The 72,089-nt window shown below is 36.0% G+C and overlaps 2 protein-coding genes across 2 annotated transcripts; one reads left to right on the top strand and one right to left on the bottom strand.

The window, feature by feature from the left end:
* The first annotated feature begins 30,919 nt into the window (after positions 1-30,919).
* LOC18433101 (tetraspanin-3) lies at positions 30,920-33,000 on the top strand. Its single transcript, XM_011624628.3, has 2 exons — positions 30,920-31,565; positions 32,434-33,000. Exons 1-2 carry the CDS (start codon positions 31,053-31,055, stop codon positions 32,779-32,781), a joined length of 861 nt encoding a protein of 286 aa, XP_011622930.1. The 5' UTR covers positions 30,920-31,052; the 3' UTR covers positions 32,782-33,000.
* A 5,025-nt stretch (positions 33,001-38,025) lies between these two features.
* Positions 38,026-71,344, bottom strand: LOC18433102 (dynamin-2A). Its single transcript, XM_006843198.4, has 22 exons — positions 70,893-71,344; positions 69,892-69,942; positions 69,656-69,776; positions 69,340-69,447; positions 64,744-64,805; positions 63,427-63,544; positions 62,930-63,272; positions 62,580-62,727; positions 58,926-59,027; positions 58,714-58,833; positions 57,100-57,183; positions 56,872-56,999; positions 54,694-54,778; positions 54,388-54,526; positions 50,664-50,740; positions 50,458-50,514; positions 45,412-45,559; positions 45,160-45,317; positions 44,116-44,229; positions 43,939-44,006; positions 43,673-43,848; positions 38,026-38,868 (listed from the first exon to the last, which is right to left on the bottom strand). Exons 1-22 carry the CDS (start codon positions 71,025-71,027, stop codon positions 38,627-38,629), a joined length of 2,784 nt encoding a protein of 927 aa, XP_006843261.1. The 5' UTR covers positions 71,028-71,344; the 3' UTR covers positions 38,026-38,626.
* Between the last annotated feature and the right edge of the window lie 745 nt (positions 71,345-72,089).

Raw genomic sequence — 72,089 nt, 5'->3', positions numbered from 1 at the left:
AACTCAAACAAGTTCTTACCCAAATATTAAATAATACATCTTGTATTGCTACTACCTGGTTTCGATGGCTTCTCTCAAACCTGGCAATAATGTATCTGACCCCTTCCATAATCTTATGGGGATGTTTAAATGTCAAATAGAAAAATTTGGGTTGAAGTAGTAACCTAGAAAATATATAGATAGAGAAATGTCATTTAAAATTTCATAAAAATTAATTTAGAATGAAATATTCTAATGATATAAATATATATTTACCTGCATAATGAATTGGACGTCTAAATTTGGTGTTCTACCTTCTTTCTATAGTCTCGATGACTTTACTAACAGAACCACACTTCTCCCCAATAGCTGATTTGGCCCTCTCAATACCTTCATAAAGGATGCCCATAGTAGCTTTCTTGTCAGCATCCACCTTTCTTAACACCGTGACTAAAGGGGTAGTGGCCTCTACGTTACTGGAACATCGAGACCAGAACCTCCTATTTGAGACTATGCTGTCCACTTTTAGCCCGGTACTGGACTTCGAGAGGCAGTCATTTAACCACTCTTCACTGATAAACAATCTCTTTATTACACCTTCAGATTCCCGAATGGAGTCCACAGCCAAGTAATCTGTTGTAAAGCGGGTTATGGCAGGCCTGATTATCTCTTTTTTCTTAGACTGCTCTCTGAACAAAAATAAAATTTTAGAATGGTTATATATAAATCTTGACACCAACCTCGCTTCCTGTAGAATCTCCTTCACAATTTTGATCTCACTGATCTCCTCTAACATAAGATCGATGATGCGTGTAGCACACGGGGTCCATACTAGATGCTTCCTCTTATCCATCAACTTGTTGCCCGCAGAAACACATGCACGTGCATTGTCCGTAATAAACTGGACTACATGCTTATCTCCCACCTCCTCCACCATCTGATCATATAGTCGTACATAGAAGTTTGCATCCTTCTTCGTCCCCGATATGTCTTTCGGAAACAAAAAGGTGTACCTTTTGGAGAATAGACCAAGAAGTTTACAAGCTCCTTTTTGCTAACTTTATTCAACCAACCATCACTCATGAGAGTAATGCCTGTTCTTGGCCAACTCTGTTTATATTATTCAATCGACTTTCTAATTTCCTCCATCTCTTCATCCAATATTGGCCCATTGAGCTTATATGTCATCGGGGGTTTTACCCAGGGCCCGGCTCTCTGGATTGCGTTGACCATAGGTGAAAAATATGGGCTATTGGCTGCATTAAAAGGGATCCCTTTACCGTAGAACCATTTACCAATATATCTGCCCAATATGTTTCTCGTATCTTTCATCATGCCTTTGAGGGTCATCTGTTTTGACTTAGGCTTTGAGAGAAATGGGTATATACGACCATGACCTGCAATACTGACACTCTTAGATAAGCTAAAAATAATTTCTTCAACATCTGATTCCTCTTGATACATATTGCCACCAACCCCTCCATACATAATTGAGCTGGACCCGTCATACATGCTCGAGCTGGGCTAGCCATGCATGTCTAAGCTAGGCCCACCATGCATGCCCATGTCATAACCACCAGGCATGCTAAACCTGCGCTCCCTCTGGTATGTTTTATGTAAACTCATTCTTGTGGCCATCTCCAAATCATTATTATATTACTCTTTTGGATCATTCTCGCTTGATGACGTAGATAAATTAGTTATCTCATCATCCATCATCTGCTTTGCAATTTATTTACCTTTGGTAGCCTTGAGAAATGCCGCCATCTACTTTCTTACATTATTAGGGACACTATTGCACACAGAAACATCTCCCTTAACCCTCGCCAAGTGTTGTTTGAACCTATGTTCCCCACTACTTATCAGTCTTTGGCAGTAATTACAAATAATTTTATCTTTTTTGTTGGATCAAGTCTGACCCCATGTTGCCATGCAGGGTCTTCCGCAGATCTTGCCATGGTTCAACTTTAATATGTAAAAGGTTAAAAATTAACCTGACAGTTCAACATGAAAAATAATTACCATGTGTAGTGATAATATGTAGGGGTAGTTCATGAAGTTATATTTGTTGTTAACGCAAAATACTTCTATTGACAAAAATATTTCAGTTCCTACTAAGAAAAATAATTTATTTATGCAACATTATAAAAATAGCATATATCAGCCACTACACATAGAACAAAACATTTACATTGATATAGTATCAATAAAAAATATATTTACAATGGAATAGTAATTCACAATGCCAATACATATGGATTTGTCACAAATCTTCATGTTGACAAACATGAATTAGTTCCTACTGAGAAAAAAAAAAATTTATGCAACATTATAGATAAAAAAAAGTCTGTATAAGTCACACTTAGAATCAAGAAAAAAATTAAATTAATATAGTCATCCATAATGCCATTACACGTATATTTGACACAAAAAACATTTACAATGATATAGTCATTCACAATGGCACAACTAAATTTACAATGATATAGTGGGCACAATCCCAACTCGGTTGAAATGATCACAAATAGTCGTACATCTCAATTACAAATATGCAAGATAATATAATAAAAAATGCAAGCTCCAAGCATGGCTACAACTCAATTATCAAGAACATATATTTTTTGCATTAAAAATTTAATAATAAAATTGAAAATGCAAGATAATATAATTATTATACATGCCACGATTTTTTTACAATGATATTCACTTCAATACTTGAATTCCTCATGATAATACAGTTTAACAACATGTATTTTTTGTATTAAAAATTTTAAAAATTAAAAATACATTTTTAATGCAAAATTGCATTAAAAATATAATACAATTTAACAACATGCATTTATTAATGTATTTTTTTGTATTAACAACAAATTAAAAAATACAATTTTGCATTAAAAATATAATAACATGTATTTTTTTGCATAAATAATCTATCAACATGCAATTTTTTTAACTAAAAATTTAACAATAAAAATTAAAAATATTGTTTAATTCCTCATGATAATCAAAACCTGGTTACGATTTTCACAATTTTTTGGAAAATCATGATTTTACAAAAAAATTGATCATGAATTAAAAAAATAAAACAAGGCAGTTCTTCACAGACCCACCTAACATCAGTCATTCCAACTCAAAAATCCGCCTCAAATCGAATAAATTACATCAAATTGAATACATGTTTTGATAAACAACACCATAAGGAATCAAAGCCCTATAATATTAACACATTATTATTAAAAAATTAAGTAGAATCTATTGAATTGAGGAAAAAAAAAAAAAACGCAGTTCTTCACAGACATCAGTCATTCAATCTCAAAAATCAAGCTCAAATTGATTAAATACAATCAAATTGAATACATGTGATGATAAACAACACGATAACAAATCAAAACCCTATAAATTTAACACGTTCTTTGCAAAATATTGAGTGAATTTGATAGAATGAAGGAAAAAAAAAAAAAAAACACAGTTCTTACTTGTTTTTTGTGCACCCGTGCCTTCAAATTCAAAATTGATATGTGTTCTTTCAAAATAATCACAAATTATGAACAAAAACCTCTGAACAACACTCTTACGATCAATCACCCTAAAATTTTACAAAAAATGATGCCCTCTTTCGCTTCAAATCAGTGAAATGGCTGAAACCCTAAAACTCACTCTTTGATCCAAATTTTTTTGATCAAAATTGTTGATTTTTACTACCTTTTATTGACTGAAATGGATGAAAATTTTGAATTAAAGCCTGCAAGATTCAATTATAAGGTTGAAAAAGATGAAAAATGATAAGAAAAAAAAGATGAAATCTGTGAAGAACACTGTGCAGCTCGTGTTCTTGGGTGAGACTCGGCGATTCACTATTGGGAATCACCCGGTTCTCTCTAGACTTGGGTGATTCCCGGTTTTGTGGTGGAATTGGCATGGGGACTACCAATTCCCGAGTCAAACCGGGCCAGTCCGGTTCGACTCGCCGTTTTTTCAAACCCTGGGTGTATGTGATTTGTTTCTATTCTTGCCATTTGTATTTGTCGATTTAAGACAAGCGTGTATATGCATATTGATTAATGGACACTAAGTCTCTTCAGAGAAATATGAGACTCTTCACATGGAATCAGTGCCACAGTAATCTCCGATGTGTCCATTTCTGTATGATCGAGTTTGTTATTCGATCATGTTCTTTTCTATATGATTGAGCCTGTTTTCTTACTACTTGGTCATGCCTGTCTGTTTGTGAGCTGTTGAATCGGTCTTGGATTCGCACCAAGTTTTGTCCACTCTTTCAAGTGCCATTTTGTTTTTTCAGTTATCGTGACTGTTTTTCTCTCTCTAATAAAGATATGATGTTTTTGTTTGTTGCTCAATGTTGTAAAAATCGATGACCCAATCCGGAATCAAGTGATTCGGATCCGGTATCACCTATCACCTAGCACGTCTCGGATCCGATAAAAAAAGTTCGAATGAGTTTTCTATATAGATTCGTCTTGATGTCATCGATCGCATCTAACGTCACGAACCGTTTTTTGAAATTTTAAGACATTTTTTAAAATTTTAAGGCATGAACAGTTTTTTAAAATTTTAAGGCATTTTTTGAAATTTTCACCTGAACCGTTTTATGAAAATTTAAGGCATGAACCATTTTTTGAAATTTTAAGGCATTTTGAAATTTTCTTAAAATAGCGAGGCAATCACATGCAGTCTTTGTTATATTGAAATTTTCACCTGAACCGTTTTATGAAAATTTAAGGCATGAACCATTTTTTGAAATTTTAAGGCATTTTGAAATTTTCTTAAAATAGCGAGGCAATCACATGCAGTCTTTGTTATATTAAATAAACCACGCATATCTGCCAGTTGAGCATGCTATTTATGCAACATTGAAGCTTTATGGCGGTAACCCTTTTGCACAACCTCCAATGTGGGACTAATTTCGTCCCAGTAGTCTTATGTCCATTCACTATCTCTCTTGTTCTTACATATCTATTAATATCTCTCTCTTACTTTTGTGTCTCATTAAACTCTCCCTCGCTTACTTTTACAATTCCATTAAAATCTCTTTCTCTTACCTTAACGCCTCTATTAATATCTCCAACTCTATATCGATGTAAAGAGTCTATAATTATCTTGGATATCTCTTGTAAGAGTCTACAATTGTCTTGGATCTCTCTTGTAAGAGTCTATATCGATGATGCCTTTTTACTCTCCTATGAATGTGTGGTTTCAAGGACGATAGACATTCACTTTGGATTTTTAGATAGAGAAAGTCTATGTTATTCTCGAAGTTCTCTTGATAATTCTATAGCATTTGCTGCATTGGATGGTCAATTAGAGAATGGAAAACATTCGAGAGAGAGAGAGTACTTTGACCATTAGATATCACGATGGTAGAAGGATTTGAAGAAGATGGTTATGGTGGTTGTGGGGCGGGATTGGTAGAGGGTTATGGTGGTAGAGGAATAGGAAGTGGCAATCTTTTGCGAGCACCCTCAGAGGTTATCAACAAAGAAACTTTGGATACTCTTGATGTACCCTACCCTTTGTTTGTAACAGGCTCCTTCTCTCCTCCTCTGAGAGATTTTTTTGGACTTGAAGATTGGGGAAGACGTGGATGGGAGCTTGATTATTTCCCGGATGTCAAAGTTATTGGAGCCAATAAGGTGGTGTTCAAGCTGAAATCTTCTGACGATGTCTCTAAACCTCTGCGCAACCGTTTCTGTAGATTCCGAGGGTCACTCCTTTCTCTTGACCGGTGGAAGCCCTCATATCATGCTTCTTTTACAAATAAGAAGCTGGTTTGGATCCGCTTGTGGGGTATTCCTCTGCATGTCTGAAAGCTGGAAACTTTCAAAAAAATTGCTTCCTGTTGCGGTGCTTATTGCGACCTGGACTGGGATTCTTTCTTGGGGAAAAATTGCTGCTCTGTCCGAGTTAAAATTTGGGTTGTGCCAAATTCTTCCATTCCTGGGGCGGTTAAGCTTCAAGTGGTTAAGCCTCAGAAAAAAAACCGGGCTGTTTAAAAATTCAAAATTTTTTAAAAAATGGATTCCTGTGGGCCTTTTTCCGAAGTGGGCGGAGGGTTTTTTGGCGGGTGCTCTTCCCTCTCCTCAGGAGTCCCATGTGGTCTCACTTCATACTAGTGCCCCGTCGGGTCCAAGTCTTTTTTCTGAAGGCACCATACCTCACGTGGACACCGATTCAGCTTCCAAAAGGCATCTGGTGTCGGTGCATGTCTCTTCGCTGTCAGCGTAAATTGCAGCCCTGACACCCGATATCCATTGCCAGCTGCCTTCCTCATCCCTGCAAAGGCCATCTTCGAGCCTGGCTGCTGGAAAGGTAGCTCTGACCCCCCATTCTCTTTACCAACGACCTTCCTCGTCCCTGCTAAAGCCATTTTCAAGCCTGACTGCTAGAAAGGTCTTGCCCCTTTTAGCGTTGGGATTGCAGGAGAACAAGGAACGCCTGCGAGGGTTGGCTGTTATACAGCTGGTCCTTTTTGTAAGTGTGCTATGTCATCATCTGGCCTTGTACCCCTTTTCTTATTGTCGCGAAGCCATTAAGGGTCAACCTCACAAGCCTAAGAAACGTTTTGACCCTCTTCACATTGATCCGATGGCTCTGATCGTAGTTTCCTCCGATGATGAGGAAAATAATAGTGAGTCTCCCCCTACTCTTCAGGGTCAGCCGGATGAGTCTTCCCTCGCTCTGGTGGTTTCAGAGCCTGTGGTCCCTCTCTCAATAGCTTCTTGTGCTTTCCATCTTAAACAGGTGGATACACCCCCTCTTAGCATAGCCCATCAAGTGCTCTCAGATACTCCAGACGAACCTAAAGTTGCTGCTATGGTCTCGGATATGGGATTCAAGTTTAATATCCCGATATGGATTTTCTACGATGAGGTTAAGCATCTCAGAAAAGAAAGGCTTGCACAAAAGCCTGGTAAAATTGTTGAATCTGATACTGGAGGTGGTGCTGCTAGAGAAACAAAGACTCCTACCAAGAAGAAGAAAAAGCCGGGTCTTGTTGGCACTAGGTCGTCAGCTCACCTGGAAGCCCAAGGAGTTGTTAAAAGATTGCTTTGTCATCACAGGTCCAGTGCTCGATATCGACGTTCATTGATCTTTCAGAGCTTTTGTCCTCAGAGGACCTTGGCTCAACTGAAGTGAGAGATATTTAGTCTGTGGATCATTCCAGCCCAGGTGCATCCTGTGAAGCGCAAGATTCATCCTCCCCTCCTTGAAATGAATATCTTATCATGGAATACAGGGGATTTGGGTAACCCCACTAGTAAAAATGATGTTTCTTTTTTGGTTACTAAATTTAAACCTTGGGTGTTAATTCTGTAAGAAACCAAACTTCCTAGCCCTACTGTTTCTAGTGCTAGACAAGTTTGAGGTTCGAGTGTGGTTTCTTTTTGTGGCATAGATGTAGTGGGGGCTTTGGGTGGTTTGTGGGCTCTGTGGGACTCTTTGGTTCTACAACATTTTGTGACTATCTTTAGATATAGGTTTTTGCTTCTTGGTTTTCATGGCCCTATCCCTTGTTTCTCGTGGGGTTTACTAAAAGTTTATGGTCCACTGATGTTGCCTCCAAGGAGGATTTTGTAAATGATATGGAATCTGTTGTTCATAATTTCAATTTTCTGTGTGTATTGGTGAGGATTTCAACCTCGTTAGATGGGAAGATGAATGCTATGCACGATTGCCTATTAATTCGCCAATGAGGCTTTTTAAAAATTTTATTGAAAACCTCTCTCTTATGGATTTACCAACTGTTGGGACCAAGTTTGCTTGGTCTAATAATTCAGTTTCATCTCTGTCTATGTCTAAGCTGGATAGATTTTTAGTGTCTTCGGAATGGGCAGAGGCTTTTCCTTTGGTCTTGGTCAAAGCCCTCCCTCGGCTTTCTTCAGATCATACTCCTCTATTACTTTCGACTAGCCAAAGAAGGGGCCCCATACGTTTTAGATTGGAATTGGGGTTGTTGTAAGATAGCTTTGTCGTTGATCTCATCAATTCCACTTGGCATAATTCTTTGTCGATCCTTAGACTTCCAGTTGCATAATTAACTCATCAATATCAAACACAAGCTTATTGCTTGGAAAAGGGAACATGGTGGGAATGCCAAAGCTAATATTGATGATCTCTTAGAGGATATTGCCTTTTTGGACCACCAGGTTTAGGTGTCTAGGGCTTTGACTATTGAGCTCTGAGAGGCTCAAAAATCTAAGTTAAAAGACCTCCTCAGCCTCCATAGAATCAATGAATTATATTGGAAGCAGTGGTATAGGATTAAATGGCTTAAGGAGGGTGATTGGAATACCAAATTCTTCCATTCAATTGCAAGTGCGAGAAGAAGGCAGAACGATATCTTTGACCTCTCTATCCCAGGTGTGGAGGCGGAAAACAGTTCTTCTTGGGTGGAGGCTATTGTTACCCACTTTAAGAAGGTGTTCTCCTTGGAAGTTAAATTTACCCCCATCTTGTCTAGAGTGCCTTTTAGAGCTCTATCGGGTGCTTCAAGTGCTTTCTTGGAGCGGGATATTTCTATGGAAGAACTTAAGAGGGCGGTTTTTTCCATTCCCGGTGACAAAGCCCCAGGTCCTGATGGTTTCCCTCTCGTTTTATTAAACTGGACCTTTTCCATATGGTCAGAGCCTTTATGCTTAGAGGGTAATTTTTTTAAAGGGGTTAATACCACTTATATTGCTCTGATCCCTAAAACGTCTACCATTGAGGAGTTGTCTGATATCAGGCCTATAAGTCTGTTGTCGAGTCTTTACAAGATAGTGGCTAAGGTGCTGGCAGAGAGGCTAAAATCTGTCCTTCCATCTCTCATCTCGCTCAATCAATTTGCCTTTATAAAAAACTGCAAGATTACTGATAGCATTCTAGTAGCTCAAGAATGTATACATTCTAGAGTGCATAGCAAAGTTCCTAGGGTGGTTATTAAACTTGAGCTTGAGAAGGCCTACGACCGAGTTGAATGAGGAGCTCTCTTGGAGATTCTTAGAAATATGGACTTTGGGGGAAAATGGAGGAGTTGGATTTTTGGTTGCCTGTGATCGGCCCATTTCTCGGTCCCTGTTAAAGGTTCTCCGGTTGGTTTCTTTAAGGCTACTAGGAGTCTTCGCCAAGGGGATCCCTTGTCCCCTTCCCTCTTTTCTAGCTATGCTGAATGCTTTCCAGAATGTGGAGAATTGTGGTAGATTTAAAGGTTTTAAAGTAGCTGATTCTGGCCCACTTGTTTCTCATTTACAGTATGCTGATGATACCCTCATTTTTGTGAGGCTTCGGAGGTTCAAGTTTCTAATATTGCATGTTTTTTGGATTGTTGTGAGGTAGCTTTGGGTATTAAGGTCAATTATAGCAAGACTCTTCTTTTTGGAATTAATTGTCACCCACCTTTGTCCCTTGCATTGGCTGCCCGTCTTGACTGTGCAGTTGGCTCCTTCATTCCTCTTACTTGGGCATTCCTATCTCCCTCTCTAGACACTCGGCTTCAGTTTGGGACAAGGTCATTGAAAAAGTTCAAGTCAAACTGGATCTATGGAAGCCCAAGTATCTTTCTCTGGGTGGTAGAGTGACCTTATTGCAATCTTGTTTATCAAACTTGTCGATTTACCTAATGTCACTTCTCCACATGCCAGTATCTATCATTAATAAAATTGAAATGATGATGTGCAACTTCCTGTAGGCCTACTATGGCGAGGATCGCAAATTCCATCTGCTTAGATGGGATCGGGTGTGTACCCCCAAGAGTGAAGTTGGTTTGGGTATCCGCAAACTTAAATACATGAACGAGTCACTGCTCTGTAAATAGTGGTGGAGGATCTTCCATTGTTCTAACCAGCTTTGGCTTGAGGTCCTTGTTTCTAAATATGGTAGAGACTGGTTTGGTATGTGTATTGAAGGTGACCGTCTTGGCGAAGCCTCTTTCTTGTGGAAGCCCAAATATAGGTGCAGACCGATGATTGCTAGCCAGTTTCGCTGGAATGTGGGGAATAGTGTGCAAGCCTCGTTCTGGCACCACAAGTGGTTAGGGGATGTTCCTTTGAGGTTGAGTTTCCCTCTTCTCTTTATTAAGGTGCTCCATCCGAATGCCTTGGTTGCAGAGGTGTTGGAATGTTCTGGCTCTAATCTAACTTGGAATATTACCTTCCCTTACAATCGTATTAGTGATGAGGCTTATCACCAATGGCTGCAGTTGTTGAGCCTTTTAGACCAGGTTTATATCTCCCCTGATCACCCGGATGATCTCATCTAGGAACTTGAATGTGATGGCCTCTTCTCGTTTAAGTCTTGTTATAGATTACTCTTTCATGATAGATGGCGGTGGTCACTACCTATTGCACCCAAGGTCTGGAAATGGCGGATCCCTCATAAGGTGCAGGTCTTCATTTGGCTTGCCATCCAGAATAAGACTCTGACCATTGACAATTTGATACAAAGAGGTAAGGTTTTACCAAATATTTGTCTTATATGTAAAATGGATGCGGAATCTGGTAATCATCTTTTTAATCATTGCAAGGTTGCCTTTAATATCTGGTATTGGTTTTTTGGTTTAATGGGGATCCAAGCTTTCCTCCCTTTGTCGATTGCAGATGTTGTCTCTCATTTGGACTTTCCTCATTTACTTGCCAGTGGCCAAAATGTGTGGCAAGTTGCTAGAGGGGAGGTCCTTTGGGAAATTTGGAAATAAATAAATAGCCGTACTTTTGAAAGGGTGAGTCTTTCGGATGCACAATGCTTGATTGATAACATTAAGCTCTCTTTATGGAATTAGCTTTCGGTCACCAAGGTAGGGTGGGGTCTTCTCTCCCAGATATAATTCTTAATCTACCCAATCTCTTCCTTTTGGGTAAAGTTAAAATGAGACCTCATAGCTTTTGGTCGACCTTAGAAGAGGGGCCTCTAAAGTTGAAGTTTGATGGCTGCTCATTAGGGAATCCTGGTTTGGCAGAGATTGGGGGGGTTTTGCGCAATAGCCCGGGAGAGATCATCTTCTCTTATGCCGGTCCTCTAAGCCATGCTACCGCGAACCACGCAGAACTTGCTTCGCTGTTACAAGGTTTGAAATTATTAATCTCTAGAACCTTTGGTCGGGATTGTTTAGTTGAAGGTGACTCCTTAAATGTAATCGGTTGGTACAAGAAGGATAGGCGCATCCAATGGAAAGTTCGTTCTATTTGGCTGAAAATTATGGACATCTCAGCCTCCCTTTCAATTTCCTTTTCTCATGTGCACCGCGAGGTGAATTCTCTTGTCGATTCCTTGGCTAAATGCGGGGTCTCCTTGCCCTCTCTCTCTCTTCTAATGTAATCTCCTTTGTCTAGTTGTTTAATCAAATTTGGGAACTTTTGTCAAAAATATATATATATATATCTCCATCTCTATCATGTTTATACAAGTTACAAGGTCTACAAAATGAAATGGTTTATAAAATAAAAGTTATTTTTATTTTTAAATTAATAATATTATTTTCTATCATTCAAAAAAATAAAAGTACATATAGGTAATTTTAAATAACACATAATTACAAAAAAAAAATCCATATAATTAATTTATAAAAATTAGACTATACATGAAAAAAGTTGGCTCTCTACTAAGAATTACATATAATTAATTTCATAGTTGGCCATCTACTATGAAGTTTTAATTATGTGAATATGATCACATTAAAATTATATTAATATTATTATGTTGAATGAAGATAATTATGTAAAAATTATTGACTTATTTATATAGTTATGTTATAATTTTTATTGCTATGTTGAAAATTTTAATGTTATAATTACATTAAATCGTCACGTAATTTAATATATTAAATTTCTATGCTATTTAGAAAACTATTATTTCCATATAGATTATGCTATTTTCATATTTAGTCAAGATTGTAATTTTAAATTAATATATTTATAAATTTTACAAATATTAACAGATAACTTATTGTTAATTTTATTATTAATATAATTTATTTTATACAACACTAAAAATTTAATATATTTTTGAATTGTATTAAATTTTTATATAGAAATTCTTGAATCATGTTTATTATAATATTATAGTTAATAATGATACATTGTTAACCAAATCTTGGATGTTATTTATTAATTTATTTGTATTATAAATTATGTAATGTGTTATTTTTTCTTATAGTTGTAAATAATATTTTTGAAGTTTGATGATATTACAAGATAGTTTAGATTTGTTTTTATTTGTATGGTAAAATAGTTATAAAATATAAATAAAACATTTCAATTTCAGTATATAATATTATAGTTAGTTAGGTTGTGATAATTTTGGATGGGTAAAGCGAATTAATAAATGTTAGATACTTAGATGTGATACTAGTTTCACTTTATATGGGAAATTATTTTTTAATCTTATAATATAGAAGTGTTTTCAAATATTTTAAAATTATTTTGATGCAATATTATAATATTATGTTACTGTTAATAGTTATACAGACAGGAAAACAACATCTCAATATTCACCTATTTTTACAAAGTAATGAACATACATAATGCACGACTCCTAATTTCTTTAGTAACCAAAAGAACATTATTTTTAGATATTTATAGTGATTTTTTGAAAAACTTTGAGACAAATCCAACAATTCTCCGATCAAATCCACCAATTCCCCGAGGTATGGGTGTGACCGATTTGTATCACCGATCCGTTTTTTTAAACCTTGTTGTTGCTCAAACCTGTTTTATTGGAGCCTTCTATTTATGAGGCTTGTTGATCTGCTATTGCTTGAGTCTTCTGTTGTTCCTCTGTACTTGTTGATCAAGCAACTTGAGCATAGCAACCACTGCTTCTACTGGTAATACCATGCAACTGAAAATCCAAGCAATCTGGGCATGGCAACCACTGCTTCTACTGGTCACGCTATGCACCTGAAGTTCCAACAGCTCATTTCCACAACTTAGTGTTCAAACTCTAGTTGCTCTCTCTCATAACATCTTGAGTTTGAGGGGAGTGTAAAAGAAAAATATATATTTTCTATCATGTTAATATGGAAGGCGTATGTTGTAATAAGTATAAATGGGAAGGGTAGGTACAATATTTAGTATTTTATGGTATATTTAGGGTATAATATAAGTGTCTGTAACTTGTATAGTATAGATGTCTATGATTTGTTTCTATTCTTATCATTTGTATATGATTTGTTTCTATTATTGTTATTTATATTTATCTATTTAAGACAAGTTTGTACGTGCATATTGATTAATGGACACTCAGTCTCTTCACAAACTTAACATATTGCGTACTACACAATAAGCTAATGGAATACATGGCACGCTAGGAAAACTACCATGACCCTTGGACTACGATATTACAGCTGCTAAGGTCCATCGTGGGGTTAATCACACAGTTGAAATTATTAGCTAATCTTAAAAATGTTTTTAAAATAAAGCGGAGGCCTATCACTCTCTTCTGTCTCTCTCTGTCTCTCTTATCACCATTCATTCATGTTTTCATCTAACTCCAAGTATAGCATCCTCATGGTTTCAGATAAAGTACTTTGCTATTAAGGAATATCAATACTATTATTAGATCATTAGGACTATTACAAATAAGAATTACAAAAATAAAAAGGAGTACAACTAAGCATACATTTGTTATACATAAGAAAAACAACAATTATTGCTAATGTCCTAAAGCTTCGATTATCATATCATGGCTAACTGTCGGTTCTTTATTGGCCATGACACATTCTTGCGCATAGTACATCGAGGACATTGACCAGTTGGATATCGTCGATTACTTATAGAAGTAGACAAGGGCCTACAATAACAGCAAGAAAACCACACAGTGAAGGATTAATTCAATATTTTAGATTGATGAGAGCTTAACATTTTTATAAGAGTTACAATAAGAGATAGAAATGACCAGTACATTACAACCCAAGAAATGGGAGAGAAGCATTAACCATGAAGCATTAATTAACAGTCTACATTAAAAATGCATGAAGCATTAATTAACAGTCTACATTAAAAATGCAGAGCAAAGACAAACTGGAAATGCAAAGCTGAAAATCCATTTATGGTCTTCCTGGTGCCTAGTGCTAGGTTCTTCCAGATTGCTACTCTATGCATTGTAGTGGACTGTTCTTGAGGTACAAAATCTTGGTTAGTGTCCTTAGACGAGAACTGTTATAACTTCACTATGTTTAATTTGGTTCTTTAGGAATGACTCGTAGAAGCATATAGACTGATATTTATCATACAAATTCGAAGCACATTATAACATTGAGAGTAAATAAGTCAATTAACATATTACATTGAAAATGCAGAGCTCATGAGAACTTGAAAATGTAAAGCTGAAAATATCAATAATAAAAAATTTGCAGATCCAATTGAGAGCAAATGACTCAAATAACATTTCCTCAAAATGAAAAATATCAATAATATGGGAAAATTTGTGATGCAAATCGCATCCCATTATTTATTATTACCATTATTTTTTATTATTATTATTATTATTATTATTATTATTATTATTATTATTATTATTATTGTTATTGTTGTTGGGTTAAATTTGAGGGACTGGTAGTGTGAGGGGTTAAAACATGATTTTTATTTATTATTGGGCAGTCATTTTACAATATTCCTATTTCTTGAGGATTGAGATAGATCTTCTTGATTTAATTAGTTTCCTATTCCTATAGGAAGTGAGAGTAGAGATTTTTCCTAGAAAAGAGGATCTAGGGGGAGTTAAAGGTTTAAAGAAATATTTTATGAGATGATGGGTATGATAAGGGTTCATGGGATAGGATGATGGATATGATAAAGGTTCATGGGAGGAAAGTATATCATGTAAGGGAAAGGGGTTCCTACATTCATGGGAGAAAGTTATTGGGTTTGCATGATCTAGAGAGAGATTAATTTGGGGAAAGAGAAACATATGTAGATAGAGAGAGATATGTAGGTTGGACAGAGAGAGGGAGAGATGTGGGTTGGAGAGAGAGAGAGGGGGAGATGTGGGTTGTAGAGGGAGAGAGATTTTCTTTTAATTTTTTTATTTTGTACTTAAGAGGGTTGACATCTCAGTTAGAAGGGACGGGAATATTTTTACATAGGGTTTGTTTATGAATGAGGAAATATAGCTTCTTCCTCTCATGGCTTGAATTACAGCCATATTTTTCCTTCCAGTATTGTTGAATTTTTTTCAGTATTATTGAATTTTTTCTTGTTTAAGATCTAAAGAATGCCGGATTTATTTTTTCAAACTCCTTTTGCATCATTTGGTATCAGAACATGGTTCGAAAATGGTTAGCAACTACGATGGATGGTCGTGGAGGTCACAACCGTAGGAATATCGAGCATGACCAAATACACATGAAAATTGATAACTTGACGAAGATGGTTGAAAAGTTGTTGCAAAATGAAAGATTGCAACAACGCTTATCAAACAAGATGAGATCTACGGTGTTAGATCCATATTGTGCAAGTTCTAGTGGAGATCGGTGTAATCAAATCGCTATTTTGAGTGGGAACGACCTGATGTTATGCTTGATCATACTTATGGGTTCGATGCATGATGACATCGACAAGGGCATGAATGCAGAGAAAAATTGGGTGACCGACAACCCCAAAGCCGATGCCATTAGCATAAGGGAGTAGACCAAAATCAATGTCGAGATGAACAAAGAATGAATTTTTCTACATCCAGATCGACCCCTAGAGCTGGATCATCTCAAGCTAGGAGATTGACATCTCCAACTTGGGGTTGTTGTCCTTACAATAAAATCTAAGTATCATACAAGTAAATAGAGAAAGATATTTGATTTCTTAGTAAATGAAAATCCTAAGTTTTCCACTAGAGAGATTGATACGTTGAAATATACACTAATCTAATGAGAAATGAGTATATGTATTTATAGATCAGTCTGCTGAAAAAGTTGAGATAATTGAGGATATGCTTAGCATTTTTATTGATGAAAATATGGGGGATTCCATGTCTGATAATAAATAAATTCTGCATTGTATTGATCAGAGAGAAATGTTAACTTTTAACATTATTTCTGTTAAAAACAAGGTTGGATTTTCAAATGATTCCCTCCTTATGAACATGAAAGAGCAACCTCTGACTATAATGAAATGGGATTTGGGATTGGATGAGAAAACCAAGATAGTGGGTTTTTATCAAAGCAAATTGTCGATAGTCAGACATGAACTATCTTTGTTGCCATTAAGTGATGTGACTCCATCTTAGTCTTTTAAAGAGGAGGGTGTGACTCGATTATCTATTCAAAAACTTATAAAGAAAAAAGTTGATGATATCCAGATTGTAGTTGATGACGTGGTTAATATTGGTGTCGGTGGTAAAAATTGTGTGTGCATTGAAGTTGTCTAATAGAGGTTATGAGAATTATGGTATGAACATGGAGAGTCGTGACTGGTTGTCTGTTTCGAAAAAGCCTAATCATGATGTGTGGAATGACTGTGATGAATTCCAATGGTTCGGTCGTTTATTGGAACCATTTCATAATTGGTGTGAAATCTTTGAAGTCTGGTTTCAACAAATTCATTTTGTGTGGCATCTACTTATTAATGTTGTTGATTTGGGATGTTCAAGAGATGTCGGGATAATAATTTGCAGTCAGAGTATGTTGATGTTTGGTCAATACACTAGAATTAGATTTGATGTTATTTACCAAGAAAAAAAGCCTCCTAGTCAAGTACGAAATCCATCTGACGACATTTGGGCTCATGAAAGAACTTATTAAATTGTTTGAGAGTTTTATTAAAAAGGCGAATGAAGTTATTATACGTACACAAGAAGATATTAGTCATCTCTTTGTCAGCTTGTTAAACTGAGCAAATCTTATATGGCCCTACAAGTGAAGGGACTGGTTTTGCAATCAAAGTCTTGATGTCAACGGGAAATAACATGAAAGGTGTTTATGTAGAGATTGAGGAAATTATTGCAAAAGATGATGATCTTGGTACTGTAGAGGTATCATCTCCATGTGCCATGCATATTTTGAAAATTTCTCTTGATATGTTAAAAGTTTTCCTTGGGAAAGCTTGTTAGCTTGGACACAATCGTATGAGTTTTAAGCATATACTTTTTGGTTTGCAATGTGCATGGGAAGGGTTTATTGGATATGTGCTTGAAGCCTTTGTGTTGATCAACAAAGTATTTGTACACATGTCAATTGTATGGTTGGAGAATGCATGGAAGTTATTGATGTTAAATTTCAAGGAGGTAGTATAAAAATACACAGTTTTTCCCTGTTATTATTCTCTACAAAACATTGGTTTAATAATTGCTAAAACCAAAGATAGTCATGTGATTTTTATGCTATCATTGCAGAGAAAATCTCCTCTAGAAATTATACAAACGAATTTACCCCTTAACAAGCTTTTTGAGACCATTGATGTGATAGTTGGCTACACAGGCTTTAGCAAAATCATGTCAACTACCTTGAAAGTTGCATGTCTTGATAGTAATGTTTGCCTCGTGGGAATGGGATCTAATGAAATGACGAGGATTATGTCAGACCTACAACAGGAGTTGCCACCTTATAAGAAAATTAATGACCTAAAACTCAAGGCATGATTATCGCAAGGGTTCAAGACAAAGACGAAGACTCAAAAGAAGAAATCTGATTTGAAGAAATATGTTTCTTTCATAAGGCATCAATTGGCTGATACAATTAGTCACCATATTTGAATGTGTTTGGATGTTTTTCCTGGAATTGGTTACGTGGATGGAGAATTTATTCATTCTTTAGAGTGTTCAATCTCATGCATTACAAAAAACATTTGTGTAGAGATGTTGGACTTCTACATCAGCTAAGGGAGGTCGATGATGTTGCAGCAAATCAGAGACAAGTTCTTTTTTTGAACCCGAGAAGTATGATGCAAATCGCATCCCATTTTTTTATTTTTTATTATTATTATCTTTTTTATTTTTATGATTGTTGGGTTAAATTTGAGGGATTGATAGTGTGATGGGTTAAAACAAGATTTTTATTTATTATTATGGACTGGGTAGTCATTTTACAATATTCCCTTTTCTTGAAGATTAAGATAGATCTTCTTGATTTAGTTAGTTTCCTATTCTTATGGTAAAGTCTCGTAGAGCCTAATTAAGTGGGAGTAGAGATTTTTCTTAGAAAAGAAGATCTAGAGGAGTTAAAGATTTAAAGAAATATTTTATGGGATGATGGATATGATAAGGGTCCATGGGATGAGATGATGGATATGATAAGGGTCCATGGGATGAGATGATGGATATGATAAGGGTCCATGGGAGGAAAGTAGATCACGTGAGGGACATGACCTCCTACATTCATGGGATGGAAGTTATTAGGTTTGCATGATCTAGAGAGAGATTAACTTGGGGAGAGAGAAAGATGTGTAGATAGAGAGAGATGCGTGGGTTAGAGAGAGAGAGAGAGATGTGGGTTGTAAAGAGAGATTTTCTTTTAGTTTTTTTATTTTATATTTAAGAGGGTTGACATCCAATTAGAAAGGATGGGAATATTTTTAAAGAGAGTTTGTTTATGAAGGAAGAAAGATAGTCTTTTCTTCTTATTGCTTGATTTACAGCCAGAAGGACCCCTCCAGTATTGTTGAATTTTTGTTTGTTTAAGACTGAAAGAAGGCAGGATTCAATTTTCCGAACTCCTTTTGCATCAATTTGCAAATCCAATTTGCAAACTGAGAGGAATACTTCTGCTCTTTAATTTGGTTCTCCATGAGTGGCTCATAGAAGCATATAGACTGATATTTATCATATGAATTTGAAGCACATCATAATATTGAGAGTAAATTAATCATTAACATTTTGCATTAAAAATGCAAAGCTTATGACAAATTGAAAGACAAATGGACGGATGAGGGTAGGAGAGAGAGTAGGGGGATGAGGAGAAAGAGAGATAGGGAGAGAGGAGACGGAGAGGGTGGGGGAGGGGAGAGAGTAGGGGAAAGGACAAGAAGAGAGAGGGACGAAGGGAGAGAGACAGATGGGGGTGAGAGAGAGAGTAGGGGATAGAGAGAGGGAGAGAGCAGTCATACCTAGTGGAGAGCTACTGTTGTAGAGAGTTTTTTCCCACCTTGGTGAGAGAGAGAGAGGGAGAGAAGTTCATGCGCTAAACCTTAAACCAACCAAGAGAGAGAGAGGGAGAGAGAGGGTCATGCGCCTGGTGCCCACCCGCTAGGGAGATAGTGGTTCAGCAGCCAGCTTTAGAGAGAGAGAGAGAGAGAAAGAGAGGGGGGGGGTTTCATCAGCTTGGTTTAAAGAGAGAAAAGGGTAGTACAGTCCGGTTGAGAGAGAGGGGTTCAACAACTTAGTTTAGAGTGAGAGAGAGGAGGCAATGTGTTGTGCTCTGATACCACTTGTTGTGCTCTGATACCACTTGTTGTGCAGAAACTCTAAACCCGATGGGTTAATATTTGACAAATAAAGTATGAGAAATAAAGCATGAAACACATATCATAAGAACACAAAGATTTACATGGTTCACCCAAGAGGGCTACATCCACAGGCATGGTAAATAGAAATCCATTATACCAATGAAAGTTACATCAAAGATTTTGGAGCAAACCTCGAAAAAATTCCTAAGTCGAGCAAACCCTCTTAAACCTGCTCTGCCAACGATACCACTGCCGATCTCTTATCTCTATTCCATAACTAAGCTACTTTCTAGGAAGAGAACAACTTTGAAAGTAAACAAGATTTTATCTCACTAAGAAAGAAACCAATCAAAATCTCAATGGGGACCGCTTCTCTACAGTAAACAAGCCTCTCAATCTTTGGGAGTCCAAAAGAGGCATCATCATACTGTTTCTGTCCAGATGAAGCTTTCTTCTCTTGAAAGAAATTACATCTTATGCACAGGAGGCTCTACCTCTCTCTCTCTAGAAGAACCACCATTCCCATATGGTGACCCAAATTGGGGACACAAATTCTTTGCACTTTCATCCCATATATATAATTAGGAATCCACACAAAATAGGAAGCTTCCTACTAACATAACATATATCTCAAAATACCAAGAGATAAATCCAAGAGTTCTAATCTTTTTGGATTTCTATTTCCTTTAAGAAACTTATCAATATCAATCTCAATCCCACAAAATATGAGAATATCTTTATGTGGGTGATTTTGGATAACACCAAATCCAACAATCTCCACCTTGATATCAAAAACACCTACTCGACATGCCAACATCTATTGAATAGCTTTATGGATTTTTCATCTTTTGCCACATAAATTCTTCCATCATTCTTGCTGAAAAATAGTGTTTGCCATCAAATTTCTCCACCTCGAACTTTGCATTCGAACCTTTATTGCCTTACAGAAAACCTCAAACCGGGCTACCTGGCTCTGATACCACTTGTGCTATGATACCACTTGTTGTGAGCGAGGAAGCTTTACACCCGATGGGTTAATATTTTGGCAAATAAAGTATGAAACACATACCACAAGAACACAAAGATTTACGTGGTTCACCCAAGAGGGCTACATCCACGGGCACGGTAAATAGAAATCCACTATACCAATGAAAGTTACCTCAAAGATTTTGGAACAAACATCGACAAAAATCCCAAGTTGAGTAAACCCTTTTAAACCTGCTCTCCCAAACGGCACCACTGCCGATCTCTTATCTCTATTCCATAACTAGACCACTTTTTAAGAAGAGAACAACTTTTAGAGCAAATAAGATTTTATCTCACTAAAAAAGAAACCACCCAAAATCTCAATCTCTAACTAAAAGGGGAACTACCCAAAATCTCAATAGGAAGCGCTTCTCTACAAGAAACCAGCCTCTCAATTTTCGGGAGTCCGAAAGAGGCACCATCATAATGCTTATGTCCAAATGAAGCTTTTTCTCTCTAAAAGGAAAATGCATCTTATACACAAGAGGCTCTACCTCCCTCTCTCTCTAGAGGAATCACTGTTCCCATATGGTGATCCAAATTGGGCACACGAATTCTCTGCACTTTCATCCCATAAATATAATTAAGAATCCCTACAAAATAGGAAACTTCCTATTGATATAACATATATCTCAAAAGACTAAGAGATAAATTCAAGAGTCCTAATCTTTTTGGATTTGTATTTTCTTGAGAAAACTTATCAATATCAATCTCAATCCCACAAAATATGGGAATATCTTTATGTGGGTGATTTGGGATAGCACCAAATCCAACACAGTGCAATCTGGTTTAGAGGGAGAGAGCCAGTTTTAACACGCCTGTTTAGGGGCAGTTGCATTGAATGAGGGAGAATAGTGAAACAAGGTTTTAGGCCATTAATGGGAGAAATTCAAACTCTTTAATTTGCATCGTCGCCATTGAAAAGGGGCGACGAAATCCTCTCCGCTGGGCGCACTTAAACTCTATACATTGTTCAGTGTATTGTAGCATATATATATATATATATATATATATATATATATATATATATATATATATATAGAGCAATGATTTCATGCAACCGTTCTATAGTAATATGATGCAACAACTTTAAAAAACCATCTTATGGCCATTTGTTTTATCCAAATTTTGAAATATACACTCTTTTCATTCTAATGAACAATCACAAAAAAAGGAAAAATTTAAAACATAACCTAGAAAGTATTTTTTTAGCCCAATTAACACAAGCCGTTCATTTTGGTGAGATACTTAGATCTAGGCCTTAGAAGGATTTTTTCATTTCCAATTTGAATAATGTTAAAAAAGGAAAAAATGATTTTGAGTTTATAAAGGCTAAGATCTTGAAATTCACAAAATTAACGATCTAGATTCGTTTTTTGAGGGGACTCAATTTGACCATATCTAGGGTTCAAATTGAACTTTTTTTTGGGGGAGATTGATTATTGAGATGAAAAGAGCGTGTGTGACAACCGTTGCATTATACTATGATACAACCATTGCATGGGATCATTGCTCATATATATATATATATATATATATAGGAAAAAGTTCTTAAACGGTTGCAACCTTAAAAAGTAGAATTACAGATGCACCTATAAAATCCATTGAAGAATGTTGTTTTGATGTTGAAAAATCCTCTAATAGGTCATTTCGATATCAGGATGTATGAATATGAAAAAAAAAAAAAAAAAAGGACTTATGAGTCCCAGAAATAGTGCATCTTGCAACATATTATCTAGACCGTCCATTTTGAAGATTGCCATTTGTTTATAGAATTACTTTATTTGTAACCATTTTTGAAGTTTAAAATTTAAGAAGCAGATATGCAAATAGATTTTCAGATAATCCTAAGCAATGCTTAAAAAAACGCCGAATCGGACCGGACTCGCCCGGTTCGACTCGGGAATCGCCATGGACAGATCGAATCGGCGAAAAAAACAGGAATCATCCGGTTCTAGAGAAAACCGGACGATTCTGTACAGTGACTCGCCGATTCACTGTACGAAATAGGCGAGTTTTTTTTTTTTTTTTTTTTTTTTTTTTTTTTTTTTTTTTTTTTTGTAATCCATGATAGATTTTTTTGTAATACTTGATCGATTTTTTTGTAATCCATGATCGAATTGTTTTTTTTTTTTTTATAATCCATGATCGAATTTTTTGTTTTTATTTTTATTTTGTAACCCATGATAGAATTTTTTGTAATCCATGATCGAATTTTTTGTAATCCATGATTGAAATGTTTGTTTTTTTTTCTTGTAATCCATGATCGAATTTTTTGTTTTTTTTTTTTTTTGTAACCCATGATAGAATTTTTTGTAATCCATGATCGAATGTTTTGTAATACATGATCGAAATGTTTGTTTTTTTTTTGTAATCCATGATCGAAATGTTTGTTTTTTTTTTTGTAATCCATGATCGAATTTTTTGTTTTTCGCTTTTTTTGTAACCCATGATAGAGTTTTTTGTAATCCATGATTGAATTTTTTGTAATCCATGATCGAATTGTTTTTTTCTTTTTTTTTAATCCACGATTGAATTTTTTGTTTTTTTTTGTTTGTTTTTTTTTGTAATCCATGATCGAATTTTTTGTAATCCATGATTGAATTTTTTGAAAATTTGTGATTTTTTTTTTTAATCCATGATCGAATTTTTTTTTGTAATCCATGATACAATTTTTTGAAAATTTGTGATTTTTTTTTTTTAATCCATGATCGAATTTTTTTTTGTAATCCATGATACAATTTTTTGAAAATTTGTGATTTTTTTTTTTTAATCCATGATCGATTTTTTTGAAAATTTGTTTTTTTTTTTTTAATCCATATTATTCAAAGAAAAAATGAGAGAGATGATGATTTTGAGGCCACCCTATCCCAGCCATATTATTCACATATCAAGTCCCAACAGCAACAGTGTAGGGATGAGCACGACAGTACAGGTGAGCATGAAGGATGGACAATCTTCGGGGATTTTAGATTGGGAACACAACAAAACACTAACACTCAGGGATTTGGGAATAGTCAGACGCCTGCTAATATCGATCATTCGTTTTTAGATCGATTCAATGAATTGTTAAACGAATTCAATCAATGGCACCGGCGTGACCAAGAAGAACAATAACGTCGTCTATCATTTTATTTTTAGATCATATGGTACTAATTTTATGCTTTATTGTAGTCCATGTATGTTGATATACTTATTCCATGATAATTATATGTTTATCCTTTTGTGTGATGTAAATTAAATGCTGAATGGCGGTTCATGCAGGGAAAGAACATATCGATATTCGCATATTCATTCAAAAACATGAAAATTCTTAATGGAGTACCATCATTTCTTATTGAATTCCTAAACAACAATATTTATAATGAATTTTAATAATTTTTTTGGATTTTTTTTAAGCTTTATTCTGACCGATTCACCCCATTCTCGATCCGGATCGCCGATTCGCCGATCCGGATCGGTTTTTTGGAAGCCCGATCCGGGTCACCGATCCGTTTTTTAAACCATTGATCCTAAGAATTTTTTAATCAAAATTGCATGTTATGATAAAATTTGGAGGTGCGCCTTAATTGGATTGTTTAAGGTTGCAACCTTATAGAAACCTCACCCATATATATATATATATATATATATATATATATATATATATATATATATATATATATATATATATATAAGATACTATAAAATGCCTATAGGATAAAATGAATAGTGATCTCACTTACCCTCATCACCATCCAAACTTCATCGCGCGGTCACAATTGTCCGGTAGTTTTTCACTTTTCATTTTTTTTTTTTTACTAATCAGAATGATCTGAAATTTGGAGTGTGTATACATCTTAGTGAGACGCACCTAATAAAAATATGAAAAAAAATAACTCGTAAAATATAAATTGATCAAAATACCCCCAAAAATTTTAAATATTTTTATTAGGTATGAGGATAGACGAAATCACTGTTCATTTTTTCTTATAGGCGTTAGGAAGAGTTTTCCTATATATATATATATATATATGAAAAGTCATAAAAATGGCTGTGGACGAATTTCAATAGTGTTTCACCCCTCAACTGTAGAGGCCATTGTTGGAAAAATCGGGCGATCTAACCGCTAACCGCTCGGTTAGATCGGAACCGGCAACTAACTGGTTCCAATTTTGGGCTGTTTTGGTGTTCGATCAGTATTTAAAAAAATTCAAAAATATATATATATAAATTCTCAAAAATAAGGAATTTGGTTTGTAATACATTTTTTAATATTCTTTACATTCTTTACCTTTTTTAATATTCTTTAATTCAAAAATCGATTTGTTCAAATCTATTTTTTTCATTAATTTTCAATTTTATTTGAATGTGTTTTGTTTTAATCATTCTTTATATGCTTTTCATATTTTAGTAGATATTTTTTTTATTTATTTTTTATTTTTTCAACACTTTTTTGACCGCCCGGGACTTGCCCGGTTAGAACGGTTGAATCCGCTGGTTAGGCCGGTTAAATTCTCCTGGCCCATGTCCGACTAACCGTTCTAGTTCAATTTTGCGAACACTGGTATAGCCGTTGTAGTTTGCCTTAAAAACCACAATGAACATGTTATGCCCGTAGTGGAATCTCATATTGTTTTGCATGAAAAAATCCTACAATTGATATATTATGTCTATGGCGGTCTTTTAATCCATATCGTACGGAGCCTATGGACGAAAATATTGTTCATTTTTTCTCATAGGATATATATATATATATATGGTTTGTCTAGAGTTAACAACCCCTAAAAAAACAAAAGTTCAAGTTAGAATGGTTGTGATGAATGTATTTATCAAAACAATCATTACATTTTTATTAAGAAAAATAGGTAACTTTACTATTAAGCAATGGCAAATTTGAAATTTTCTCAAAAGTACAATGGTATTTTGGAGGCTAGTGTCTTGAAACTTTATTTATAGAGTGTCATTGTCTTTTAGTTAAAATTTCAATTTTACCCCTTATGGAGATGACAAAAGTACCCTTTGTATTGTAATAATATTTATAAAATTGCCCTATAAAGGTAACCTTTGTACTTTAAAGGTTTAGACTACAAAATTAGTAAATACATCCTTCACAACTCTCTTTATCTTGAACCTTTGTACTTTGAAGGTTTGTAAACTTTAGATTATCTATATATATATATATATATATATATATATATATATATATATATATATATAGGAAAAAGCTGGGATTAGCCCACTAGCTATATATATAGGAAAAAGCTAGGATTAGCCCACTAGCTCATATGAACATATAAGCCCAACGGTCCGGATTGAATCTAGACCGATCTAACAATCATGGATGTCCAGTAGTGTTTTAATTTTAATTTTTTTTCTACAAATCCAAATCACTTGAAAGTTTAGGAGTGTGTTCATCAAAAACAGTTGAATCTTCAAAACATATCAAAAACATATTTTACATGAAATGAATTAACCAAAATACCACCAAAATATTTCGGGGGTATTTTGATCATTTATTTTTTATAAATAATTTTTTTTTATATTTTTATTAGGTGCACCTTGATGAGAAGAACACACGCCTAAAATTTCAAGTAATTTAGATTTGTAGAAAAAAATTAAAATTCAAATACGAAATAAAGTCGTGACTGTTAGATCGGCCTAAATTCATCCGAGTCGTTAGGCTCATATATTCATGTGAGCTAATGGGCTAATCCCAACTGTTTCTATATATATATATTTGTAATCTAATCTTTACAACCCTTAAAATTACAAAGGTTCAAGATAGAGAGAGTTCTGAAGGGTTGATTTACTAATTTTGTAGTTTATTTTTTTAGAAAAGTTACTTTATTGATATTTTCATCATTAAGTAAGGACAACTTTGTAAATATTATTATAGGACAATTAGTATTTTGTCATCTCTATAAAGGGTAAAGTTGAAATTTTTACTAAAAGACCAGTGCACTCTACAAATAAAATTCCATGACACTAACTTCCAAAATGCCATTGTACTTTTGTAAAAATTTCAAATTTGCCCATACTTCACAGTTAAGCTACCTATTAAGATAATTTTTTTAAAAAAACATAATCATCTTTTTAATATATACACACATCACATCCCCGTCTAACTTTAACCTTTTAACCTTTGTATTTTGAAGGATTGTTAACTCTTGACAAACTTATATATATATATATATATATATATATATATATATATATATATATATATATATATATATATATATATATATATATATATATATATATATATATATATATATATATATAAAAGTTTGTCTATCTATATGGAAAAAGTTTATATAAGGATGCAACCTTATAATGTAGAACTACGGATGCACCTTAAAATCCATCCGCTTTGATTGATCATCTCGACATCGAAACGTATGGCCATGAAAAATAAAAAGATTCTTAAGTCTCAGAAATAGTGCATTTTACAACATATCATCTGTACTGTCCATTTTCAAGATTTTTATATGTTCATAGATCTACTTGATTTTAACCATTTTTTAAATTTAAAATTTTATAATTAGATATAAAAATAGATTTTGAGATAATCCTAAGAACATTTTACATCAAAATTATATACCTTGATAAAATTTGAAGGTGCACCTTACCTCTACAGCTACGGTGCATCCGTATGCCAACTACACCCTCTATATATATAAAGGGTGTGTTTTCTATAAGGTTGCAACCTTAAACAATCCAATTAAGGCACATATCTAAAATTTATCATAACATATAATTTTGGTGTAAAACATTCTTAGATTATATAAAAATCTATTTTCATATCTAACTATAAAATTTTAGACTTAAAAAATGATTAAAATCAAGTAGATTTATAAACATACGAAAAGCTTGGAAATGGACGGTCTAGATAATGTGTTACAAGATGCATTATTTTTGGAACTAAAAATATTTTTTTATTCATTTTCATTAATCATGATATCGAGATGATCAATTAGAGGGTTTTTCAATAGTAAAACATCTTTTTCTGATGGATTTTTTAGTCTACATTTTAAGTTTGCAACCTTATATAAACTTTTTCCATATATAAATTCCTTGTGTCTTCATCTCTCCCTAGACATGGTGGTAACATTTCAAGTAAAATCTGTAATATCCCGAAAAAATAATCAAAAGATGCTCTCTCATAAATTAGGCTGCCAGAGAAAGTAGATATTCTTGGAGCACCATATGGAAGATTCAATATTATCCTCATGACAAATGATGGACATATTGGACCAGTAGTTATGATTGCCAATATGAGCTCTCCCGTCCATGCCAAGATTCATCTCATATGGATTGAAAGTTTGCTAAAAGATAAGAATAAGGCTCGGGCTGGCCTGAGTCCCTATAAGGCCGGCATGGCCCGAACCAGCTCTGGCCCATGGCCGGCCCTACCCCTATCACTGGCAAGGCTAAATAATAATTTAAGCAAAAATAAAGAGAAAAAGAGAGCTGGGCCAGGCTAAACTTGGTCGGACATATCATTACTCTGACCCGGCCGGGCCCTTAGGCCACATTTTATGGACCAGACCCTATATTTTTAGGGCCTGACAGGGCCAGGTCAAGTTTATGGGCCCATTGCCATCACTACAGCAAGCTATTAGAATTTCAGTTGAGTCCCCTCCGATTCCCTTCAATACTTTGATAAGGCTAAGTTTTTTTTAAAAAGAAAATTGTTTCATGCCGACTAGATGTAAATAAGTGGTCCATCTCAAAACAATTGTAATTAACGGTCCAATGTTTTTTTAATATGATTATTATTTTTAATTTTCAAAAAAAATAAATCACATTCATAATCTCCATGTAGATTATATATTCTCTAAAAAAAAATCAAATTATATTTAAAAATATATTTATTGCCACGCCCACATTTCTACGGTATGCGTGCTCGCCGCCTAGAAACCGGATCCTTTTTTTAATTTTTGTTTATCAATTTTGTAACTCTATTTACCTTGGAATTACTTGATCCATCACTCCACGCCTCCTCTTTCTTAACGGTTGGTTGGGTTAATATCGGTCAGTAGACACGCCACGACAAAACAAAGAAAGAAAAGAGGGCAGGCAGGACCCACACTCAACCTCCACGCGGACGTGCATCACCATCAATAAAGTACACATCTCTTTCACGTCACTACGATGGTCGGTGCTAAAACACAAACTAATGTAAAATGTCATTTTTGTTCAAACTGCCTATTACGAAGAGCATCTTTATTAAAAAGTTAATAGACAATTACAAAATAATGAGGGTGTGGATTGTATAGAGCTGAGGCTCTAAACATTCAAAGTAAAGCACACCTTCAAATAGCGTCGAGAAATGTGGTTTTAATATTAAAAATCTTTGTGATAGTCATAAAATCTATTTTTATTTTTTATTATAAAATTTAAAGCTTCAAAAATAGTGTAGATTCAATAGATAAGTGAAAACTTGAAAATCTTAACGGTCTAAAAATGTATCACAAGATGCACTATTTTCAAAACTTGAAATCCATTTTTTTTCTCATGTCCATGCATATTGATGTCAAGATGAGAGAATATTTGGGCATCAAAACAACCTCTTCTAGTGAAAATTTTTAAGTGGGCTCTAATTTGATTGATTAGAGCTTAGGAATATGTAAACTTTTTCCAATAAGAATCTTTCAATAAATTCAAATATTTTTTAAATTTATTGAAAAAATTTATGATAATTATCCAAAAAAATTTCCCGAGTATGATATGGGATATCCTCACTTTTGATAGCAGTACTACGGTCACAATTTCATTTTGAAAAAAATACAATAAAGATCATTTATCATTGGTACAAGGTGTTCACAATTAATCTTGACCATTGGATGTGAAATTGGATGATTGCATTTATTCCATTGACCATGCTCAAAGTTTAAAAAAAAAAATTCGAACCTTACGATACATCTAAGCCATCAGATTTCACATCGAATGGTTGTGACTAATTTGTGACCTCTTGTACTAAAGATAATTGGTCTCTTCGTATACAAACCCTTTTATTTTCTATATTTACTTAGGACGGGGATATCTCACTTTTGATGGTAGTACTCCGGTCACAATTTTATTTTCTATATTTACTTAGAAGTGGGATATATCATTATCAATAATATCCGCACTTTTCTCTCGGTGTATGAAAGCCTTGCGGAAAAATTAAGGAAATGTATTTTTGCAACCAAATAATGCATTTTTGACGTCCAAAAACCTTACTTAGCTTTTCCTTACAATAAAATTATAAAATTTGAAGCACACAAGGTACAACTAAGTTTGTAAATACACATTCCAGATAATATGCTAAAAATTGTATTATTTTTACTACAACTATTTTTCTGAAAACTATTTTCAAAGTCATGGTGATCGATGCGAGGGTCTCACGCAACAAAAAACTACAATTTACTATAAAGTTTGAACTCGAGTTCTGTTTCATAAAGTTTAGGCTTTATGTTCGGTAGGGCCGGATATGGGCCTGGTGAGAAACAAAGAAAAAAAAACAGCGCCTGGGCCACATAGTGTGGCTCGTAGGCCAGGCAAGTGCCGGCCCGGTTCAGCCCGGTCCTTTTTTTTTTTTTTCTTTTTTATTCGATTCTTATTTATTTTTAGATTGGACCAGCTCGGCCTAGCCCAGAAGGCCCAAACAAATCTAAAACGCTCTATGGGGACAAGGTCGAAACCAGTGTTGTCAGATTCGCTTTGCTTCAGCTGAAGAGGCTGAAGACTTCGGATTTTAGGCTTGGACCGAAGCGAAGCAAAACCTGCTGCTTTGGTCAGCTTTGAGCCACTTAGGTCCAGCTTCAGTCAAAACAAAGAAATGTCTCTATAACAATATTTTTTTCTTTATTTTTAAATTTTTTTATTATTTATGTAAGGGTGTGGTTTGTATAGATTCAAAGCTCTAAACAATCAAATTAAAGCACACCTTCAAATAGTATAGAGAAATGTGGTTTCAATACTGAAAATCTTAGCCTTAAAATACATTTTTGTCTTCAATTATAAAATTTGAAGCTTCAAAAGTAGTGTAGATCTAGCAGAACAATGAAAACTTGAAAATTGAGGGTCCAAAAATGCGCTACAAGATGAAACTTGAAATCTATGTTTTTCTCATGTCCATGTATGTATCTTGATGTCCAGATGATCAATTTGAGGATATTTGAGCATCAAAACAACCTCTTATAGTGAAAGTTTTGAGTTGGGCTCTAATTTGATAGTTCATATCCTCGATTTTATATAAACTTTTTTCTTTATGTAAATATATATAATTTATTTTTATTAAATTTTAAAAAAATCATAAGTCTTTTGCTGTCAAATTACCTAATTACTTCATTTTTCTCACAAACCAAAAAAAGATTTCGAAGCAAATCCGACGATATTGGGCCAGAACGATGCTAGCGGGGCTTAGTCCGGGCCCCCTGCCACCCTTAATGCTCGCCCATGTGCAGAAGAGCCAAAGGCCTTACTCTGTATTATATATTTCCTCGAAAACGACATCGCTGCATAACCATCTGTCCTTCCATAACCCTTTAAAAGTAGAGAGTAAGAGAGACAGAGAACAGGAGTGGAATCTCTCTCCCTCTGCAACACCATCCACAATCATGGGTAGATCCTTCAATTACTGAACTTGCAGGCGACCAGAAAAAGAAAGAAGGATAAGGAGAAACTCAAAAAAGAAGAAGAAGAAGAGTGGACATGTTTAAAGCAACCAATGGGCTCATAGGAGCCATAAACTTCATAATCTTCCTCATATCAATCCCCATTTTAGGAGGTGGAATATGGCTGAGCACCAAGGCTAACACTGATTGCCTGAGATTTCTGCAATGGCCCATCATCATAATAGGCCTTTGCCTCATGGTTCTCTCTCTTGCTGGTTTCGTGGGCGCCTGTTATCGAATCTCCTGGCTCTTGTGGCTCTATCTCTTTCTCATGTTCTTCGTCATCGTCGCGCTAGTTGGCTTCACGATTTTCGCCTTCGCTGTTACTTCGCGGGGATCTGGTCGACCTATGATGAACAGGGCTTATTATGACTACAGTCTCTCTGATTACTCAGGGTGGTTAAAGGACAGAGTTTCGGATCCTGAGTATTGGGAGAAGATCGTTTCTTGTATTAGGGATGCCAAGGTTTGCCAGAAAATGGGTAGGTATTATGGTTATATGCCTGAAACAGCTGATGAATTTTACAGAAGGCATCTCAGTCCCATCGAGGTATCTTTTCTTTCACTATTTTTTGGTTCTGTTTTCTATTTTTGTATTTCTTGTATTTGATTTTCCTTTAATGACTATAGTTTTTTTTCTCTCTTCATTGCTTCTCTGTTTATGAAGATGGGTGATTGATTTTCCTTACTTCTTTACAGGGCATCCCAAAACATGGTTCCTTTTGCTCTTTTTTTTTCTTTTTGTCTTTTGGATATTGGTTCTTTGATTGCATCTTTCCTACTCTGTGATCCATCTTTAGTGGACTTGTTCGTTTTCTTGTAGTTTAAATGATGATGAACACTTATTATGTATATTAATGATCTAGAATTGCGGTCCTTTTATTCTCAAAATTACTTTAAATGATGAGAAACACATGTTACTATTAGTAAATCTACTATGAACCACAGAGAGGGGTTTAGGGAAAGTTCACAAGCTTTGAAACACCCCTCTTTGTTAGTTTCTGAACTACTTTCAATGGAGAAAGCTGGAATATTTAGATACTAATACAGATTCAAGAAGATTCAATTGAATGTTAAATTCATGTCGAAAATATTCTCCTCGACTGTTGGTGGGATTCGTGCCACCATAAGTAGAGACTGTAGAGTTTTGGAGGACCTTTTGCTCTCTCTAGAATTTAATAGAAGGAGAGCTCTTGAACACATTGATGGGCTTCATGGGAACATCAATCCAGTGCTGCAAAGAGCTTCTCTCTCTATAATGGAATCCCCTCAAAAATTAGTCTTCTTCTTTGTGTATGTTTTATGAATCTATCCAACTCTTCTAGTAAGAACACAGTTTTTGACAGTTTTGATTTTTAATTTGAGAGAGAGAGTCAACTTTAGAGTTGAATTTAACCAGTAAGCGTGGATTTTGGCAGTCGGGTTGCTGCAAGCCACCGACGGTGTGCGGGTACATGTACATCAACGAGACGACGTGGGATCAGAGTGGCGGCACCATGGGCTATGGTGACCTGGACTGCTCCCGGTGGAACAATGACCAGTCTCAGCTGTGCTATACTTGCAACTCATGCAAGGCAGCAGTCCTCGCCAACCTGAAGCACGACTGGCGGAAGGTCGCAGTCCTCAACATTGTGATGCTTATTGTACTGGTCATAGTCTACGTCATTGCCCTCGCTGCATTCCGAAACAACCGCAGGATCGATAACGATGAGCCGCAGGGCGTGAACCGCATGACCAAGGCCCAGCCATCCAGGATCCATTTCTAACCATATATATCTTCCTTTTAATTTTCTCTTCATACCCTATACTCGTCCGTAAACATATATGTTTTATTTCTTTTCAAGCTTCTGTATAATTACCCTTTTCTTATCTGTAGTTTCTTTGGGTTTTCTTCATTTTTCTTTTTTTTTCTGAACAATACCACTCTTGATATGTATATGTTTTGTATCATAACTCGGTCCTAATGCCATTCTGTTGTTTTTCCCCTCTTTTCTTCCCTGTGCCTCTCCTCTCCCCTCCTCTCCTCTCTGCAATCTTTCTTCTTTCCTCATCTCTACTACTCTATGTGGTTTACAACTCTTCAAGGTCTTCTATTAGTTATCTGTTCTCTTATTTCTTATGTAACCCCTTACCTTTAATTTTTCATTTAATCAGTTCTTCCTAGATTAACAGAGGAGCTTAATCCCAGTGTTTTTTTTTTTTCCTCCTTTAGGTGGGTTTTGTACATTAGGAAAAAAAAAAAGGGGAACCAATTTTGTGGATATTCCGACTATTTTGGTTTTGATGTACCTGGATTTTTTTTATTTTTTGGTTTGAATGTTGATATTTGTCCTAATAATTGAGTGTTTCTTTATTCCCTCCTCATCCATGGTTGTTTTCTCTTTCTTTTTTATATGGTCCACCCGACCCTTTTTTTAATGGCATATAAGGCCATGCACCCTTAAAAAATAGAATTTAAAACTTGATCATCAAAGAGGTCTTGAATTCAATCATGAATATGTAGGAGTGGAGAAAGAGTAGTGGGGGAGGGAACAAGGGCGTATTGGAATCGATGCGGTCTTCGTCCCACAAAAGAAAAAGTGATCTTATTGAGGATGCATCCATGACATATTTCATTTGGCCCTAGCAAGAGCCTCACTTTAGCACATAGTACTAGACCTGGTACTTTCACAATATGGAAGTAGGTCTAGCAAGGAGCTAGGCCAGGGTTGGCCTACCCCAGGTTGGCCTTACTATGGAGGCCTTATTATTGTTAGGTTTTAGCCAAGGCTATGGCCCATGGCCTTGTTAGATACAGGACTCGGAGAAAAAGGGATTGAAATAGGGAAATTATCAAAAATATACTTTAATTTTTGGATTGTTGGAAATAAACTTCAAACTTTCCAAAACCTTATTCATATTCTTTTTTTTCACTTTTTGTATTTTTTTTTTTTTTACCAAAATAATTTTCATGATAGTCTTAGAACCGTGTAGACATTGCGGTAGATTCACTACTGTGATGGTTATGGGCGATTTAGGCTTTTGAGGTATCATGACAATTAAAAAGCCGTGATGGTCATTGAGAGACTTCACGACACTTAAATTAGAACCGTGATAGTCCAATAAATCATGGTGGTTAAATTAGAACCGTGATAGTCCAATAAATCATTATAGTTCTTTAAGTGTCATGATGCTTTAGAACTGCATTTGACTTACAACCCGTCATGACCATCATGGTTTCAATAGACTGTGATGCGTTCACAGTTCTAAGACTACTATGAAGTCTAGTTTTGTCTACTCATCCAAAAAAGGGGTATGGATGAGTTTTTGGAAATTTTTCAAAGTTAAGATATATTTTTTATAATTTCCCCTTAAAATAAAAAGAAAAAAAGGGAATATTATATATTCTTTAGAAAAAGTTTAATAAGGATGCTACCTTATAATGTAGAACTACGGATGCCTATCAAAAATCCATCGGAAAATTTAGTTTTAATGTTGAAAAACCCTTTGATTGATCATCTCGACATCGAGATGTATGACAATGAAAAATAAAAAGATTTTAAGTCTCAGAAATAGTGTATTTTATAGCATATTATCTACACCGTCCATTTTCAAGATTTTTATATATTTATAGATCTATGTGATTTTAACCATTTTTGAAATTTAAAATTTTATAATTAGATATAAAAGTAGATTTTGAGATAATCTTAAGAACATTTTACATCAAAATTATATATCATGATAAAATTTGAAAGTGCACCTTACCTCTACACCTACGGATGCATCCGTATGCAAACTGCACCCTATATTCTTTTACAGGGGGAATCGACCCCAAAAGTTGAGATATCTAGATGCTCTATGCATGCAAAGAAGTCTACAGCATAAACATAAAATATCTTTTCACCATGCCTGCAAAGGAGTCTACAGCATAAACATAAAAGATCTTTTCGCTATATCAAAAAATCAGTTTTCTTTTCTATGTTTTAGTATCTACAGAATAAACATTGAAACCCCATCTTGCGTAATAGGAAACACTATGTACTATTAGATTCGAACACTTTTATCTTTTCAAAATGAACTTCCACCTCTGCCCTGCAATTTTCTACATCAAAACAAGAAACAAATATCCAAAGAAAGTACACGAAAAACAATAAAATAAATAAAAGGCAAACTAATCCCAATTTCAATCTCCTGAAACATAATAAAGTACAAAATAGAGTACACTAAGCTTGACCTCAAGCTTGCAGCATTTGATGCATCCTTCATAAACCTTCTGAAAACTTGATGGAGTTGCATATATCGTTGAGGCAATTTTCCTATTTCAATGAATCAATTATTAACCGGCGAAGTTTGTATAAGGCGCCTATGTAGAAGCAAGGCATATCTCTAAATTTGCTTGGAGATGTAGTTTCAGTATTAGAAACGTTATAATGACTTGAAATCTAGTTTTTTCTGTATTTATTAAATTTAAAATTTCAAAAATGATACAGTTCAAGCTAGTCTATAAACAATCTAAAATAGAAAAAATAAATAGTATTGATAACTTGGTACAAGATGCATTATTTGTTGGAGTTGAAACTCTTTTTTTCCTTCATATCCACGCATCTAGATGTCGAGATGATCAATTTGAGGGTTCTCCAACTTCGTAACAATCTCTTCTAGAGGATTTTTTAGGTTCACCTTACTTCTATAGTATGAGGTTGCAACCTTATATAAACTTTCTTGCAACCTCATATAAACTTTCTCCATTAATAAAAACACTTGTGAAATTTGTAAGTGGAAACTCTAGAACAACAAGCATAGTCATGATTTCTCTTTGAACTCCTCTGGCAAGTCACTCTATTCAAAAAATTCTCTACCCAATTTTGCCCTTGACATTTGGGATTAGCTTAAGTTACTTAGCGAGTTCCATTGATCCTTAAGTTGATATTTCATGCCAGATCTCATGGGATATATCATTGTAACGATTGATTTTTACAAAATATATTTTTTTGACAAGGTAGATTCAAAAACTCTTCTTTGATTTCATTTATGTTCTCTTTAATTTATGAGAAAGTATACAAAGAGACTATTTATGTTTTGTACAAAGATGTCACAATCACTTTTGTCCATTGGATTTCAAAATGAGTGGTTGTAAGAGTGTCATTGAAAATACCTAAAGTTTAAAAAAACATTATCCCATTCCATGACTAATTCTAGGCCGTCCAATTTGACATCTAATGAGTAGGAGTAATTGCGACTTCCTTGTAATAAAGATAAATAGTCTCATGGTATACAACCCCTTAATTTATTGATTCACAACATTCATGATCAATGCAATATATCAGAGTGGGTTATGGGGGCATTGTGATAGATGGATTTTTTGAATTTCTAATACCACTTGATGTAGAAAGAGGGAAAAGCAAAATAGAATAACTTAAAAAGTATATGAAAGGGAGAATATACCATTTCTATGGGTCGAAGCAAGGTTTAGGATATTCCACCCTCTTAAACTGCAAGTCAGTTTACGCAAATAAAAAATAAAAAATTTTACAAGATTCGAAAGTCAGGTCGTCTTCAAGACTTCATGGAAGAAAATTCAAAACCTTTCCTTGCACCATTAGAGACATTAACCAACATCAAATCCTAACCTTTTGTCTTCTCAAAGTTAGATTTCCAACTTAAAAATAATTAATATAAATCAAGTGACTTAAATCTCAATTTTGTAAGAAAATATAAATAAAATAAAAAATAAAAATCCCTTGATGCATTAGGATCCAACCAAATCGATCTGTCTTTGAAGGTACAAGTTTTATTAGTCTTTTTTTAATAGGTTTATTTAATTGTTTTCTTTACTAATATCTTCATATTTTTAGACATCCAATTTGAAATTGATTATTTTTTAATTCCTAAAACCACTAAATTCCCAAAAACTGTAACCCTGAACTGTAGCAACCATATTGGCCTAGTAAACTCTAGTACACCACTTGTAATCCATAATCCCTAGGAAACGACCAAATAAAATAGACCGTGTAAATTCCTAGAACCTTATTTCTACAAACAATGTTAAAAAGAAAACATTGATTTTAAGTTTGTAAAGGCGCATTTATTATCATTAAGTGAACAATGTTAAAGAAAAAAATGATTTAAAGGTTATAACCTTCTATCATCTCGACAACAAGATATAAATATGAAAAAAAAACAAAACGTTGAATCCCGTAAATAGTATATTTTACAACACATTATCTAAACCATCTATTTTCAAGATTCTCGTATGTTTATAGATCTATTTGATTTTAACCTTGTATGAAGTTTAAATTTTTTTAATTAAATATACAAATATATTTTGTAATAATTCTGATGATTTTTTACATCAACATTACATGCTATGACAAAATTTGGAGGTGCACCTTAATTGGATCGTTTAAGGTTGCAACCTTATAGAAACCACACCCTTCAAATTTTCGGATCATACAAATTCCACAAGCACAATTTTATAAAATATTATTTTCATCGTGTTACAATAGCAAATGGACACGAAATTACTTCCCGCGCGTATGGTATTTGTATAATTCTAGGGGTGGCAATCGGGGCGGGTAGAGCCGCCAAGTCCATGTGTTGGACCCAATGGATCAAGTTCGAGTCAAACACTTGGACCCAACAGGTAACAATCATCACAACCCGATATAAAATATATATAAATTAATTTTTATCTTTATAATTTCTAGACCCAAGTCTGGATCAGGTACGGGTCCAAAGGTCTTGGACCCCATCCAGGTCCAGTTCCATGTGAAATTAAGTCGGACCGGATCAACAAGGACCCAACCCAACCCATTGCTACCCGATTCTTTCGGACTATACGCTATATGTCCATTCTTTCACATGCACATTTCGCTCCTGCATCTTTTTCTTCACATCTTCTCTTCCATCCCACCACATTGTAATCTAGCGCTCATAGAGCAACCTAGATTTAGGCTGTACTGTCAACTCCACAAAGTCCCTTAAAAAGGTCTCCACTTCTTTAAATCTATAAACGGATCACAAAGCAATTATTTTGCTAAAACAGGAATTAATAAGTTTGTGCTTAGATTTGACAACTAGGCAAAATATACCGTTTACATGAAATTCAAGAGAATGCCCAAACGCTCATGTCTGGAATGGAAAACTTGCTCAAAATACTAGCAGCCCCAAGAGAAGGAGAGTTAAAATGAGTGAAACGAAATTAACTTTACAAGCAGAAGCACATAGGAGAGAGAGAGAGAGTTTGCTCAGGAGGGGTTTCAGGATATCTCAAGCTCCTCACACCAAAAGAATAAGAAGATGAACAAAAATTCTACATCCTACAAATTTCTCACCACAGAAGTCCCAAAAAAGAAGAATACAAAATATTACGAGAAACAAGGAATGAGTGCCCAGCGCTCGCAGCCCCCATTGGGATTTCAAGCAAGCCTTGAAATCCATAATAGAAAAAGACAGATATAACACTGGAAAGTCCTAAGATCACAAGCCTACTCTCCTCGGAATTCCAAACACTGGCACTCCACACCAGAGACATCGATAACAGGGGCAAGTGAAAAACCCACGCAGCACCAAAGCACCCAAATGAACGAATATATATAATAGAGGGATAAGAATTGACCAATTTTTGTTGTTCTAGTATCTACCAGTTGGAGGGGGAGGAGGCGGCAAACGATTGGGTGTGCGTCGGCTGCTTGAGTTGGGGTTGGAGCTGGAATCACCATTCTGAGCAGGGTCACTGTAACGTCGGCTGTGGCCATTGCCAGAAAACCTCGACTCCCCCAAGGAGTTGGAGTGGTCCACTGGTCCATTTGCAGCTGCATCAAATGCTGATCTCCACTCATCATTACCCGACAAACCGGTCCTTGGGCTGCTCACTGAGAATTTTAATGCCCAAAATCAGAATAATATGGACGTGCCAGGTCTAACTAATGGGAATCATGTAATAGCAAACCTCACAATCTCCTAAGATATAAGCTACAAGAGAGTCTACTTACAAGAAATTCATATGCATAGTGGGTGTGTAAATAACCAGCCAGAATTCAGAAAAAAAATAACCAGCAAGTCCTTGTGCTTCCAAAGGGCCGCAAACTTGGAATTTGACCCTTTAATATTATGTGGGGCATTAGAAGGAACAAAATCCAGAATCATCAAGGGCTAACAATCTCAACATTTATAGAGTTCATGATACACACAGAACTTATCAGTATATCCTGGCTGTGGTCAAGAAAAAGTTTCAAGTTTAACTCCGAGTGCAGCATGGTGGGGGACCCAAGTCCCTGAGAAGTAGATGGCTTACTAAGACTGCACCTGAGTTTACAAACTCTTGATCATTCAATAGGACACGGGAACTCGGACTGCAGCTGAGTTTACAAACTCTTGATCATTCAATAGGACACGGGAACTCGACTCTAGGGGAACCACCTACTCTTCTCTATGGCCTCTGGCTGTTAAAACCATTTTTACTATGGAGCCATGATTTTTCGTTTTGATCATATTAACAAAAAGGTGTGGTTTGTATAGAGCCGAGGCTCTAAGCAATCAAAGTAAAGTGCACCTTCAAATAGTGTCAAGAAATGTGATTTCAATACTGGAAATCTTTGTGATAGCCTTAAAATACATTTTTATCTTTAATTATAAAATTTAAAGCTTCAAGAATAGTGTAGATCGAGCAGATCAATGAAAACTTGAAAATCTTGAAAATCGACGGTCAAAAAATGCATTACAATATGCATTATTTTCAAATTTTGAAATCCATTTTTTTATCATGTCCATGCATCTTGATGTCGAGATGATCACTTCGATGATATTTGGGCATCAAAACAACCTCCTCTAGTGAAAGTTTTGAGGTACGCTCTAATTTGATTATTTAGAGCCTCGGCTCTATATAAACTTTTTCCTTAACAAAATATTCCATTACTATAATAGCAGTATAAAGAATAAAAAATTAAAAAAATAGAAATAAAAAGGGTAAAGAGATGTCAAGGCAACATCTTAGGATTCCGACATTGAAACTATGTCACCTACAGTGACTCTTGAAGAACCCCTTCACTAGCAAGGTATCAACCTCTTGGTTAGCTCTATGGTTGTCAGGATCTCGCAACCTGGGTGGCAATCCTACTGCTGAATCTCGCTCCAGAGCTCCAGAAAAGGGATCTTCAAGAGATCTCGATTTTTAAATTTTGGCATCTCGATCCCTACTGTTAGGTACCACGATCCCCATTGTTTGGGATCTCAATTATAACTTAAAGATCAAGATAACGACCAAATTGATGATTTCCTCCAACTAGCAGTGTAATTATACTTCTGACATAATTGCATTACTTGTTGGTTACAAATGAAGGGATCCTATTAAAAGAGTATATATAGTCCTAGATATAAAGACCAAGAGAAAAATCACCAAAAAGATGAAATCGAGATCCCAAAAGGTCGGAATCCAGATCCCTGCCATTTGGGGATCTCTATCGTCAACATATATGCTTTTTTTTTGATAAAGTTTAACTTTTAAATTATAAATAAAAAAAGTACGGAGTTTAGGGGAGAAATGCTTTCCACAGGCGGAAAGCTAACATAACCCTTATGAAAACGGGGGTGCGAAGAGTAGAATCCAAAAACATCTTTTTAAAGGTTACAGTGACAGAAACAAAGAATTATGCATCATCTAGCATTGTTCCATCTTTAGCGAGAGAATCCGCTGCTTGGTTTTCTTCCCTCCAGATATGCCTCCATGAGGCGACCTCAACATATATGTTGCACGGACAATACTCTCAACCATATATTTTCTAGCCTTTCAAGATTAATGTTTTAAAAAGCGGACTGCCCAGTGCCTAGGCGGCCACCTATGCGGTCCAGAAGGCCTGGACGCATTGCCCAAGCCTAGGTGGCCAAATTAGGCGGATATCCTTGGGTGCCCGCCTAGGCGTCTGCCTGAACCCACTTAGGCGGCCGCCCCTGCGGCAGCCCAAGGCTTGCGCCCCGCTCAGGGCCAGAAATGCGGCTCCTTGAAGGTATTTTTGGGTCTTTTTTTAATGCTAACAAAATTGTGAGTTTTAGGTTCATTTGAAATCTAAAACCCATTAGAAGCTATTTTAGAGAGAGAAAACCCCAAAAAGGAAAATGTTTCCAGTAGGCCACCCAAGTTCTGTGCGCTCGCCTAAGCGCTAGGCAGCCTGGACCCCCTGACCTCCTAGGCACCGCCTAGCGCTTTTTGAAACACTGTTCAAGATCCCCTGGTCCTAATCCCTCGCCCGCGCCCAATCCCAATCCCAATCCCAATCCCGTTCCCAACAACTATTGGTTACGTCCCTTAAGAATGTTGTGCAAAAAATCATATCGTAGTGTCAAAAATATCAAACATCTCACCAAAAATCATAGCCAGCCTCCATGGAAGAGAATATTTAGGAACCCATCTTATGACATTAAGACCATCCCCTTCTACTACCAATTGACTTCTTAATTGGAAGGGACAGATCCTCAGACCTATAAGCAATGAACAAGCCTTCGCTAATACAGAATCACATATCCCCATTGGACCCTAGTAGCTTTTGCGCTTCCTACCTTTTTTACCTCTAAAATTTAAAGCCATACCTCTCCCAACAAATAATGTAAAACCTATAGCCCTGCACCAATGTTCATGTTCAAGAAGTCAGGGCAGCCACCGAGGTGGTTCGGCAGCCGCCAGTAACCTATGTGGCCACTGCATTTCTTTTCTTTTTCTTTTTTGTTGGGGAGAGGAACGGGACGGCGCTGGTTTTCAAATTTCAAACCTGTTTACTTATTAACTAAAATTTACATGTTTAATTTTCAAATTTAAAACCTCTTTACTTGACTAAAATTTACATGTTTAAAAAACTAAAACTTTGAAATTGCCAAAAATTTTGGAAACAAAGTCAAACATCGCCAAAAATATATTATAAGTTTTTGATATTCCATAATAGATTATAAACATAGTCAAACATAGAGTAATATTTTTAAATTTGCATCATAAATTAGAAACAAACCCAAGCATAGCCAAAAACATATTTTTATATTATATCACAAAAAAGCAAATCCTAAAAAAAAAACACTCATGAATTTTCATCATAAATGTAAAAAGCCAAACTTCAAAAATAAACACAAGAAAATGACATAACATAACACAATACTCACAAAAGATATGAAACCCTAAACATAAACAATTAAATTTACTAACCTTTCAGAAAGCAATAAAAATAGGCTTCAATCAGTCACTCTCAGTTGCCAAAAGCACTCTTTTGTGGCCTCTTTAATCCCCACAAAGTTCTAGAGTTCTGGGTCGAATGCCTTTAGATTTTGCAATAAATAGAAAACTTTGAATTCGATCCTTAAAAAATATTCGATTTTGAGCTAAAAAAATTGTTTTTGGGGCACGAATAGAGTTATCCCTCTCAAATACTATTTCCCCCCTTTCAAGGCGGATAATGACAATTTCGGCAATTGTCAAATTGTCAATTGTCAAAAGGGTCCTGGCAGGTGCCCGCCAAGGTGCTGCCTAGTCAGCCGCCCAACGTCACCATCCCACATGGGCCCAGTGGCCTGGGTGGCCGACCTTTTGAACATTGCCCCGAATTACATCCCTCCAAAGAAAATTTCCTTACAATCTCTCCATCTTATCAACCACTCTAGCCGGCATATAGAAAAGAGACATAATATACTGGTATATTTGCCGAAGTGGCTTTAGCAAGTGTGATCCTTCCCAGCAATGAAAACAACTTACATTTCCACGCTGCAAATCTCCTCTTCATCCTCTCCACAGGATCCCATAGACTCTTCTTCCGTTGCCCAAGACAAGTGGAAGGCTCAAATATTTGTCAAAAAGAGACAAAACCAGACACTCAAGTCTATCTGTCAGGGATAAGTATGGAGCCATGATTGTTTAACAAGACTTGATTAATATCATCAGATGGGCCTCTTGTGACCCCTACAATGGGTTTCCTTTAAATCTGACAGGCATAATGAAATAGATTGTAAAGCTACCCCAAGGTGCTGACATATCCTTCAACCACATGATGTTTTAGCCAAAAGATGGGATTGAGAGGGTGGAGGGCTTCAATACTGGAGACTCAGTGCCTCCACTTGGTTTCCCGAATATGTTCTCTCTATTCTCTCTGTGTTTTTCTCTCTCCCAACACCATGTCTCAATTTGCTAATTTCCCCTGGTGCAACTAAAAGCCTATAGCTTTTATGATTGTATGAATCAATTATTAATCCAAGAGGATAAAAGATTTTCTTTGCTGAGGAATTTTTTTTCCCAAAACAGCAATGAAAATTGATCAGTACTAGGTGAAAATGAAGAATAATCAGCGATCTTGGAGATTTGATCAGTGATCCATAAAATTTGTTTTGCAAAGCAAGTCTTAATTATTCAAGAATGAATCATTGCATGTAACATAGCCAAGTGATCATCAAGGGAATCTATTACACCAAACCATGAAACATATTTTGATTAGTTAAGGAAATTTATCCATTTTATAACAGCATTTTCCGTTCTTCTGTCACAAGCATGCCTGTTTTCTAGAAAGATTCAAAGCCATTTATCAGTTCTGTGGTAGTCTTTTGTGTTTTTTGAAACTGTTAGTTCTGTGTAAGTCAACATGCACAATTTACATTTAAGCAAAGCTATTCACAGAAATTGCTACAGAGTACAGAGAGTCTGGGCCACACCTGCTCCACCACCCCCATTGGACCAGCTGGTGGCCACGCCAGCTCGATTGTCATGTATGCTGAGCTGCCGTGTGAATTTAGAAAGAAGAGACTGTTGTCTCTGGAAGCGCTCCCTCTTGCGCTTCACATTCTGATCCTCCTGAAGCAATTCCTCAATTCTAGCCGTGCTCTGAGCACTATTTTCGAGCAATGGGAAATACAAAACAAAAATAGATCAGCCATTGCACTTTAGACAGCAACAATAAGAAAAGCAGAAACTCTTTTACCTGATGGAGCTGTATAGCTGATTAAGCATGTCCTCCTTTGCTTTTTCAACTTGGCAAAGAACAACGGCCTGCAAAATATTGCTATTTCAGAAATGGTGAAAAACATAGGGTACGTAAAAGTTTTCCATTGAGAGAGAAAAAGAACCAAGTTCAAAAAGCTGCACATTTTCCCCTTACTTTGGGAACATTGGCCGCGAGACTGTTCAGCACAGCCTCCACATAACCACGTACTTCCTGAGACATCCACCTGAGCTCTTCTTCTGGATCTGCAGGCCTTCTAGCCATTGTGTCCTATTAATGTGGGAGAATACAAATTAATGAATTGTAGCTACAACCGATAAAGACCTAATAAAGAGCTGAACATGAGCATGGACTTGTATCTATCTGATTGTGATTGTGCATAGTATGCAAAGGTATACTCTGAAATGAAACCAGCGCCCATACTAGTCAGGATACTGGTTTCAATTATGAATTTTGATCTATACATAGCAAGTTATGCATGAAAAATGATCAGATAGTCTATTACTTCAGAACCTAGAACACGATTCTCAATTTATTCCAGCCCATGATCAAATCAAACTGGCCCAATCAACCTTGTGAAAAACAAAAAAAGGCCCAACCTGTACAGATCAAGGTTGTGCAGAAGGGACTGGACCACTTGGGGTGGTCCACCAGCTTGACAGCAAACTGCACCTGCAACTAGGACACAGTTTGATCACAGGATTGGAAAATTCTGTCGAAACTGGCAGATCAGACTCGATTAACAACCCAACCAGAGCAGTTAGTTCTGATATTTTCTATTTTTAAAATTTTTTCTGGACATATCCAACCTGTTTCCCAGTCCAGTCGTAATGATTTTGGATAAGATTTCTTCAGAATGGATTTGGCCATATCTGGGTTTTGATCATCATTCTGGGTGTCCAGCCAGTTAAATGCAGATAAACCAGATAACTGAAGGATCTGACTGACAGTTCAAACTCATAGACCAAATTTAAGGCTCCGTCTATGAAATTCGTTGGGATTAAAGCAGAGCAAATAAATATGCCAAATATCAGGTTTAACTAGTACTGGTAGCCTACTTGCGTCCATTCTATAGTTAAACACCAGAAAAATAAAAACCAGTGTCACAAATTAGCAAGTTCCACCAGCATAATAACCATACAGGATCAGTCAATTCAGGAATAGACGAGTGTGACCACCATAGACTTAAATCATACTTACAAGAGAACCTTCAGAGAGGCTCTGTCGTATGGGTAGACCAGGTTCAGAACCCCCTTTGATAGGGCCCCCCTTAGAAGGTTGGATAATGCTCCTAATCTTGTTTACCCACTCAATCTTGTCCGCCATATTTTCTGCCTTCAACACAACCGCGCTATGTGCTGCATATAATTAAGACAAATTTAGGTTGCTCACAATCAACGCTATCTACTTGGAAAAACTCAATATCATGCATGACTTGAATGCATGACACACCTTTTAGAACAGTTTTGTATGCAACTTTGTTGGTTATCTTGAACACAAGACTTGGAGCTTTAGAATCAGGCCCATTTGCTTTTTTAGAGTCCTTTGAAGACTTTGATGGAGGATCTTCAGCATCATCAACTTCTTCTATATTACATTCCTGCACAGCATATTAACATATTCCATTGGTTTTTTAAAATAGCTCGAAATGGTTAGACCACAGTTGTTCGATTGGGATCAACACTAAGGAATCATGACAAGCACAAAGCTCCCTAGGGATTGCGTGATCTCGATCCCAATATGTGGGGGAGCTCGATCCAAACTTAATTGGGATGAAGTCTCAAATTATACAAAATAAAGCTCCATTCAGTTAAAATTTGAGGTCCCTGAAAGCACTTAAACTAGTATAGTAATATGATGTATGCTACCATACCACATTGATGTACAATACTATGTTGCTATGCAATATACTATATTCTACTATATTTAAATCTATTGCATACAACCACATAATATACTATACAATAAAGTGTGTACATATATACTATTGTAATATACCATACTATTATATTGTATTGTACGACTATACCATGCAATAATGCTATACTATAGTGTAATGCTATAATAGACTCAATGTTCAAAAATTTGGCCACCCAGCCGCCTAGGCGTCCAATCGCCTAGGTGGGGCACCTAAGCAGCTTGCATCTAGGCGCCCGACTAGGCACTACAGTCAAGGCGGCCGCCTAGGCACCGCCTCGATGCAGGTTGCGGAGGGTGGAGAAATGCCCTCGGCTCTGGTAAAAATATAATCCCCCCCCCCCCCCCCACCCCCCTCTCTTAAAAAGGGGGGAAAGGGGTTTGAAGGACATTCTAAACCCCCAAAACCAAATCCATGCCATCTAGAGAGAAAAACTCCCCAAAAACCTCTATTTGGTGATTTATCAAAAGATTGATAAAGTTTCGATTTCTTCCGAAATCAAAAGCAATGCTCAGTGGTAGTTTTCGGAACTTCTAGTAGTCAATAGTGAGGACTTTTGGCGATCGAATAGATGAGGTTTGGGTCGACAACATTTTCATTTTGATATTTTTAGAGCATTATGCCATTATGATATTTGAATAAGGGTTTTGATTTTTTTTGCTATAATGTATTATGTTTTGAATCATTTTGACTTTTTTTAACTTTTTTTTATGATATATTTACATACTTGTAGTTGAAAGATTGATTTTTTGTAATTAATTGATTATTAACTCATTTGGACGATGAAATTGGTCCTACATTCAATTATTTTATGAATAATTGGTTCTTATTTTGTACAATGTGTGATGTTTTGATCTCCTATTAGTTCTCTTTTTTGATATTTTTAGATATTTGTAGATTAAACATTTATCGATTTGGACTTATATTTTGTGAATAGTCACAAAATTTGAATGAAATTGATATTTTGTGGATATCTGATATCCAAAACCAAATCTTATGGATATTAATTAATAAATAATAATCATATTACAACTAGTATCTTAAATTCTTATGTGAATAGTCCCTACCCGTCCTTGTCGAGCGCCCGGCTGCCTAGGCAGTCAAGCCTCCAAAATTCCTAGGCACCCCGACTGCGCTTTTTTGAACATTGACCATCTTTGTTAAACTATACTTCAATACTAGGGAATCCGGATCTCTTGTAACTCAAGATCTTGATCCCTAATAGGAAGGTTTGAGATTCCAAATTTTAAGAATCTTGAAGGAGCAAGATTCCCTTCCCTAAAGCACCAGAGCAACACTCCAAAGAAAAATCGACCACTTGATTAGGAAAACTTAACTAACATTTGGATATAGTATTTAGTGGTTACCAGTCTGTGCCATAGTTGTTGGAAACACCTGAGAACCCGAATCGTTTTAAAAACCGGAATCACAGAATCGCGGCCGGCTAGAAGATTCTTGTCTTAGAAATCATTGTTCGTACAATAGGAATCCTAGGAACAAGATTCCTAGTTTTTAAGACTCGTCTTTCGACCGAAATAGATCCAAGTTTCATCCACATATGGAATCGGGATTCCCATCCCCTTGGAATTGACACTCCAGGAGTCAAGATTAATTAATATGCGGAATCAAGTTTCCGATATCAATCGAATCGAGTTTCTGACATATGTGGAACAAATATATGTTGTTGTTTCGAATCATGATTCTAACATATTTGGAATCAAGTTTCTAAAATATATGTATTAGAGATCCATGCCAGTTTGAGATCGAGATTTATAATAATATGGACTATGGAATGCGTTTGACGACCCCTACTAGGAATCGAGATTTCATTTTTATGGAGAAGGAAGCCACAAGCACATCTTGAGCCTCATCAACTTTCAAATTTATATTGGATGTCTCTAATTATAAGGTTTCCCAAATTTTAAAGTGTTTGTATAGACTATTGAACTTACGGTTATTATATAAAAAAGACGAGCATTTCTAAATTGTGATATTGGGTTCATTATTATAAAGACAAAATAGGATTGTGTTTACGCCATGGTTTTACTTTTAATTGTATGTGTTGTAGTTACCAGTTATATTTTAAATTTAAAGTAAAGGCCATCCAGGGTGGGCACAAATAAAATAATGAAACCCTATAACCACTAGAAGCATTCGAAAGAAAATTTCTACTCCAATTGACGTGGAATCAAGATTTAATCCTCTGTGGAATCTAGATTCGATATATTTGGAAACATCTACCTACAATTAATGGGTTCAAGTTTCTAAAGATGTGTTGGATCGAGATTTCGAAATTAAGGAATCGAGTTTCCTTAGTTCCGATAAATGTTCTCTAAAGATCCGTTGAATCGAGATTCCGAAATTAAGAAATCGAGTTTCCTTGGTTTCGAAGGATGGTTTCTAAAGATGTGTCGAATCGAGATTCCAAAGTTAAGGAATCGAGCTTCCTTGGTTCGGAAAAACAGTTTCCGTGGAGATTCCTTAATGGAAAAGCGGAATCGGGTTTTGAAACCGAAAACGCGAGGTCGGTGGAGAGATTCCGGTAACTAAGGTCTGTGCAACTTCAAGTTCAAGTCCTGCAAATAACTATTAGTCCAGGTTACAATAAGGCTGTTTCACATGCAACAATGAGCATAAGAAAAGGGTAAGATGCTCCCAATAAACAACCAATGTAACTCAAATATGGAAATCAACAAGTAATTACAATACAGAAGCCCCACACATTTTGTTTGCTCTTATACCATATACAGATTAATAAAAAAACACAGACAACTATACACGACCTACTAGTAAGACTTCTAGCAGCAGCAGAATATTCAATTAAAAAAAAAAGGTAGCCTTTCATATTTGCATTTTGAAATAAATTAAAAAGTTACTAAAATGACAATTATTAAGATCCAGATATAAAAGTTAGTGATACACCTAAAAGGACTTCGGTTGCAACATCAACATAGGCAGAAAAAAGGGCCTCAATCTACTTATCAGATCAAGAGAGTAATAAAAGTTTTGCTAGGAGGCGAGAATACTACATAATTCAGGTCAGTGATGGAAAGAAATGAGAGGGTACGAAGGGTGGAACAAACTTGTAAAGACAGTAATTAAATGAAAACCAAAAGCCATAAAATCATTAAGACCAGTATATAAAGACTAATACGCCGAAAGGAGTAAATGGGTGTACAAGATGTGATATGCTATGAGCCTGAGGCAACAGTGGGGGCCAGCCAAACCTTTTAATAAGCCTTTTTGAAATTATATAGAACCTTGAGCATCATAAGAAATCTAGTGAGTAATCACGTGCAGCGTCAAGATAGAGAATGTGATGCCAGAAGCAGGCAGAAATCAAAAAGATAGGTCCATTCCATGCGATGAGACCTCAGCTATGTCAGCTCTACTGATATACACAAAACAGAGGGGAATGAAGTCCTCCATCATTGGTCAAGAGAACATACTAACAAATGTTTTTACTGAACAGATTGATGGAAACCTCCTCCTGAACAACCTGGTATTCTACATTTTCACCTGCATGAGTAAACTTTGAAATAAAAGCATGACTTTCACCTCTACCATATAGGTCTCAACCTAATGTCAAAATATTGCCCTATATCTATCAGGGAAGCAAGCCAGAAAAAAGAACTCCAGAAAGCAACTAGAGAGGCTCAGAAACTTCAAAGGGTGAGGCTTCAGAGTGTATCTAAATATTCATAAAAACATGGCAACAAAGTAAAAAGGAACTTTCATGAAGTATCCTAAGAGTTCCTCAGAAGATGTCGTCAAAAGCAGTGGGGAACTCCAAAATGTTGTCACCTACAAAAAAAATTAAAAAAATAGCAAAATAAAAGAAGAAGAAAGCACGGCACAGTGTGCAGTATGATAAATTGCTTCTAATGGACATACACTTAAATGACTTTTACTGCTTTACTTTCAAGTGAAGTTTCACAGCTATTTCTGTGTGCAAAGGGTAAATCCGCGTGTTTACAAATGAAGCAAGCTACTACCTAAACTATTAAAAAAAACCACGCAGCATCCCAGTGAAAGAGCATGAGCATAAAAAGTATTCATACAACATAAAACAAATTATATCTATAAGATCCTAATCTGTTTTTCCGCTGGCATGTTACAAACAGGGATACCCACAGACATGGGCAGATTATGCCAATTGACTAACAATTCCCATATTTGTCATGTTCCTCACTCCTTGTCTAGCAGAAACTAAATGCTTCAACAAGAAGAATGTCAACAACTGCCAAAAAGCTTCACTTCAACAAGTGAGCAGGCTGCCATGCAAAGGTCCCAAAAGTTAACTAACCGTGGTATGCTTCTTTCAACAGCATACTTCTGAGTACTTCGGGAATACGCTCTACTAGTACTTAACTCCTTCTTAACTAACTACAATTGCCTACTATCATCAAAATTCAGTATCTCCTTTCTTACTCACAAAAAGGAAAAGATAAAAAAAAAAAATTAAGAGAGGAAGAAGTAGATGTCCAACAAGACCTGTAGAAGCCACCCAGCAGCAAGAAAAGAACTTCTTAAAGCTATTTAAAAAGAGCACGTAACTATAATTTAAATTTGGTACACACCTCCAAATTGATGACCCCACGAAAATGTCTTTCCTCTTGTTTCTTGGTGTAGCTGAGCTGCAAAACAGAATTTAGAAACCAAATAGTTTCTGTCAAGACTCTCGTCAATCAGAAAACGGATAGGCCCTATCATGCATGATAAAATATTTCCATCCAGATTGACCGTCAATAGGTACATAACAAAAGTTTCAACGCACTAAAATCACCTTGCCCGTTTTTCCATTCAGAACAAACCATCGCCTACTCCAACCATTAGTTTTTGCACTTTTCTTCAACAGATATCCTGGAATAGAATAGTAAGTTAAGTAATCTGCAGGAAGCCAGAAATGATACACAGCTCTTTCATGATCAATAGACGTTAACGAGTGTCTTCTGTAAGCCACTTTACAATTTAAATCAGCCAAGTCAAGATTCAATAGATCATGTCTCACATGGGAAAAGTGAAATTTCACACAACTTTTCACTTGACTAACACAAATAATGTTGATAAATAGTAAAAGTCCAACTATGCCATGTTCAAAAAAAAAAACGAAGTCAAACTATGCAAAAGAGAGCCTTGATTGATGCTCAGTTAGTTCACAATTACCACACTTGAGAAATTATCCCTGATTAGTGGACCAAAGTAGCAATAATTCATACACACACAAGATCGTATATATCGTACCCAAGAGGAAACAAATTCACTCTCAGAGCCTCATGGGCTCAAAACAACAGTAATTTTCAAGAAACCATATTGGAGCTCTGAGTCAGTACAGCAAAAGCTTGTCTAGATTCTTTAAAGATATTACCTCTGGGAATATACCCCTGATTTATATTTATTCAAAATGGCATAATAGGTTCCTGAGCAAACAGACATGACAGTTGATGCAAGCCGTAGAAGACCACTAGGTTCATTCTTTAGTAATATTTATTGAGCCTATCTTAGCTTATGATCAACTTACTATGTAGGTGTACCAGGGGTTTAAAAAACGGCGAGTCGACCCAGAATCACCCGGGTCGACAAGGGAATCGGCCACCCCGTGACGATTCCTATGAAATACCGAAAATCGGACGAATCTAGGGCTGAAACAGCTACAGTAAAATGGCAAGTCACCACAATGAATCACCCCCGGTGATGTCATGATTACCCTGATTGACGCAATAATTTTTTTTCTTTTTTTAATTTTTCAGTTTTTCTATCAAAAATTTGAATTACATGGCCCCCACCTGCTTATACATCAGCATGCTCCAATTCCCATACACCAACCCACTTACAAGTGGCCCTCTTCCCATAATCAGCTAACACAAACAATCGGGTTGCTTGTTTTATGGGGCTTCTTCATCCCACATCTCTTCGATGTGGGACAATTCTTATATATACACCTTTGCTTTTTACTAACACCGTAACACGTGGGATTTTAATAACGTTTGAACTTTAAACATAAAAAGCCCTTGGTGTGCCCAACGGTGCACGCCCGACGGTGTACGCCCGATGGCAGTAATTAAATTATATGATAAGAAAGGGGTAAAATTATTTAAAATAATAATTGGGTGCTCACCACCCCTATCTTTCACCAAAAAAATTTAAATTTACCTACCCAAATAAAACATAAAAACTCTATTAGGCTATTATCTCATGGGATTATTTCATTACATGATTAATAATTAATTAAGTAGTTAATTGATATTAAAAATTAGTACTAGCTCATAGGATATTAAAAAACAAAAATAATACTAATTCTAGTTCATTGAATATTAAAAAACATTAGTTTAGAGGATCTTTTAAGAGAGAAAAGTAACACTAACTCATACCACTTTAGCATTTATTTCCACATTGATAACCAAATCTTTTTATTTTATTTATTTTAATTTATTTACATTATAAATTATGTGATGTATTATTTTTTCTTATAGTTGTCAATAATACATTTTAAATTAGATGATATTGTAAGATGGTTTGGATTTGTTATTATTTATATAATAAAATAACTATAAAATGTAAACCACCAATTTCAATTTCAATATATACTATTATAGTTAGTTGGGTTGTAATAATTTTGGGTTATAATTAGTTAGGTTGTAATAATTTGGGTTTTTTTTTAGCGGATAAGGGTTTTCCGCCAATTCGAGATTTTGGTGGCCATTTTTTCATCGATTTAATCCATTCTTTATTGTAGTCCATGTATGATTATATACTACATCCATGATAATTCTATGATTTTTCTTTTGGGTGATGTAAATTTAATGGTTAACACAAATTCATACAGGGAAAGAACAACTCAATATTCGCATATTGATGAAAAAAATGAAAGTTAATAATGTAGTACCCCCATTTCTTATTGGATTCCTAAAAAACAACATTTATAATGAATTTTAATAATTTTTTTGGATTTTGTTTTAAGCTTAATCCTACCGATTCAACCGATTCCCGATCCGGATCGCCGATTTACCAATCCGGATGGGTTTTTGGGGTGCCCAATCTGGGGAACTGATCCGTTTTTTACAACATTGGGTGTAACAGCAATTTTTTTAATTAAAATAGCGTATTTGCCCAACTACTTCTATAAAGGCCCACACAATGTGTCCATGGGAATACTGTATACCGACAATAATTTGACTTAAAAAATACAATTCTTGCATACAAGTGCAGTTGACAAGCACCAATGACGTAACAATAACTCCTTATTTGTGAAAGAACAGTAGAATGAGTTACCCATGATGCCTCTGATCGGAAACATAGTTGGCAAACCTAATTAAGTCTCGCAAGCAACCCAACCCAAAGCCAAACCAGGTTGGGTTACCATTACAACCCCAATCTCTTCAAACGCAATCTAAAACTCAATAGACTCAACCGGGGCATATAAAGCGTACATGACCTAATCAGGTTACAAAACTTAAGTAGAGTCTTTTCTTGTGTCCCTCTAATGTTCAAAAACTAATGTAAAACTAGCCTAAAAGGATGAAGTTTAAGAAGACCAAAAGCAGCACACAAATCGGTTTCCTTAATAGATAACAGTTGACACATAAGTGGCTTAAATTTTGTCTATCTCATAAAGATCAAGCCCTCAAGCAACCAGACCCAAAACCCAAATTCTGTTATATCCAACCTTCCAAAGTTTACAATCAAAAAAATAAAAAATAAAAAAAAATAAAAAATAAAACAGACAAACTCCAAAAAAGTCGAGTAATACACATTAATTAAAGCAAGGTTTTTATTTTATTTTTCAATAAAGGTTTATTTTATTTTTCTTCTTATTTTTTGCTGAAAATTTTCCATTTCCCCAAAAATGTAAATGATGTCTTTTTTTGTTGCTCTTTGATAATAGTGATATTATATAAAAAGAAGAAGTATTATGTGTGTTATGAAATGAAACAGATTGTTAACAAGTAAACACAAAAATCATCGAGGTAAGTTGTTATCCTTTTTTTGTTGTTCTTCAAAATTTTCATTTCAACTCAAAATCATGAAATGAAAACACTTGCTTCAGTTAACCTTAAAAAAATTAAAAAGAAAAAACTAAAATCATTTCTTCTTTTTTGTCTTTTTATTCTCTTTGACAAAAACAGAATGAATTAGACTCATAGCAGTTCCAAAGGAAGTTCGATGAAAACAAATATCTATTTCTTTCTTTTTTAGTACCTTCAGAAATTTATAGTTTCCATATAAAATCATGGATGGATTTTTTCTTTTCTTTTTTTTTTATGTTTCATTACATTTTTATATTCCTTAGTATTTATGTTCCTTTTTTCGGTCATATTTTTTAGATTTTAACATGACCCAGTAGTGTCAACCTGATCAAATCAACAGGTTAACCTGATCTGGGAGCTTATTGAGTTAGGTTGAGTTTTCAGGTTGGCATACACTGATCTGAACTCGACCAATTTAAATTGAAAGTACTTATCATGACACAAAAAGGAGTCATCGAATGCATTTAAAATGTAAGTGCTCACCTGCTGTTATCTCCCCATCAGAACCAGCAGTTTGCAAAGCTGATCCCTCTTTTGCATCTTTATCTGCATGATTTGATTTATCCTTCATGGATTTCAAGCTTCCACCTATCTGCTGGGCCCCAGTTTGAGGGCTTGTTGCCTGACAATGTAAAAATGGGAGATACTTAAAGGTTCTCAAAAGGGAAAACATCCATAGAACAAAACAGAAATATCTAGCAACGAGTCAAATTCATGGAGCAATACCATAACTACATTTAACATCATGGACAAATAAGATTACAGATTCATTGAATGAACAAGCCTGACCCTGTTTAGAACGACTTGTTCTGCCTCAATCCCCTTCTTGGATGATCGATTTTTCAGCTCTTCCTCTCGTCGCTGCCTATCCATTCTGGTAACATCATTAACATAAAGACAGTAATCTTCCTTGAAGAAGAATGATATTCAAAGAGAAGGTCCATATTTTGAAGTGCAAAAGATGCTATCTATCTGCTCTCAATTTAGCTTATACATAATTCACACCATCTACACATGCGTGAATGCACGTTGAGAGAGGAGGGGGGGGCACTGAAATGCAAAAATATAAATTTGAAGAGACAAAAAGAAAAGGAAATGATCACAAGACCATGTTCGTAAGCTAACAACTACAGCAATCCAATTGGCATTGCAAGCAAACATACAGAACAATGAATCTCTAACACGTACCCAGGTTGTCAAACACAGATACCTGATGCATATATATTTGTATATGTGCACCGATGTGCATGCATGTGTGTGTGTTTGAGATGGTAAGAGAGAAAAACACAACATAAATTGCCACAATGACAAAGAATTGTAAGACTCAAATATGGTACCGATAACAGAGAGACCAAGATAAACCCCATATACAAGCATTGTTTAATTAAAAAAAAAAACAGAGCACGAATATAAGGTTCTTCCAGCATAAGTCATAGATATTTAACACCAATAAACGCAAGCAGAATGAAGAATCAAGTTAGAACAAGAAACAACCCAGATGATGGAAACAAATTATAGTGCCCAGGAGGATCAAGTTTATACAAAAAGATCTAGATTTAAGAAGTTCCAAAAACAAGGTCCTGCACAAGGATAAGTCTGCCAACTGATATGCACACATTCTCCAATGCAGTCATACTCAAACAGGACCCGTGCTTCAGATAATTTCAACAAACAAATTAGTTCAGACCCTTTCAAACCCACATGATGATAAGCAAAGTTATCTAAATAATCACATCACCGTGAAAGTGACAAGAGTACAAATACCTGAAATCTCTACATATAAATAATTACCTATGATCCCATTAGATACAAGCATCCAGATTTCAGATCAACCATGTAGGTAATCTCTGCATGGCTGGCCGTCCACCAACCAACAGCGCAATGCTAACAATCCTTAAATAGCTTCTAAATGTGTTGAAATGCACATGTGTGCAGTGGCAGATGTCTAACATGTGTCAGACATGATAGGAACCAGATAAGGAATATAGAGAATTTTCATACCCCACGAAAAGTAAAGTTTTCTACATTTTTTCCCCCTTTTTTCTAGTTTTCTTTGGAAAATATTGACAGTTATCGTTGCAATAAAAGAATAGTCATCTACATCCAGTTGCCTCTAGTGACATATGAATACATGGACATGCAAGAGAAACATAAATACATCCAGTTGCCTCCAGAGGAGTCATGCAAGATCGTTTGGGCCCCACAAATAGATTTCTTCTACTGGTTGCCAGCAATGTAAGAGTTACTAAGTTTTCTACAATTAAAACTATGCAAATTGAAAAAATAAATTTCAGTAATGGAATTAAACTATGAGTACCAGTCTAGTTGGGTACTCATAGTTTAATTCTTCCAAGTTTCATTTCCTCAGTCAAGGGATTATATTTTTTTAACATGTTTCTTCCTTTTACATTTCCATAAGGTTATTTTTCATAAATAACATCATTGTAGTGTTTCATACTTTGGACGCTCCAAAAGCCATGCCAACTAGAGGACTGAATATGTCTAGGAGCAGAACACTGTGCCCTAGCAGGTCTATAAGTGGGGGCAGATAACTTCACTTGCTCATGAGACCATTAAATTGTTCAAGATAAAGATTTCAAAGTCACATTATTTCAAAAATGGAAACTATAATATCATAGATTAGACAGAGGAAAGTTTACGGAAATCATTGAAACCCTAATCAGGTTATAATTACTGATCCCACAACATTTACATTAATATCCAGATCTTTACAAGGCAGCATGCTCCTAGAGCAGGCTTTTAACTGCTCCCAGCAAACAAATCACTCAGTATTTATTCTTTTAATGTCGTTTTGCTGGAAAAATAACAAATGTTTCACTTTACAGGAAAACAAAACCTAGAGAAAGAAACAGTGAGTGTTCTCAAAGCAGTCAAATCAGCACATAAATATTGGCATTTGTCCACAGATACAAATTACTAATGAGCATCAGTTCAAACCAAACATACCTCCTTTGTACCAGACGGATGAAATGTTGAGGTGGAACAAAAGCACGCTCCATATCAACTAGAGCAACAACCATCTTCTTTGCCTCATTTCGAAAACCATCTAAGGCGGCAGATGCAATGGCAACAACCTTCCCACAAATATAATAATTACAAATTTTTAGAACAAACAAATTTCTGCATCCTTCTACAGATTTGACATAAACAAATCCTACTAAATGACATGGTTACCTCTCGCTTAAAGGGAGGATATCTACCAAGACCTGGTGTTGCCGATGCAGCAGAAGAAACAATATCTATCAAAACACGATGCACCTATTTCCATAACCAGTTTAACATTCAAACACATCAGAATAGAAAAGCAGAGATATCCACAAATATTAGTTTCAATGTGTTAATGGGAGTCTTTATAGGACGGCTGTTCTATAGGACAGCTATAAGACTAACCATGTTTTATGGGATGGAATGTTGGGCATCAAGAAACAACATATTCATAGCATGAGTAGCTGAGAAGAGGATGTTGAGATGGATGAGTGGTAGGATAAGAAAGGATGGAATTCAGAATGAATACATCTGAGGGAACTTACAGGTTGGCTCCTATAGGTGATATAAGATGTGGGAAAGTAGACTTAGGTGGTCTGATCATGTATAGCGTTGAGCTAGAACAACACCGGCTCAAAGGGTCAATTTGGTTCAAGTGGAAGTCTCTAAAAGGGTAAGGGGAAGGCCCAAAAGGATATATATATGGAAATAGTAAGAAGAGATATAGTGACCTATGGTCTGACTGAGGGTATGGCCCTTGATAGAACAGAATGGCAAAATAGGTTCATGTAGCTAACCCCAACTAGTTGTGATAAGGCTCAGATGATGATGATGATAATGATGATGTAAATGGGAGTCTTTCAAACAGCATAGACACTCCCATAAAATGAAACATAGAATGTAAGTGTATCCGAGGGAGACGGACTGGTGACAATGGAATGTTTCAACATCAAGCAAGACATGAAATAGATGTATTCATTGTCAAACACTATGTTTACTATAACATGAAGGCAAGCATAACATCAAGCAGCAATTAGCAGCTCACGTAACTCATATGAGAGAGCTTGAAATATTAGAAGTTACAAAGGGAAAATAAAATCAAAGAAAAATATGCTTCTTCATTGCATGCATTAATTATTCAAATTTCAAAAAACATCCCAGTTATTATAGAAATGTTTGATAAATTCAGCAATACAGAAGCAATAATTCATCCAAAATAACCAGAAGCATTTAAGCTTATAAATGATTAACTGTCATTTGAAAAGAAAAAATGAGGTTACAACAAGCTGCAACTTGAACCAGTATTAAATAGGGGCATAAGGTCAAATGGCACCAGGCTATTCATACACTATAAACCAAAAGTGATTTATTACAGAGAGAGGACTAAAAAATAGACAATTTTAAAATCATCAGAGAGCAAAAGAGGATTGGAATGAGCCAAAAAACTTTAGATTATTAAATAAGGACCATTGTCCCATTGCAAGAGCAGCTTTCCTCTACATAAATGAGCACGGAGAGAACAGGGACAATTAAAATTAATCGTGCATGCAAAACAGTATGCAATGAAAAGAATGGTGATGCCAAATCAGCCAAAAAGATATTTTCAGTAGGGTTTCACACATATTAACATTCCCAAACTCAGGTGTATTGCTTCATGAGAAAAGAAAAAATGATGGATGTAAAACCAATTGCAAAAACATCTCATCTAAGTTTTGCCAATTTAACATGCACAAATGTTCTGCATCACTGTATTGAAAGAAAGCAAGATCTTCCCAATTTTCCATCACATAATAATGCTCTTACCTCATCCACACAAAGTCTTGAAGGTTCTTTTGCCAATTCAAGGACCACTTTTATTAACGATCTCAATCCCTTCTCAGGAGAAATCAAGTATGGTTGATAACCATCTGCTTCCAATACAATCTAGAATAATATGAAGTAAGACAATAAGTCAACACCAACCACAAAAAGTTACAGTACTAAGAGAGCAAAGAACACATGGAACTAGTGAATACCCTTTTGACATTGCTGATATCGAAGTGTCTGTCTAAAGGAAGTTGCTTAATCCTGTTAGGAAAGTTCCCTTCGAAACTCGCCACCACCTTCCATCCTCCACCCTATGAAAGACATCCATAATAACAGAATTAGAAATACAAATTACGACAAAAACAACATATATGACTATAATTCATCCCCATATTCCCTAAATTCTTTCACATGAGCAATAGTCTAATTAATTGTGCACAGCCTCCATAACTATACCATGCATAAGAAACTTCAGAATGAGTGTCTATGAACAATGTGCGGAATTCATCGTCTAGAAGTATATGGTAAGACTTATAGCCACTCATGGAGCTATCACACTTAACCACCTACATCGGTCAAATGAAAATTAAGAAAGCTAGACTATGTCATGTTAGTAGAAAAAAGAAAAGTAACATCGAAGAAATTTACAGGCAAATATTAGGATGCAAGAAATTCTGCCGCAGGCTGACAAACAAAGCACCTTAATTTAAGTGCAATCAAAACAAGCATATTTCCCGATAGGCTCCATTTGCATATATAAAATTATGAACACCGCTAAAGGCCATCACAAATGGAATCCTAAACAGGTATGAATATAGAAATCAAGTTATGTCAAACTTGATCGTGTAGAACAGGGTGTGGATCAACACCTCATGCTACTTTGCACAATCCCAATCTGCAGTGCAAACTCCAACATAGAGAATGAATGATAACCAACATAAAGAAACGGAATACCATTTTTGAATAAATTTTGTCTCCCTGTGATTCTGCAGTTCTGCTCCTTGACCATTTGAAAGAACAGAAAGTGAAGGCACCTTCCTAATCACCCCAAGCAGCCAAATGCACAGAAAACAAGTCCATTATAACCACAAGCACAGAAGATCATATACACCTGCTTCTTTAATGCTTTACCCACAATGACTTTAATGTCTACTTCTCGGAAGCAGATGCAAGAATGGCTCTACCAGATACAACCAGGAGAACATTTCCTTGTCAGTAAAGCTTGAGGTTTTCTCTAGCCCTCCTGTGAATGTTGATGCCGACAACATTGGCCACCACTTTTTCCTAGCCCTTTGGATGAAAAAGCACTTGAGATACCTTTCGATCTATCATAAGCTGGGCTACTCCTCGAAATTGTGTGACGTGGCCTTCCTATTTGCTTTCAAATCCGAGGCTAGAACTCCGTTCATCCCCCCTTGTCAGCAGAAACCATACTTGAGCTATTTATTCTTTCACACTATTTCTAATGACTTTTTCTCATTAACAGAGACTCCAGCAACAACTATTGGATTCTTTATTTCTTCGAGTGAAATAAAGATTTCTCCCACTTGCTACATGTTAAATCCAACACCTGGGCAGATGAACAAGCAATCTGGCTGATACACAGTAACACTGGTGCAAAGCAGAAATGCCAACTCCCAGGAGTGTTTTTTACAGACCCAATATAATTGGAATTTTTGGACTTTGCTCACATGTCCGAGTTCCAGCATCTCTACACCTATATTTGCATAAGGAAGTATCTTCCAGATATTCCCTCAACTAGTTTCTTACAGCAGTGATCCTGCTATCAGATTAGGTGTCAGTTGTAGAATACAAGTAATGTTTGTTTCAGAGCTTTATTCAACGTGAATTTTGCTTTTTCCTTTTATGATTTTTTAACATTGTTTTGCTCAAGTGAATGTCCAAAGAGCAATTGTGGAGGAATGTGCCCATGCCACGTAGTTCTTTCCATCTTGCTAAGTGGATGTAATTCTGAATACTTTGATCTTCATTATTAGAGCATGCGCGGTACGTGTGAAAATACGTTCGTGGAAGTATTTTCACGTGAAAAAATTCCCATACGTGATTAGGTGTGGGAGTTTTTTCATATTATTAGCTACCAATTGGTGTGAAAAAGTACGCTGTGACCAATTGGTGTGAAAAAATTCCCACACCTAATCACATGAGGGAGTTTTTTCACGTGAATATACTTTCATGAAAGTCTTTTCATGCGTAGCAAACATGCCCTAAATATTTTAGTGACCCCGTGCATCAAATCGAGTAAACTAAGATTATAATAACTCATCAGCCATCATGAAGACTTGGCAAAAAAGTAATTTCAAATTCCCACAGCTTTTTAATTCATCTCTTCGGTCATGGACAAGAGAAAAGAAAAAACCATCAGTTTGATAAATTACAATTTACGGACAAGCCTCAACAAATCAAGTCATGCACAGAGTACTTTCTTAAACGAAGTAACTTTGTCTTGATATGGGTAAACTTTCACACTTGCTGTGTGTTGTGGGCACCAAACAAATTTTTTTTTTTTTTTGAGAATCGGTTAACTACAAAATTGTTAGTAATTACAAAAATTTGGAGCTGTGAAAGACTCCTGAGGAAGAGGCTCTCCAGATACTGTGGTTTACTCTTAAGACACCTTTGGTAAGTGTGTCCCCAACAGCATTAGCCGCGGACAGGAAAATCCTCTTGTTTAAAGATTCTTTGGAACTCAGATTTTTGCCTCAAATCTCCTCGCTCAGCCTCGGTCAAGTCTCTGGACTCTTTGGTTAGGTCAACATATGCAAGTTCAGCCAGTAAGGTGGCTTTTATTTATCCTAGATGACCAAATTACTTGATTACACACTGCTTGAGGTTATACTTGAGAAGTTGCATTTTCAAGCACAGGCAGAATCCACCCTACCTGAGGGCTCCAAACCCGAACCACCAATGGGGGAACAGTCCAAGTAATTCAACTTCTTCATGCTACATTAGTTCAAACCTAAAAAGTCTAGGACCACCTAAGGCAGGTTGTGTCTTGAGAAGGATGTGGATGAGGTCCGAGTTGGGTTTGGGGAGAGTAATAGAGTGGGACCCTGAGAATTGTTCCTCCTACTTGGGGAAAACAAGGAATCAGTTGGTAAGGATGGGGCTGTGTTTGAATGAATGGGCCAAGTAAAAGACACAACATTGAGGGGGATGTCTATAAGCTTTTGCCTAAAAACGAAGTAAGAGAAATCCACAAGCTTGCTGTTTTCTGGCCTCCCTTATCCTTCTAGAAAGACCATCTGGTGACGTTGAAAATGTCAATGATTCACCAGAGGATGGAGCAAAAAACTAAATCTGCTCCATCTCTGATCAAACAGCTCTTTGAGGTTCAGTCTATTAGGATCATATACCGCAGCAGTAAACATCCGCTCAAAACTATTGAAAATCCATTGGAGGATGACAGGAAACCCAAAAAGTCCAAATACACGATGAAATATTCGTGAAAACAGTGGGATCCCAAACCACCCAAATTACTCTTGAGGCACTTTGGGCCGGAAGAAGGTCCCAAGCACACGGTCTGACCCAAGATGGAAAAGTTTTGGGACAAGGTGGGAGATCGAGCTTCGCTGAGATGGCTTGAACATCGAGGGAGAATTTCAGGGAGTGGCTGAGGACCTAGGATTTCTTGAAGGAAGACGAGGCCCACCAGGGAGTGGGAGGGTGGGGTTGGTGCATTGTTGTTGTTGTAGGAGAGGAATGCCAGAGCCGATTCAGCACTGGTGAAATTTGGATCTGGGGCCAGAGGGTTGGAAGGGGTAGTAGAGTTCTATTAATTTCTTATATCTTAACTAGAAGGGTTTAGAAGAGAAAACACATCATAGAAGGAATGAAATACCCACCTCGCCTGAGGAAATATGCTGTAGAAATTTATCTTCGAACTCACGACAGAGCTCCAAAGCAATAGCCCTCGTTCCTTCTGCGCTATGGACCATTTGTTCACCAAGCCTCACCAACTCATCCTCAACCAATTGTGACCTCCCTTGCAGCCTACAAATAGTTGTAGGAATAATAAATTCAACTATTATATTAATTAAAAACAGAACAACAGATTCCTATACATCTCTCCTACCAGTAGCCTTCAAGCTAAAAGAATATATTATATTCTTTCAAAGAAGACTTCCAAACTACCACAGTAAGCATCTCAGATTACTGGCAACCCTCATCAGCATAAGAAGACTTCTGAACTTACCCTGACAGAAGGCTTGGGAGCCTTACTTTCATCCTTTTGCGAATCTGACGGGCAAGTGTCTCCACCAGAGCCACTCTACCAAGCTTGTTCTGTGGAGCTCCAGGTAGTATGGATTTTAGGCTCTCGCTCTCCGCTCGCCAAGCAGTTTCTAAAGAACTTTCAGAACCCACAGATCCCGATTGTGCTGATGCAATGGATACAGATTGCCCAATCAAAGCAGCCCAGGGAATATCATTTGTATTCCGTGGTCCCTGATTCACAAGAAGAGCCTGAACCGCAGCAAGAGTTTTCTGGTCTGTAGCTGCTTGATCTATTTTGCTAATAATACCAATGGTTCTTGTCCCTGCAAGTGATGCAATAAAAGGAATGCCAAGTGAAGTGAAAAAACAATAATAATAGAAAACATGATAGGACCAATGCATGGCTCACAAGAAGCATTTGCAGTTCAAAGAAATAGAAAATGTACACACAATTGACTATCAGGTCAAAGTATTTACCATCTGGATCAAACTCCAAGGCCAGTTTAAGTGCCCGCAAGGAAGATATCTCTGGAGTCTGGGCAGCAGGCACTATAACAAGCAAGATAGCATCATTACGGTCCACATAATCACTGATCTGCAAAATTTTAAAAAAGGCAAAAGAAACAAAAAATATTATTAGTCTGCAACAACAAACAATTTCACATGTTTTCAGCTAGTACATAAGATCTCAAGCACTTATCACAGTAGGCATGTATATTCAACACCGAGAATATTAAAAAAAGGAGCCAAGACTCATAGGTCAAGAGTAAACTCAAGATAACCGACGTGGAACATTGTAGATGTCATGCAAGTTATGAATTCAGCCAAAACTCCAGTAAGCCCATGAGTAATTTCACTGAAGTCTGGCTTTTCTTTTATCAACAATGTACCTCATCGAAGTCTAGAAATACAAGTTCATTTGTGAATGTCCATGATAACACTAGAAGCCAACAGATTTTCATAATCACGAACATGTTTCCCGGATTCCAAGGACATATCTAAGCTTCAAAATCTGGTTCAATCAATTTTTTTCCTCGAAGCAAGACACAGCTTTCTCCAAAAATCCACGGATCTCTCAAAATTATGTTGAAAGCTATTTTATCACCTATAGATTGCGGACACATTAACATACATTAATTACTGCTGAGATTCTTATTCTCAGAACTGTTATGAAGTTTTAAAGATAAGATACTAGACAGGGTTTATCTACAGGGTGTGGTTTGTATAAGGCTGAGGTCTTAAACAGCCAAAGTAAGGCACACCTTCAAATAATATCGAAAGATGTTGTTTCAGTACTGAAAACCTTTGTGATGGCATGAAAATTCATTTTCATCTCTAATTATAAATTTAAAGCTTCAAAAATGGTGTAGATCGAGCAGATCTATGAATACTTGAAAATTTTATAAATTGATAGTCTAGAAAATACATTACAAGATGCACTATTTCCAAAACTTGAAATCCAGTTTTTCTCATGTCCATTCATCTTGAGGTCGAGATGACCAATTTGAGGATTTTTGGGCATTGAAACAACCTCTTCTAGTGGATTTTTGAGGTATGCTTTAATTTGATTGTTTAGGGCCTCACCCTTAAATAAATTCTTTCCGTATATAAATAGATATCTTCTTTATTGTGACTCTGCCAAGTTAAGGCTATCTTAACAAGTTGACTAAAAACCAATCATGCCCACGTGAAGATTCTAACTGTTGCAAAACATTAAAAGATAAAACGTAATAAAAGCATCAACATGTCATCACAAAAATGACATCTATAATCAAGGTACAAAAACTAACTGACCATTGAATCATCCATAACGCGCTGGTCCAATCCAGGCAAATCAATCAACTTCAGCGGAGGAGCTGCAAAAGAAAACCTAATTAGTTAAATTAAAGTATATTTCCACGCAAAAAAGTTCATTGCATTACAACAGCACAACCAACGGAAAATAGAACAAGTTACCAATAGAAGTCAAAAATCTAAATCAAAAACTACAATTTACCCATACCTCATAGGTAACAAATTATTTCCACAGGAAGAAAAAGATTAATATTTTAAACCAAAAGATAAACACAACTCCCTCATGCCCGTTTCTAAGCACATACACAACATCCAAATTTAGGCAACACACCCACAAAAACTTTCCTCTGCCCAGTCAAAAGTTATCCATGGAATACATTTAATAACATGAAGCTCCTTTTCTTTAGCAAATAACTTCCTCAAATTATTTCAATTTTTATTGGCAAATTCCTCAAATTGTGACTTCAACATAAGTTCACAACTTGGATTAACCAATAAACTAACCAAAAGAAGAAAAAAAATGCTCTAGTAACGATAGTCAAAATAGAATGCAGGTACTTTTTTCTTGAGTGCTTTTTTTTTTTTTCTTTGTTAGATGTGCTCAACTGACCAAGTATAGCACTAGAACCTCTCAAAAAAAAACGCAAAAAAAAAAAAAAAAGGCATTAGTGGAAATTAGAGATTTCACAAAGTGCACGTATATCTACCATCTATATAATTAATGAAACAGTTTCATAGTAATATAATGACACTACTACTCAAAAAACCACGTTATGGGCATTTGATTAACCCCAAATTCTGTAAATGGATTCTCGTCATCCCCATAATGATCTTAAATATATATATATATATATATATATATATATATATATATATATATATATATATATATATATATATATATATATAGATATATATTGAATTTACATCCTAAAAATTGTTGTTTTCTAAACATAATGGAAGTAGGATGCCCATTTGATTGGCCCCAAAAACCGTAATTGGCATTATTGTCACCAGATGAACAAATTCGAAAAGAAACAAATCAATTCCACTTCTTCAATTTGATCAGGTTGTGCATTAAATGGACAGCCCGCACTCATCCTAGGAACTGAGCCAGAAAAAGGAATTCTCACTCATCCTAGGAACTGAGCCAGAAAAAGGAATTCTCAAACACACCATGTCCATTTTTCTTGAATGGTCAAATCCGAGATGCAGAGGATTCAAAGATTCAAAGTCAGCTTCTTCTTTTTTTTCATATTCTTCACATGGTAATGATGAAAGCAATCTATAAAATTTGGGATCAAACAAATCTCTCAAATGCCTCAATCTAACACTATTTTTTGTTTCCCATATATTTAGCTTATATTCACTAAATTTTCTCTCTCCTCAAAAAAAAAGTAATTTTCTGTGTTCTTTTTTAGGAATTGTTTTCAAGAACATGTTCGCCTGGCCCAAGAGAGGGCACATGCAAAAATTAGACTCAAAACAATGCCCCCAAGGACCCAAAAAAAAACAAAAATTAAATTGAATACAAGATACAATCTCTTGCATTGATTTGTCGAAAAAAAGCAAACGTTTTTGCCAAAACCCTAAAAGTCCATTTTTTTCTAATTTTCTAAATATAAAGCTTAACAAACAAAAAAAGTATAATGAGCTTGCTTGGGGGTTGGAATAGGGTGGATTGATGGCCAGAATCCCCTTCTGAAGTTGTTAAAATTTCGCCCCCTTCTTTTTTTCCCCTCCTCTCCCTTTCCTCTGGAGTGGGGGGGTTTTGAGATAGAGGGAGCTAAAGTCACCAAAGCAACTTTTTGAACCTCAAAACCCTCCCAAATACAATTACCCAAAAAACAAAAAACTCCCAAATGCTGAAAGTGACAAAAATGGCCATAAAAGATTTCAAAATGACAAAAAACAAATCCCAAAAAATCATCAAAATAACCCAAAAACAGAAAAACTTGTCGAGGCGGCCAGTTCAATCTAGACCAATCGAACCAGCCAATCCAGGCATCGAACCAGATATTCTCTAGTTTGATACCAGATTGATGGACATTCAATTCCAGGCCCCTGAGCCCCTGACTAAATAGAAAGGGCTCCAATTTACTGGTTTCTAGTCCAAACTGGCCGGGCCGGTCCGGTCCAATCTTAATAAAACTGCATTAAATGTCAGAGTGCCTCTAACACGAACGAGACATTTTTCTTGAAAAAGCATGATAACCTAAAACTTACAAAACCAGAACTATAATTATTATATCCCGTGCCAGATTTCAATTTTTTGAGAAGCCATAGGAACAACAATGAAGCATGAATTGTACATATATCTCATTCAATGAAATACTAGACAATGACACAATGATCAATCGAAGTTGGAAACCAGGACTTTATGTTCATGAAACACTTCACACAGTAATGTACTTACTTAAACATGCATTTTAACCCCATTTTATTGAAGCATGGCTAGGTGAACAAAGTTTCATGGAAGCTACCACAACTTACAAAATTTGAGACCTACTAGAACATCCAAGTTTCAATAAGACAGCAAAAATGGTATCTCACTGTAAACAGAGAATACTGACATACTACGCCAATCCCATGTTCTTCTGTATTACAACTAGGAAACCTCCTCAAACCGAACTACTCTATGCTTAGTTTTCTTTTGAATCTTTTATTTTCATCAGTCTCTATGATACGTATAAGACTTACATGAATCCATATGGTAGCCCAAAATTGATAGAGACTTCTAAAAGTTACAGGCTTTTGCTTTATCTATTACAAACTAAAAAATGGAACAGTACAGGATGCAAAACAAATGTGGCACAGGTGTAGGATTCAAAGAATGGTGCCAACAAATTTGAGCATGTTCAAGTGGACAAGGCCAGAGCAAAAGAAGTTGATCAAACTAAGCTATATTAATTAGAGTATCCATCTTTGGAAAAGCAATTTGCAGTTTTATTTTAAATAGTTCCTCATTTATAATTTTCTATATCTTCCTAGGAGGTGAGTGTGTTGAAAGCATCTCATGAGCAAGTTTCACATTACATTAGGCAAAGTTGTGCCAAGGGCTGACACGACAATCGTGATGATGTACCTTATCAGAAAAAGAAAAGAATCGGAGAAAGAGAATAACAAAGTGAAGACGCTCATATTTTACCAATCGAAAAAAAAGAAACTAGTGTTCTTCTCCAAACATGGTAGAGAAACTACAGTTGAAAGATCATCAATCACTAGCAGTGACGAGCAAGGGGGAGGATGATGATAAACAGGAAGGCTAAAGAGCAGGCCATGACAACGAAGGAGGAAATGGGGAGGCCAATCAATAACTCTCTTTTTTTAAAAAAAAATAGTTGTTTGGTGGACTCAACATATAGCACATACAGCAGAGACCGGATGGCCACCAGTACTTCTTTATTTTTTGTCAATGGCACTATAGAATCAATATCATTACTAAAATTATGAATGCTGCTTCTTCAGTCCCATGAGTTATTTGTAACATATGAATGTTCTAGTCCAAGATGTAAGAGATTTCGAATGTATGAGTAGAATTTGGAGAACTATACCAAGTGTAGATAATATAATTACAATGATGGTTTCTCAATGGTAGCCATTGGAACTATGTTTCAATGTTTTCCTTATGATTTTCCTTTTCCTCATATATCATTCTTTTACAAAAATAATCCCTCAGACAAGCTGATCTGCATTTACATTCAATTAATAGAACAAAAAATTAACCACCAAGGACCTTGAAAAACTAAGAAGGCATGATGCTTCACTATAAAGACTTAATATAGCATGAAAAATGTAGGCACATTTCAATGCCTGCCTACGAGGACTTGATACAAGCAAAGATAAGAACAGCACGGAGTCACTGCTCTAAGATATATCAAGTAAACTAATCATCACATCCATGTCGTATGGCATCCCTTGCAAGGTTTCAAAAAACGGTCCGCCTGGCGCCTAGGCGGCCTGAACAAAAAAACCGCACGCCTCGACACAGGCGGCCCTAAACGGGCGGTTGTACCTGGGCGGGCGCCCAGGCGGGCTAGGTGGGCGCCCAACGCCCAGGGCCGTAAGGCGTTTTTCGATTTTCAAATTCTCCCAAAAGGGCAAATGGGATCATTTTGACCCCAAGTTTGTATAAAAAAGTTATGGGGTTTATTTTTTAACCCAAGTGGAAAAAAAAAAAATCCCTCAATCTCTAAACTTATTGCACCACAGGGCGCCCGCCTAGGCACTGGGCGCCAGGCAGGCCGCCTAGCATATTTTGAAACCTTGATCCTTTGGGTTGAGATCAATAGGAACAAACATGCAAGACATCCATAGAAAAGCTCTCTTTTACACATAGTCGCACCTATCCCAGATGAAGATGACAGTGTTCAACCATTGCATTGAGTACGAGACCACATGCACTCATTAGAAACTGTAACTAAGTAGATCGTTACACATGCAAATTTCAAATTTGAAAATACAAATATGACAAAAAAACGTTATCATGTCAGAAACATCCATAGGGACCTCTCACATAATTTAAGTTCATAACATGAAGGCACATTAATCTTTGGCTAAAATTAACATTAAACAATCATGAAAAAGAGTACCGACCTGTACTTGTCCGCAGCTTCAACGCTATTTCATCTGCACGAGTCTTTCCTGAGCCGTGAACGGCAGCACCTTTACTCAGTCTATCCTGAAGAGAGTGGCGGAGGGCACCTGCATGAGAATTTATCTATCATGTGCAAAATAACATTGTGCGGTAAAACCTCTTTAATTTCATTGTGACTAATACTTGGTTCTCTATGGAACAAATCAATCACTCTTTGGGCTACTTGCCAGGAAATTGTGTCAATGGGGCAATACAAATGCCAGAATTGCCACAGAGACAGAAAGAACAAATCAGATAGGGAAGGGAATGGCTTACTTGCAGAAACCTGCTGTGATTTATCATTAAGTTGCAAAACAAGCACTTTGCTGCTCAGAGAACTATCTCTTTGTAAGTCAATGCAGATAGGAGCCCTTGTGGCACCATTTTCTCCCGTGGGCTGCATATAAGATTTGGGTTATTAATGACAGAAGAGCAAACATGCCTTATTCAAAGCCCTTTTATGAAAACAATAAATAATCAACAAGTAACAGCCAATGTGGAAAGAAGCTTACCAGTACAGGATGCCCAATTAAGCTATTTAATACAGCCGACTTGCCCGCTCCCTAGCAAGAAATTATCAAATGAGTACAAGTTTAACAGAGAGGTAAAAACCCACATTCTTTTTATAATACATAGCAGAGAAGGCCTCATATTTCCATTACATAAAATTCTTACAATCCACCATAATAAAATCAATGGCCCTAAATCCAAGCAATCAACACGAGCTACAGAATCTAATTTATGAGCATTTTCCATTCAAAGCATATGCAAGCGATATGATGCTTTGACCTAGCCAAATCATTTGCAGTGCTCTTCTATGTGCAGAATTGTCTAATTCCCTTGTGCCTCTGGATCTGACTGGTCCAGCTGTCTGATTTGCTTCAAAGTAATGGATTTCTATCCACATATACGAATCCACTAAAACCTTTTCATAGAAATCAATCAACATTTGAAACTCAGTAAAGAAGATATGGACAAGTAAAAGGAAGACACGAACTTATGAGAGAGTGGGGGAGAGGACACAGATACAAATGAATCTGGTAAACCATGTCACCATGTTTGTCCATCCACTGGTACCGTGTACAACGACATGCTAACTACTTTGGGATCCATATTATACTGAATAAAGGCCCCAATTATGTTCAGAAATATTGATAAATTCTATATGAAGATCTAATAAAAAAAAAAGATCAGCAACCTGAACATCTTTAAGCAAGCATAAGACAATTCTCCATGGTTTATTTTAGATAGGTAACCCCATTCTCCATAGAAAATATGATCAAATTCAGGAAAAATCACAATCTAGAAATGCCAAATGACACGAGAGCATCATCAGCAGAAATCCCTAACCAATTTATACATGGAAACGAAGTGAGGATCATAGAGAGACATAGTGAGCTCAAATCTACAGTCAAATAAAAAGATAGGGATAAAGGGAAAAAATTGAGGGAGCAAGGGATGGAGAGGGAGAGAGAGGGAGGAGAGGAATTGAGGTGAACAAATGTTGACTTACAACATTGCCAAGAGCCACAACATTGAGGAAGGTGGAGGTTCGCCTCGAGGGTTCATCAACATCCTCGTCTGCAAGCAGGGCAGCAGCCTGCAACATCGAATCTGAAAGCTGCGTAAGCTCCTCCATGGCCTCCATATTCAAACCCTAAATCTAGGATATGTCTCAAATATTTACGCAGATCGTGCTTCTGTTAAGTTGTTGACAATCCTTCTGAATCTCCACAACTAATTTTCATACCCTAGTCCCAAATTCAGCGATGAGAAAGAGATCTGGATCGTGATTTCCTACAAACCGGCGACAAACCGCCGGAGATTTCAGGTAGATCAGGGGTGGTAGAAGGGGGGGAAATGGAAATCTCTAGACTCTAATCCGACCCTCTCTCTCTCCTCTTCGTTTATGGTTGCGCTGCAGTTTGATGCTCTATTGATTTGCTTTTGAACAGATGATAAGGTAGAAGAGCGAGAAAGGAGAGGGAGGGAGAAAATATAGAAAGAGAGAGAGGGAGGGGGGAAGGGGGGTGGGACGGGAGCAGAACGGCAAATGAGGAGGAGAGATCGCATAAAGTAAAATCAAGAAAGAAGAGGAGAGAGGCCGGTCCGCAACTAAAATGACTAGACGAAGTTTTCGGGGTTTTAAATTTTGGGTGGGACGGATGGTGTCAGGGGAAAGGTCGCCCCACCTTTACTGCGTAAATTCTCATTTTGTTTTCTCCTTCCCACCCTAACTACGTTGAGGCCATGTTTGCAAAAGAGGAAGGCCCTTTTTTTTTTTTTTTTTTTTTTTTTTTTTTTTGGGAAGTATATAATGAGGTTACAAAGTGGTTGCAAATTACTCTTAACCATTAGATGTGAAATTGTGTGGCTGCATTTATTTCATTGACCAAGTTTAAAGTTTAAAATAAATTCTTTCGAACTTTGTAATACAGCCAATCAATCAAATTTCACATCGGATGGTTGTAAGTAATTATGGCGTCCTATATCAAAAAGTAAATGATCTTATTATATACAATCGCTCATTTTTTTTATTAGAATATGTTTCGATCTATTAAGGCAATTATCTTCCTAATAAAAAGATTCTACATGTCAGTGCAGCATATTGCCCATCTACTCTACGGGTGAAAATCATTCCAAAAGTATTTTTAAGAAACGATTTTACCTTTTAGATTAATCCAAAAAATGATTTCAAATTGCACACTCT

This window comes from Amborella trichopoda, chromosome 8 (assembly GCF_054954075.1).
Source record: "Amborella trichopoda isolate Santa Cruz 75 chromosome 8, AtrichopodaSantaCruz75HAP2 v2.0, whole genome shotgun sequence".
NCBI classification, from domain to species: domain Eukaryota; kingdom Viridiplantae; phylum Streptophyta; class Magnoliopsida; order Amborellales; family Amborellaceae; genus Amborella; species Amborella trichopoda.
Note: the sequence above shows the minus strand (reverse complement) of the source record. Positions and strands in the feature narration are given on the sequence as shown.

What these genes read in the sequence shown, in the direction of transcription:
- LOC18433101 (XM_011624628.3), top strand. Translation starts at nt 31,053, where the DNA reads ATGTTTAAAGCAACCAATGGGCTCATAGGAGCCATAAACTTCATAATC. An exon ending in GGCATCTCAGTCCCATCGAG is followed by an intron (nt 31,566 to 32,433) that starts GTATCTTTTCTT and finishes GGATTTTGGCAG; the next exon opens with TCGGGTTGCTGCAAGCCACC.
- LOC18433102 (XM_006843198.4), bottom strand. Translation starts at nt 71,027, where the DNA reads ATGGAGGCCATGGAGGAGCTTACGCAGCTTTCAGATTCGATGTTGCAG. An exon ending in ATCACAGCAGGTTTCTGCAA is followed by an intron (nt 69,448 to 69,655) that starts GTAAGCCATTCC and finishes ATTCTCATGCAG; the next exon opens with GTGCCCTCCGCCACTCTCTT. An exon ending in CTCCCAAGCCTTCTGTCAGG is followed by an intron (nt 62,728 to 62,929) that starts GTAAGTTCAGAA and finishes AACTATTTGTAG; the next exon opens with GCTGCAAGGGAGGTCACAAT.